Source organism: Rhinichthys klamathensis, unplaced genomic scaffold (genome assembly GCF_029890125.1).
Source record: "Rhinichthys klamathensis goyatoka isolate OS25496 unplaced genomic scaffold, OSU_Roscu_1.1 h1tg000010l_1, whole genome shotgun sequence".
In the NCBI taxonomy this organism is placed as follows: Eukaryota; Metazoa; Chordata; class Actinopteri; order Cypriniformes; family Leuciscidae; genus Rhinichthys; species Rhinichthys klamathensis.
The window spans coordinates 884633-956721 of NW_026606563.1; the positions used below are offsets into that span (position 1 = coordinate 884633).

The window sequence follows — 72089 nt, forward strand, 5'->3', positions numbered from 1 at the left end:
ATGCAATGTGAAGAGCCTACAGGTTACAAGCTTTACATATTAGAAAAATACAATAATAAAAAAACAACACATTTTTTAATGGCTCATTGTAAAGGTTGTTTCAGATCAACACCTGCAAGTGACCACTAGGTGTCGCCGTGGAGACGGGTGTCTGATTGATTTGAAGCCTCGAAACAATATGGCACATTTGCTTCAACTGTTTCATTGCATCACGAAGCCTCGATCTGCCCACCACTATTGTAAACCAGGCAGGGGTCAAATATCAAAAATCAATCAAAACATAAGAACAAAAACAAGCAGGAAAACAGACCTCGGAAGTGGCGACATAAAACAAAGACTCCGTGACGAACACTAACACAGACAGGGAACATATACACACAGATCTAACAAGGTGATGGGAAACAGCTGAGTGCAATGAACTGATGAGTGACAGACAGAATGCTGGGAAATGAAGTCAAATGTGAAAGACACCGTGAGAACGAGGACCTCTAGTGACAACCCAGGGAAACACAACCAGACACTGTGACACACATGCCACCCGATGATCTTTAATATAACAAACGAGGTGATTAAAATAGCCTAGTTACAAAATTAAATGCATACTAAGTTGTTATATATTTAATCATCTGAAAAGTATTTAAAAAAAAAAAAAATTAACAGCACAACTACCTCTTCGGTTCTGTGGTGGTGTTGATGGCATCAATGACTCCGATAAGCTAATATCTAAACAAAATTGCAATATGGCCATGGTATTATCAAATCAATTCTGAGATTTTGACCTGCATCAACAAAGTTGTAGTAGAAACTGAAAAGTGAAAATGGCACTTACCTTGGATGTAGTCTGTATAACTTTTCTTTTTTTTGCACGCCTCAGTCCTTGAGACATAAAGGCCTGTGGATTGGACAAATTTAAAGATTTGTTACTAACCTTAATCAAATACAAGAATGATGAAACTAGATTTTTTAGATTCATCGGGCATACGAGTCGGTATATTAATTGACGTCAGCAATATTCTCACCCAGAAAAGTTAACCGACAAGACAGGAACAAGTTTCAGTTCATCTTAAAGACATGCAGGAGAGGGAATATGGCAAATCCCTGTGCATGTGGTAAACACACTGCCTTCCTATGCAGATCCTTTGCCTCCAAAAGCTTCCTCTTTGCTCTGCTAAGGTCATTGTCCACCATCACATATATGCTGTTAATCAGCTTTGACTTACAAGGTAGATCAAACAGCTGCTTTGTGACCTTTGGGTCGATAACATCCACAACCAACATTCCATCTTGACGCTTTTCCCTCACAAACACAATTTGCTCAGTCTCCAACAGGAAGCAGTGATTTGGTGCCTTGGCCGATATGGATTACGGTTTGCGCCTCGAATGCTTCATATGTTCCTGTGTATTTGCCTTTTCAGCCAATCTTTTGACTGGATTTTTGCTCTTTCTAACCATTTTTTTTATGGACTGCAGGTGGTTCTCAAACGGAAAACAGGACAACTCATTCAAGGAGCACTTGAAGTTAAAAACATCATCAGCAATGTGTTTGATGGAGTGGATGTTGTATGTTGGGAAAGTTTCCCCATAGAGTTCAGAACAGGTATCCACAAAGTGTTCCAGCAGGTTTTGGGCATATCCCAGGTAGTGTCCTCTTCTGGCATCATCATCATCATCCAAGAGAATAGACATACCAATTGTTGTACACATTTCAGTTGTACCAACTTATTGCTGATTTTTTCACTCTGTCCTTTTTGCAACCTGCAAATAACTGGGCCTCGCAACAAAAAGGTAAGTAATCTTTTCACAGCTCCTAGAAAAATGAGGTGCATGTGGTCAAGAGGAAATTGTGTGACACATTTGATTCCCATTTGGGCTATAGGTGTAGGTTCCTTCTGATGGTTTGGATACTGCAACTGACTGAATTTATCATCAGTGAGTTTCTCACAAGACACTGTATTTAAGTGGACAACCCTTCCCTCAACTGATGTGGCCACTGACAGACAACGCTCACATCCATGCAAGGCATTATGGCTTTTGATGCACTTTAGAAATGCTCTTGCTGGAGCATCACATACGAATGCTCGCAGAGTTACTTTGTGCACTGTGGTTTTGTGTGGGACACCATTTCGCATAAGCACCTGCAATTCTGCTATTAAATCACGAAGATAGTCATGAACAGGCTCGGGCTTGCTATTGCCATAATAAAGAGTGTTGTGGCAAAAATTCATCTCAAACAAACATCATTGCGTAAGAGACACTCAGAGTCAAATTATATAAAATAGAAGTATTTATTCTTGCAAGAATAGGAGCAGTCTAATACACAGTTGTTACCCTGTGCAGAAGAGTGACACACCCCCAGACAGACTGAACTAGCTTTTATCTTAGTTTCAAGGCCTTCTTCCCCCCAGAGCCTTCCTCCCAGTAGTTTTCCATAGACGTCACTAGTTGGCCCACTAAGCTCCCCTGCACCAAATGGCCTTCTGACATCTAGGTCAGAGGTCCTTGTTCGTCTGTTCTCTGGAGTGTCTCCCTCTTCTGCCTCCCCAGGTACATAAACAGAATCTTCTCTCACTACAAGTGAGAGACACACATGTGACATTCTTTGAATCATCTATATTTTACTAAAGATCAATGAATATCATTAAAATTGCCACTACAACTCCTCACTTTTTATCATTCTGATTACCCATAATCACAATAATAAACAATAAGACAAATTTTAAGTCATATCATCACACTTATACTCTTCATCTCTGATTTTTTGCATAAATGATCACTCTCCTTGAACCTGTGAAGAAAAGTTTAGAATGAAGAAGCATAAGGCTGTTTTTGTGGGGGAAAGGCCCCGTAATATTTTAGCAAGCAAGTAAACATTTTTACTGGGCCGGGCTAAGCGAGAAATCACTGTTCCTGCGCTCCTGTAAACAGACCCTCAGTCACACCAGTAAGGAAAAAGGTAGTTATAACACAATAAGGAAACAAACAGATAAAGTATAATAAAAAATCCCTCAGTTTCAACCCCTGTCCTTGTACGCCATCTCGTAACACGGATGGCCGCTGCTTGTAACCTTCTTTAAATCTTTTGCCCTTAATCTTTCTCAGAAAATAAACAAATAGAAGAAAAACAAACAGAACATACATTTAACACATATCTCACTGTAGCTCCCGCTAACTGTATCGTCGCATAATTTTGTTCATCCTTGGGATAGACTGTCATTTTCACCAATTGAACAGACAGCATGTTTCACCTGTCACTGTAATCGTATTCCCCCATGAATAACAAAATTATTAGAATAACAATCCTAACTCCTATCATTAAGCCTTTTCCATTATTCTACGCCCATCTCCATATTTCACCTCGGTTTTCCTAACCATATTTTGTTCACTTCTAATTCAATTTAGTAAGCTCTATTTAATGCCATATTTAACAAAATCTAACCAGAGAAGTCTTATAATTTTATCCATTCTTCTAACCAATGCAGTTGTTCAATATTAACTCTAATATTTCCATTACAGACACAATCAATATATTTTCTACATTTACCTAGTTTGATTCAATCAAACAAAATCATCACAAAAACAGATTCTTCTGTTAAACTTAAACCATCAGTTGTGTTGATCATCTCGTTCGCCCCACGGACTATGGGATGGTTGTGGCCTGTTGGTGTAGGTGAGAGGCTTGGACCCAGGTGTCACACTCTCCAACCATTTTCTGATCCTTATAAGGTTTTCCCTTATATCACGACCGCACCCCCACTGGAGTGAACTGTCACCTGTGAATGGAGACCTTAAGTATTTTGTTAGTGGCCGCTTGTCTAGCAGCTCGTCCCCTTTGGTGTGACCTGTGGAATCAACAACCTGAAACATTATCTCCGGATAATTTCTTGCTCACTTAATAGCACTCGGGGTCCTTTTACCCTGAAAAACACTCAACCCACTTTGCTCATGTCCACACAATATTTATACATTTGGAACAGAATTAGTTCTGTTTGACCCAATCCATCCTGACATTCTGTAAAAGGAAAATTTCAAGTTATGCGCTGCGCAGGTGTAGCACCTTTCTGCCACAATAATAACCCAGGCCAGGACAGTTAGCCAAATTCATCCATAACCATTATTTTATTGGCACATTTTGCCCTGTCTCCCAATCCTGCATGCTCTCTGTAAAGAGAAACAAATTTCGAGGTTATTGTCAGATAGTAAAGTACGTAGTTTCTTTTGTCTACTGTTCTCCCGTGTCCTTCGATGCCCTGGCGTTTCCTGTTGAAACAATCTTTGTTATTGGTGTGTGTGCACACTCACAGACATCAATTTTGTTAGGCAGAAAAAATGGCTTCTTTCAGGGCTTTTATCAAATTACCCCTAGTGTTCTCCCAACATTTATTCAGCAACTGTGAACCCCTTAATAAACCATATTTGGCAATTGTTATACCATCTCCCTCTTGATGCACGACACAACTCGAGCATCAATTTAACATAACATTTAACATAGTGTTTTTTATAAAGTTTGCCATCAACACTAACCCAAACGTTGTCCTTCAGACAAATTTCTCTGCCTCTGAAACAAAAATATTACATTCTTCACTTAAAGCCACAATCTCATCTTCTTCTCGAAGTATTTGAAAGGCAACGGCCCTCAGTCTCACAGCGAATCTTGCTTTTCAGGCCTGTTGTTTGGTCTCTCAAGTCAGTCATCTACAAACATTTCCAAAGTCATCAATTGTTTCTATCAGGTCAGGTCGTGCTGTGCAGACTTGGTCAATGTCAGTCAATCATATTTCCCCCTTTGTTCACAATAATCATAAATATGAGGGGCTCTCTTGATAATTTCATGTTGACTTAGCCAATATGTCACTTTGTTGTTTCCCTCAAATCTACAACATTTTCATTTATCTCAGCCCATGCCAGATGGTGATCTACAACTACACAATTCCAATTTACTTAAACTGATCTTCAAATCTACATTATGTATGACAAAAGTATTACTACCAGACAGAGCTTGATGGCCAATCAACTTAAAGCTTGTCCCATGTTCTGTATTGTCTTTTCATCAGAATTATCAGCTTCTTTAAAATTCGTCATTCAGTTTTATTTTTAAAATATCTCTGTGTCTATGATCCTTCAACTGAAACACTGTGCTTTACATATTATCACAGATACCAGCTTTTAGCTGACTCATTGAATGAGAGAGACTCTGAGACTCTATTGGATGGTACACTGCTCTCTCATATACTTCTAACATCAAACTTTTATCTATCATCTTTTAACTCTATCCCAGCTTAAGGCATCTTTGCCAGAAATTACATACGGTTTCAAATAAACATATTATTTATATTTGTCTTTTGCCCATCTCAGGGAAGTTCATCTCTAGTTCTTTCATGGTCAACTTTTCAAGCTGTTTGTTTAATCAGATGCCTTTCCACACATTTTACATTTAGCAACTGTTAATTCAGTAGCCTACTGCTTCTGCTTATTTGTTCTTACATAAAAATAATTATTCTAGTTCTCAATAACGTTTCACATTTCTCAATCTCAATTTTAATTGCCAAGTTCTCAATTACCATAACTTAATATCTGACTTCAAAAGTTTTTTTTTTTCTAGGAGTTTATCAGTCTCCAATCAGGATTCACACTAACTTTGACAAGGCTACTCTGCATCTTTTGCAGTTATTATAAATCATCTTTGAGATCTGTCTCTCTATATTACCTTTACATATTTTGCAACTCACATTTGTTGGAGTCACAAAAGGATTCACTTTAAGACTTCAATCTTTTGACCTTGTTTTTTATCTCTTATTTCTCAGACCAAAAATTGTCACTGTCGTCATTTAAACACTGATCTATTTTCAACCCCACATTATTATCAGAAATGTGTCACGTGTTAAATGGTCCTACTGACCACAGTCAAGACAATCTCTGTCATCTGGTTGGTTCGTGTGTCAGCCTCAACTACAGCATCAGACACCTTGCAGTTTGATCACTGTGAGCTTCCAAAGGGCTTCAACTTAACTGCACACCCTTGAAGCAGTGTGTGTCCCATTCAGGAATGTAAACAGACCCACTGATAAGCAGTTCTCTGTATTCCTTTGACCATCCACCAATGGCGGATTCAATCACAATAGCCAAATCATACTCTTCATCATTATTATTGGCAGAACATAATTTCATGAGCAGCACAGAAAATGCTCAAAATATTCGAATTTGTTTTCTGTCTTTACCCTACTAATTTGGTATTATCATCAACAACACTAATTACAAGTACTGTTGCTGTTATCCCAGCTTATCTTTTACAAAACATCATCTGCAAATCTCTTCAAAGTGAGATCTTCAGAGCAGAGCTGTTTACAGCATTTGCTATCTTCTGTCTCACTATTTATTTATTTATTTATTTTCCCCGGACTGTTCCGTTACTCTTCATAAAGTGTAACAATTTGTACATCATTATTTTCATTACAACTGGTTTGAAGCCTTTTTCCTTCCATCACATGGTTAGTCTGCAGATTCAACTTAATATTATCATTATTGTCTCAGTCTTATCTCTACTGTTTCTCCAAAACAGATTATATTACTCAGTCCGTAAATTACACAGACAACCATTATAGCTACTTGCTTCAATACCCTTATTTTCTTAACATTAATAAAATAAAGCAGATATACCATCATTTCAATCATTATTTTATCAAAATCTAGAATTGTTCCCCATTCGGCTTAAAACATTCTTCATATCATGTTAATCCCTGTCAATCATACAATGCCTTATTTTATTTTAAAACTTTTCATATCATTTAAACATTTTACATTTGACTTCCATAAATTCTATCAGACCATGTCTATTTTCATCACATATAGTTTTCTACTATATTTATCCTTTCTTTTCCCTACATGCCAGTTCCTTCATTATCCTCTCCTTTCTTTTCTCAAACATGCCAGTTCCTTCATTATCTAACGAGTACATGATTGTTTGAACAATCCCCACACACACATGTCTCACACACCAACCTTTTTGTTTTTTGTTTCACTTCCCTCTTCCACCAAGTCTCACTTACAGTTCCCTCTATTTCACACAGACAGCCTTATTGCTTCTTGCTACTTCAATCCTTGTCATATAAATTTAAGTTCTATAGACATCTAATGTCATGCATCCATTTACAATCCATTATCTGTTCACATTTTTTACACACATGTTGAACGCAGCCACAACAACCTTTTGTCCCGCTGCCCTGTTCCACTGATTCTCGCACACTCTTAGTCTATTTGTGCTCAGTGTTCCCTCCCTGGGGAAATCATGGTATTTTCCCAGTTTTTTCAATATCTAAAACATACATTTTCCCCCATACTTTCCTAGTTCTACAGAAAACCGGTGTATCAAATTTCGCAAGCTTGCTTTTGAGACATCCCCATACTGGCTGTTTTCTGTTCTCTGTGGATTTCTCTTCAACGCGCGTTTTCTTTAATCTGTTAGGCGTCCCTAAACAAATCAGATTCTTTCTTTTAACCCAAATCGGTCGGGTTGCACTATTAGTGCCCTCCTAATTACGGTTTACCAAAAACTGTTCTGGTTCCCCCCAATTAGCCTCAGTACCTAAAAACAATTTGCTCCGTCGTGGAACAACTAATTTTCAGGGTACCTATCTGTTTGAAATCTCTTGATCTGTTACAGTTCTCAATTAATCCCAGATTATTTATCTGCTTGAAATATCTTGACCTGTTACAGACCTCAATTAATTTCAGATTATTTTCCCTCGTATCTGTTTGAAATTTCTTGATCTATATAGATCTCAATTAATCTCAGATGACGTACCACAGAAACAGCCTTCAGCCAATATGGTTCAATTTCACTCTTCTCCCCAATTAAACTGAATTTAATTAACTTACCCAAAAGAAAATAAATTGAACTGTCTCTTACCAGAGATGCTTCTGTTGCCACCTGCGGGTTCTTTAGATTCCAGTGGTCGATTCTCCCGGCCCTGATATCGGTCGGCCCCTCTCTCTCAAGTTTACGAGGTAGAGCTGGAACTTACTTAGTCCAGGTGGCCAAACACCGTCCGATCTCAGGTCCAGGAGGCACGTCCAAGGAATATCACTTCTGACACCAAAACTGTTGTGGCAAAAATTCATCTCAAACAAACATCACTGCGTAAGAGACACTCAGAGTCAAATTATATAAAATAGAAGTATTTATTCTTGCAAGAATAGGAGCAGTCTAATACACAGTTGTTACCCTGTGCAGAAGAGTGACACACCCCCAGACAGACTGAACTAGCTTTTATCTTAGTTTCAAGGCCTTCTTCCCCCCAGAGCCTTCCTCCCAGTAGTTTTCCATAGACGTCACTAGTTGGCCCACTAAGCTCCCCTGCACCAAAATGGCCTTCTGACATCTAGGTCAGAGGTCCTTGTTCGTCTGTTCTCTGGAGTGTCTCCCTCTTCTGCCTCCCCAGGTACATAAACAGAATCTTCTCTCACTACAAGTGAGAGACACACATGTGACATTCTTTGAATCATCTATATTTTACTAAAGATCAATGAATATCATTAAAATTGCCACTACAAGAGCAACCAGAAATGGCTAAAAATTAGAAAGTTTAGCTAGAATAGGCCAAAAATGTGTTTTACTGGACTTGAATATTGGCAGACCATCTATATTGATAGTAAGGTCTACAGTGCCTGTAAACCATGTGTTTTGGGAAAGGAACTGGAGAATACCCGGCTCTAAGCCATGGTATGTGTACTGGCCACCACATACAATCTTAATTTCAAATCCAGAAGGGGTTTGTAGCAGTGTTCTGCTGACTTTTGGAAATGTATGTCCATGTGTTCTCAAGAGATTCCCAGCAGCTTATTTAGCGCAGCATGTGTTTGACTTCTTGTTGTTGCCCATTCAGCCAAATCTTTGTGTAATGATGGTGTGTCATTGGAATCAGAATAATCAAGCTCTGTATTAGAGTCACTGGAATCGGCAGTTTCCTTGTATCCATAGTCTAAATTTGATGGACCCTCTTCAGCATCTACAATCAAAGATGGACCCTCTTCAGGCAAATGTCCTTGTGTGGATGGACCCTCCACAGATACATCTCCTTGCAGTGATGTACCCTCCCCAGATACATCTCCTTGTAAATTTACATCCAAATCTAGATATTCATCCAAGCTGCTACTTGATGCAGCGAGAGCATTAACTCGATCTCTCAATCGACGCCATTCTCTTAGGTATTTGGGATCCATAACTGTTGAATATGATAATAAAAGTAACATTATAATTGACTATGTAATACAATGTTATCCCAAGACATGTCTGACTACTATCATAATATGATTTGAAACTGAAATATACAGTTTATTTTTAATTATTATGTAACCGTTTCCCAAAGCCAAGGGTTAATAACCACACTCCGGAGGAGCCGACACCAAAGGCACCAATCAGGCAAGACAGCAAGTAATGTAAAAACTCTTCTTTTTATTTATTAATTAATAACACTTAAAACAGCAACGGAATGACTTTGGGTTCCTTTTCTTCACTCCCGGACGTTCCAGCTCGTAGAATAGCTGCAGATCGAGCGCAACAGTCAGCAGCTTCTCCTTCAGAAGGATGATTCACAGGATCTCTCAGTTCACAGAACGACAGCAGATTGAACACAGCAGTCAGCAGACTCACTTCAGAAGGATGATCCACAGGATCTCTCAGTTCACAGAACGACAGCAGATTGAACACAGCAGTCAGCAGACTCACTTCAGAAGGATGATTCCCAGGATCTCTCAGTTCACAGAACGACAGCAGATTGAACACAGCAGTCAGCAGACTCACTTCAGAAGGATGATTCCCAGGATCTCTCAGTTCACAGAACGACAGCAGATTGAACACAGCAGTCAGTAGACTCGCTTCAGAAGGATGATTCACAGGATCTCCCCGTTCACAGAACGACAGCAGATTGAACACAGCAGTCAGCAGACTCACTTCAGAAGGATGATTCACAGGATCTCTCCGTTCACAGAATGACAGCAGATTGAACACAGTAGTCAGCAGACTCACTTCAGAAGGATGATTCACAGGATCTCTGAGTTCACAGAACGACAGCAGATTGAACACAGCAGTCAGCAGACTCACTTCAGAAGGATGATTCACGGGATCTCTCAGTTCACAGAACGACAGCAGATTGAACACAGCAGTCAGCAGACTCACTTCAGAAGGATGATTCACAGGATCTCTCCGTTCACAGAACGACAGCAGATTGAACACAGCAGATCGAACACAGCAGTCAGCAGACTCACTTAGAAGGATGATTCACAGGATCTCTCCGTTCACAGAACGACAACAGATTGAACACAGCAGTCAGCAGACTCACTTAGAAGGATGATTCACAGGATCTCTCCGTTCACAGAATGACAGCAGATTGAACACAGTAGTCAGCAGACTCACTTCAGAAGGATGATTCACAGGATCTCTCCGTTCACAGAACGACAACAGATTGAACACAGCAGTCAGCAGACTCACTTCGGAAGGATGATTCACAGGATCTCTCCGTTCACAGAATGACAGCAGATTGAACACAGTAGTCAGCAGACTCACTTCAGAAGGATGGTTGGGAACCTGGACACAACTTCACAATCGACAGATCAGGTTTAACTCTTGATGTCCCACTGGTTAGGCTTCCCCGAACAAAGATGATAGAGTGAGGGTAATGATTTGGTCTCCCACACTCGTGCATCCATCAATACTATAACTCTTTACACGTGCTCACTTCACACTTTCAGGCACTGCAATGCCACATCACCTCTCGTGAACAACAGGCCTTCACTCCATCTTTGCAGGGTCAGACAATCCACAGATGGCTTTTCGCGTGGGGGTATCAGGTTTCAAGAACGATCCTATAAAGCCCAGTTCCTTCTTTGGATCTCTGAGACTCACAATGAGAGAAACAACACACACTGCCAGCGCAAGTCAGTATTCAAAAATGTTCTTGGTAAGTCTTCATAACATCACTCTTTCGTACGTTGATGAAAAGTGCACTTAACTTCTCTCCTTGATAACAGCATAGATCCTCAGCACGGCCCTTAATCACTCTGTCCTCTCAGTCCCATGTGTCAATCACTCACCCGTCTTCAATGTACAAACATCCCCACACTTTATATTCGCTGCGGTTGCTGCTTTCTGCTGTCTGCTGACAAGAACGCCAAGGGGAACCCAACGTGAAAACCAAGCACCAAGAACCAACCCCCTATGTCTTCAAACTTCTCCTTAAATATCCTCCTCCCGCATGTGCTCATTGATAACAGCCTGATTGGTGTCCGCAGCTGGCGCTCGTCAATGCCGGCGGCCATGACAGGTCCCCGGAACCGGCCCGGTGTTACACCGGAAGTCGCTCCCCCGTGCAACAAATCCCGGTTCTAAAGTTCCTATTTCTCACCCGGTGACAATTATTCTAATGGAGGTGAAAACAGATTTTATAACCTAGGCTACTTTAAGTTCTTCCCTCAATTTTAAATCCTTCTTTATCACTTACCCTTATATCTATCTATAAATTACAGGAACGTCTGTCTGTCTGTGTGTGTGTGTGTGTCTGTGTGTGTGTCTGTCTGTCTGTTAATCGCATATCTCTCGAACCGTTAGTCCGATGGATCTCAAACTTGACAGGTGTCTTGCTACGGGCACGAGTAAGTGCAGTGCCGAGTTTGACGTTGTTTGGATTAGAAATGCAAAAGATATCGCTAAATATATATGTTTTTACCGCTCTAGCCGCTGGCCACTCCCCCTCTCACACTGCACACTGAGTGAGCACAGCGCAGGACCAGGGATGAAGAAAGCAGATTTGCTCCCTGAATCGTCGCGCTTATTCATTTGTTAATCTGTAAGTCAGCTACGCTGTTTACTTCTTAATATTATATTTAATGCGTTCGCAGTCTCTTTCACGGCCATCATTTATAGATAGATGCTATTAACGTTATCTGTCATGCGCGCTGAAGTTAGCATGTATATGTTAACTATATGTTAACTATGTGATGTTTAATGTGCTATGGTAAATAGTTGCCCTGCCTATTCAACAGTATATAGCAGGCTTTAACGAGCTTAACGAGTATAGTAATCCTCTTACCGATCGTGTGACAACATGTGCTATGTTAACTATGTGATGTTTAATGTGCTATGTTAACTATGTGATGTTTAATATGCTATGGTAAATAGTTGCCCTGCCTATTCAACAGTATATAGCAGGCTTTAACGAGCTTAACGAGTATAGTAATCCTCTTACCGATCGTGTGACAACATGTGCTATGTTAACTATGTGATGTTTAATGTGCTATGTTAACTATGTGATGTTTAATATGCTATGGTAAATAGTTGCCCTGCCTATTCAACAGTATATAGCAGGCTTTAACGAGCTTAACGAGTATAGTAATCCTCTTACCGATCGTGTGACAGCAAATCTATGAAGGTAAAATTATGACATAAAGAATCGCATGCACAGGGTAAGATTTGTGAAAGCGTATAAGATTGCAAGCGTAAATTAAATTTGCATGTGCAAGAGAAGATTTGTAAAGGTGTAAATCGCCCTTCAAGTGTAAGAAAAAAATATTTGCAGCATTTAACTGTTATTCATAAGTGTAATTCATGCATTTTGAAGCTGCAGCTTCATGCTAATGCAAAATAAATAGGATCTGTATTCTTCAAACTTTCATTTTTCCGCGCTTATACTTATACACGTTTTTTGCGCACAAATGCAGCCAAAAGCACTGCATAAATGCAGATATAGTTATTCGATATTCAAATATTTAAATATTGCACCTGTCAATACAGAATACAAAATTCTGTACCCTACTTTGTCAATACTGCCGACGTAGTCTTTGCTGTATCAGTAGGCTATATATTTATGTTTTGTTTAACATGAATTATAGGCCTTCCACAACTCTCTCACCATATTTTGAACAAGGGTGAAGCCAAATCCCGAAATAGCCCTCATTGTACGCCACCTAGCAGCAGCAGCGCCGCATCAGACACGTTTCTGGTGTGCAAAGACATAAAAACCGCCACGCAGACGCCATGCTTACGCCACACAGCCTTATTGTTCATGATCACTCACTTCCGTCTCTGGCTGTGCATTGATGTGCATAAATTATTCAAATTCAAATGAACTATTAGTTATGAACAGCAGCCAAATTAATTATATTCATACCACATTTCTGCCCATCTGATCTTTTGCAGACCACCTGATTGTGACCTACTGTTACACCACCTTTGCTGATGCTAAGATGACGAAAGATAGTCGTACCAACAGAGAGAGGATACGTTAGACAATGCGTCATGCACGTAATGCTCAGTCAGTCGAAGCCCGAGATGCTCGGCTGGCAAGTGACGCTGAACGTCAAGAAAGGCGCCGTGGAGCTGAGGAAGATGACGAACGCCGTGCTCGGCTGGCAAGTGACACTGCATGTCAGAAAAGGCGCCGTGGAGCTGAGGAAGATGATGAACGCCGTGCTCGGCTGGCAAGTGACGCTGCACGGCAGAAAAGGCGCCGTGGAGCTGAGGAAGATGACGAACGCCGTGCTCGGCTGGCAAGTAACGCTGCACGGCAGAAAAGGCAACGTGGAGCTGAGGAAGAGGACGAACACCGTGCTCGACTGGCAAGTAACGCTGCATGGCAGAAAAGGCGACGTGGAGCTGAGGAAGAGGACGAACACCGTGCTCGACTGGCAAGTAACGCTGCACGTCAGGAAAGGCGCCGTGAAGCTGAGGAAGAGGACGAACACCGTGCTCGACTGGCAAGTAACACTGCACGTCAGGAAAGGCGCCGTGAAGCTGAGGGAGAGGACGAACGCCGTGCTCGGCTGGCAAGCGACGCTGCTCACCATGCTAACATGAGAGATAAGGAAACACCTGAGATACGAGCAAATTGCCAGATGCATGACTGTCAACGACACAACCTTCTGAGAGAGGAGGAGACCCCTCAGCAGCAAGAGGAGCGACGAGCAAGGGATACCACGTGCCATCAGAAGATGCGTCTCGCCCGTCTGGAAAAGGCACGAAAAGACAATCGCAACCTTGCTCGGTGTGACGATACAGACTTCTTCCAAGAGGAACTTAATGGTGATTATAGGCACATGCTGAGCAAAACCTCACTGTTTGAATGTCCTACATGCTCACATTGTGGTGCCTATGTATGGAAAGAGGAGAGAAAAGGATTCTGCTGCAACTCCGGTAAGATTAACCTTACATATAACGCCACAAATCCCAAGCCTGGCTCAATCCCACCACAGCCTCCAGATGCTATTAAGGACCTTTTCCTTGATCAAAGTTTTGTGAAGCAAGCAAAACAATACAACAATGCGCTGGCAATGGCAAGTATTGGTATTAACGTTCCTGCCCCACTGATGAACGCATGTACGTTTTGATGAGTTTGAGCTTTGAAAAGCTTCGCTCAGCAGAGGCAACTGTGACAGGGAGAGTCAGTGCAATACGAAGAGCAACCCACAGATTGGGATATACCTCTTGAAGCCGATTGTTATGCAGAAATGTCAGCATTTCCAAGGCAGATGTCTGTGGTGAAAGCTGAGGAAGGTTGATGATTTCCTGCATCATCTCAGGTCCATCAATGTCAGCCAGTCCCTTATCCGTCATTGTCTTGTGTACTTCATTGCAGTGTCTCTTCAAGTCCTCCTTGGACATTCCATTCACTTTGCTGAAGTCAAGCAGCACTCCATATTTTTCTTTGACTTGATTCATGGTCTCAAACCTCTCCTGTACTGACATTAAAGCAGAGTCCACAACACAATTGAAAAATGTGACTTCAAGCTTTTTAAGGGCATCATTGAGGGGCACATCAGCAGCTTCGTATGCAAAGTGCCTTTTTGTGCTCCTGAGCCTTTTCTCCTTAAGCTCTGTTTCTATATTCAGGGCCTCACAGAGTTCCTTGGCAGTTGACACAGCCTCATCAAACCCAGATTGTCTGTATTTGGAGAGGTTGATTTTGGTACTGTCAATGACCCTGACAGCAACATCAAGCTGCATGGAACTGGATTGCAGTAGCTTGTTCACCTGGTTTGTAATGGTAAGTAGTTCACACCACACAACAGAGCAAATCACAAAACGAAATGAGGCTACTTCCTCAGCAAGAGCTTGAGCCTCCACTTTTGCCACTGGATCATTAACAGCCTCCCTTGCCTCCAGGAGAGCATCTCTCACTTCCTTTGTTTGATTTCGGACAGCTGTTACACTCTGAAGCCTACTCTCCCATCTAACGTCACTCCAAGATTTCAGAGTGAGTTTAACATGTTTTGTTAAAATGGACCATCGCTGGGTGGCACCGGAGAAGAAATTGAACAGCTTCTGCAAATACCCAAAGTAGCCAGTGGCATCTTGTGAGGACTTGGCAGCATCAGCTATGACAAGGTTCATAGTGTGAGCTCCACAAGGGACAAACAATGCTCTTGGGTTCAACTGTAGCAGTCTAGCCTGAACACCTTGCTTCCCTCTCATGTTGGCTCCATTGTCATAGGCCTGTCCTCGACAATTTTCAAAAGGAATGCCAAGCTCCTTCAATTTCTCAAGGACAACATTGGACAGGTTAAGGCCAGTAGTTTTCTCCACATCAATATATCCTAGAAAGTATTCTTTAATGTCTGGTTGCAGTTGGAAACAGACAATGCGCACTATGACTGACATCTGTTCCTTGTGACTCACATCTGGAGTGCAGTCAAGAATGATAGAGAAATATTTGGCCAAATGGATTTGTCTCACAATGGTGCGTAGTGTCTCTGAAGAGATGATCTGAATTAGTTCGTTTTGTATCTCATGGCTGAGGTAATGTGTGTGGGAACTCTCATCTTTTATTCTGGCCAAATGATTTTCCATTACAGGGTCATATGTTGCCATAAGCTCTACTTCCTTCAAGAAGTTGCCATTGTCTGGCTCATAAAGACGGTCAGAAGAGCCTCTAAAAGACAAATTTCTTGAGGCCAGTGAGAGAGTGATTGAGAGCAAGCGTTTGAGAATCTCTCGCCACCTTTTCCTTTCTGCCTCCAGTAGTGTCAACTCCTGCTGATCTATTGCCATGCCCTTCTTTAGCCGTGTGTCCAGTTCTCTCCACTTGAGCATGCACTGTGTGTGATCTTGGCTACACTCATGACCCCTCAAACTGGTGTTGATGTTAGACCAATCACTGTGCCCCTCTGCAGTCAGCGTTATATCTTTTGTGCTAAAAAGCTTGCATGCAAAGCAGAACACAGCATTGTTCTGTGGAGAGTACACTACCCAGCTCCTGTGCACCTTTTCTCCATTAGGGAGAACTTTGAACTGGAGGCTAGTATGAAATGCTCTTCCATCCGGTCCCTTAGGGAAATTAAAATCAGAGCTGACTTTAAAAGGCCCTCTCCGCACAATTTCCACACGATCAGCATCTAAGATGTGAGCTGACCATAGAGCAGGATCAGTTGGAGGGGGCACATATGGCTCTGCAGTATCACTTGGCCCCTCAGATGGCCCCTCAGTGACAGGACTCACTCTGCCTTGAGAAGCGGATGCAGTTGTGTGCCGACGTATCTGTACCTGGGCTAGGTGCTGTTGCAGAGTCTGAGCTGGTTGGTGGCTGGTGTTCCTGGCTACAACTGCTGGTTGATGGTTCTTCCTCCTGGACTTGAGTTGCTCCTTGCATGTATTTTAGCATTGACCCTGCATTCAGAAATACAAGACAAAATATTCAGGGATTCTACTGAAATGCATTTTTGATTGAACCATCAATAACCATCATACAAAAATATTGCACACATTAGTCTTTTATATAGGCCTATGTGTCACTGGAACATTTAAAATTCAAAACTCTATTTTACCTTTAAAAGAGGTCTGATGAGGCACAATATAATAATTCTGTACATAATTTGTAGGGCTGGGAAAAGATTAATCGCTATTAATCGCATCCAAAATAAAAGTTTGTGTCTACATAAATGATATACACTCCTAAACAAAATCTTAAGACCGGGGGAAACATTGCAAGTATTCGCATTTCGCGCTGGTGGATCATAACCGGGTTGTAAGTACTGCTTCAAAATGCCAAAAGAAGAAACAGGAGCAAGAGACAAAAAATAGAGAGTTGGCAATTTATTGAAAACTGCATTTAAACTTAAACGGGCTGTTCATCAGCTGATCAAAAGTTTAAGACCATAGCCCAAAAATAAACCTACAACAGAACTAAAAGTGTCAAAAAAGGACTCAGTAGTGAGTAGCCCCACCGTTCTTGTTGATCACTTCAAAAACTCGTTTCCGCATCCTTGATGCGACTGTTCCCAGGAGGCTACTGGGAACGTTGCTCCATGTGGTGAAGATGGCTTCACGAAGGGCATCCACGGTCTGGAACTGACGTCCATTTTTGTAAACTTTCCTTGCCATCCATTCCCAAATGTTCTCAATGGGATTTAGATCAGGAGAACACGCAGGATGGTCCAAAAGAGCACTGTTATTCTCCTGGAAGAAGTCCTTCGTCAGGCGGGCGTTGTGAATTGCAGCGTTGTCCTGTTGAAAGACCCAGTCATTACCGCACAGACGGGGGCCCTCAGTCAAGAGGGATAGCCAGCCGCCGTTTGACGCCCCTGGACAACCTGAAGCTCCATTTTCCCATTGAAGGAAAAAGCACCCCAAATCATGATGGAGCCTCCTCCACTGTGCCGCGTAGAAAACATCTCCGGTGGGATCTCCTTGTCATGCCAGTAACGTTGGAAGCCATCAGGACTGTCCAGGTTAAATTTTTTCTCGTCAGAGAATAAAACTTTCTTCCACCTTTCAATGTCCCATGTTTGGTGCTCCCTTGCAAATTCCAAACGGGCAAGTTTGTGGCGTGGGAGGAGACGTGGCCTTTGAAGACGTTTTTTGTTCTTGAAGCCCTTCTCTCGCAGATGACGTCTTATGGTTATTGGGCTACAGTCAGCATCAGTAAGTGCCTTAATTTGGGTCGAGGATCGACCTCTGTCTTCACGGACAACCCGTCGGATCCTGCGGCTCAGTGCAGGTGAAATTTTTTTGGGTCAACCACTTGACTTTTTTGTCCCATAATTCTCAGGATCTTTTAAGAAATGTAAAATGACTGTCTTACTGCATCCAACCTTGGCAGCGATGGCGCGTTGCGAGAGGCCTTGCTTGTGCAGCTCAACAATCCTGCCACGTTCAAAGAGAGAAAGCCTTTTTGCCTTTGCCATCAGGAGATCATGACAGTGTGACTGCCTGAAGATCAATGACACGAAAGCCATATTTTAGTGCAGATTTTACCTTTTTATGCCTATGGTCTTAAACTTTTGATCAGCTGATGACCAGCCTGTTTAAGTTTAAATGCAGTTTTCAATAAATTGCCTACTCTCTATTTTTTGTCTCTTGCTCCTGTTTCTTCTTTTGGCATTTTGAAGCAGTACTTACAACCCGGTTATGATCCACCAGTGCGAAATGCGAATACTTGCAATGTTTCCCCCGGTCTTAAGATTTTGTTCAAGAGTGTATGTGTGTACTGTGTATAATTATTTTATATATATATAAATACACATTTCCATGTATGTATTGAAGAAATATTTGTTATTTACATATAAAATATTTAAATTTATATATAATATAAATTATATATAAATATATACAGTATATACATGCAAATATTTCTTAAATACTGTATATACGTGTCGTGCATATGTGTGTGTATTTATATATACAAAATAATTATACACAGTACACACACATATATCATGTAGACTCAAACTTTTATTTTGGATGCGATTAATCTTTTCCCAGCCCTAATAATTTGACAACTCTGTGAATATGAAAATATACAAACACTGAGATTGTGTTTTTTTTTTTTTTTCTAATTGCAGTTTCACCAACAGATGTCGCCCTTGGGCCTTGGCCTATGAACCTCTTGAAAATGACCGCATTATCCGCATAGAACAACAACGAAAAAACGTATCTAAGCGGTCTTCCTTTTCTTCTCAAACAAACTAACTGCATCTTAAACAGCCCAAGTTTAAAAATTTTCCCCGTTAAAATAAAAGATTCAACATGCAGGGCTAAAAAAGCCTGCCCCGGATCATTTGCACTACTAGCGACGCCCCCCTGGCATACACGACGCAAGGGCGCCCGCGCTACAAAACTAACATTTTTATTTAAAACACAGTATCATCCCGCTGTCTCTTTTCTTTTTTCCGCCCCGACTCTTGGTGCCTTTTCGAGGCCATGTCTGAGGTCGGTGTCTGACAAATTTGACATTGATTGAGGCATAATCGAACAGACCACTGGGAGGTGGGGAAGGGGGGGCACCAGAGGGAGACTGGCACAGGTGATTCACCTTTTTCTCGACTAATTTGGTCTAGGCCTATATTACTTTTGTATTGCTTTTGTTTATTAACATGCTTTAGACATATTTTATTTGTTATTTATACTAGTAGCCTATTGTGATGATTTTTCACGACCCAGATTTTTTGGTGCCCCCCCCCAAGCACTTGGTGCCCTACGCGCAGTGCGTGATGTGCGTGTGCGGAGCGCCGGCCCTGCATGTACTAAAAAAAATTATTAGCAATTTTGTTTTTAAATTAACCGTGGAGATATTTTACACTCTATTGGATGAATGGAGAAATTAATGGAAGGTGACAGAGCACTGTATATGAAGTCAAATGTTCTCTGTTAGGTGTACAACAACACTATGAGGCCATTTATTTGAATAACTTTTTTTTTTTTTATAGGTTCTCAAACACCACAACTCCTCTCTCCAATTCTTGAACAAAGTAAAAACAATATTCCAATTTAATCATGATACTTGAATAATTTCAAGGAAGTATAAGTAGTTATGATTGTAGTGTACAAACAAGATAACTGAATACCAGTTCAAGACATCAGACACCTTCAGAATAGCCCTAAGTTGCATACTGGTATTTCATTCATTGCTGTTTTAAATTTTAATACATGTTGCTTTCCATGACTATAAAGACACTCCACGGTCTCTGGACTCCTCAAGAATTGATACGCCCAAAAGTAAGATGTGATTTGATTATTGTTATTTGTTGACTCTAAAAATCCTGCAGAGATAAATTGCATTCACTTGAGAAATTAACGAGAATTAATTAATTAAAAAAAATAGACCTGTATTTCTGAATTAATAACTTCTCTACTCTTTAATTCACAAAAACAGAGCCGATTTATTTTTTCTTAGGTGAATGCAATACGATGACAGACGTTACTGATCTTTATGTATTTCTAATCCAAATATGCTTTAATCAGGGACAAAGCAGGCATTCAGGGGTCGTTTTTTAGAATTACCAAAACACACCTCAACCCCAGGTAATGGAAAAAACAAAACCGATAACTCAGGACAAAGCAATAGTACACTAGTAATATTTTTTTAAATGTCATTACAGCTTCCAGGACTGAGCACCAATCAGCCAGGACTCCCAGGACTCCTCAAGGCAGAAATCCCCAAAGTTAGTATGGACATGTTTTGCCAGAGTTGTCAGATACAGATGTGAATATTCCAAATAATAATATACCGATACTTCATTACAGTTACCAGGACTGAGCGCCAATCAGCCAGGACTCATCAAGGCAGAAATCCCCAAGGTTAGTATGGACATGTTTAGCCAAAGTTGTCAGATACAGATGTGAATATTCCAAATAATAATATACCGATACTTCATTACAGTTACCAGGACTGAGCGCCAATCAGCCAGGACTCCTCAAGGCAGAAATCCCCAAGGTTAGCATGGACATGTTTTGCCAGAGTTGTCAGATACAGATGTGAATATTCCAAATAATAATATATCGATACTTCATTACAGTTACCAGGACTGAGCGCCAATCAGCCAGGACTCATCAAGGCAGAAATCCCCAAGGTTAGTATGGACATGTTTTGCCAAAGTTGTCAAATACTGATGTAAATATTTCAAATAATAATATACCGATACTTCATTACAGTTACCAGGACTGAGCGCCAATCAGCCAGAACTCCCAGGACTCATCAAGGCAGAAATCCCCAAGGTTAGTATGGACATGTTTTGCCAAAGTTGTCAGATACAGATGTGAATATTCCAAATAATAATATACCGATACTTCATTACAGTTACCAGGACTGAGCGCCAATCAGCCAGGACTCATCAAGGCAGAAATCCCCAAGGTTAGTATGGACATGTTTTGCCAGAGTTGTCAAATACTGATGTAAATATTTCAAATAATAATATACCGATACTTCATTACAGTTACCAGGACTGAGTGCCAATCAGCCAGGACTCCCAGGACTCCTCAAGGCAGAAATCCCCAAGGTAGCATGGACATACTTATGAGCTGAGTTTATGCCCGTCAAGCTCAGACAAGGAGCATCAGTTAAAATAACCTAATTAACATATTACTTTTAATGTGTCAATGTTTGAAGATGTAGGGGCCAGCGTAACTACTTTCTACCAATTAATTAGGAGGATCATGTTTTTTTTTTAAATTGCATATCGATTACATGTGTTTGCTTCCTTTTTTTACAGACAAGCAAGACAAGTTGTCAATGACAGACAAAAGTAAGTATCAATGGATTGTTACTAGAATATTTTTCTCGATTTTCCTGAATCACGACCGTGTGAGTAAATAAAGATTCTCTACTTTATCCTTTACCTTCTGGTTGATAGCTGGCCACAATTCTTCTCCTTGTTGTCCCCTATATATGAGGAGTTCTTCAAATTCTCATGCAAATGTTTTGTTATGGATGTATTGGAGTCGTCATACCTCAGTATTGTGATGCTATTTTGTATGGTATGGTATTTGAAATTAACGCCTTTGTTGCATTTAGGATTCCAAAAAAAGTGTTGACACAGCTTATAGAAATAAAAGAAGAACTGAGAAGAATTGGTAAAAATGTGGAACCAGACACTGTGTTCCACCTGTCTACCTTGGCCACTGAGGAGGAGTTCCAAAACCTAGAAAGGCAGTTGGAAAGTGACAATACACGGGCAGCAATGGTAAAAAACAAAACAAAAAACACTCCAAAGCAAATTTTCCTCACTAAAACGCTCATCTTTGACAAGTTTATAATATATTTGAACTATAATATTGAATCTATGACTGAACAATGGCTTGTTGCATACTAAAAGACTATGAGCCAAAAAAAAATACATTATCTTTGTCATTGTACATTAAGATTGAGTTTGAAACACTCCAGATTGATTTTTTTCAATAAAACGTTAAACAAAACTGATTTAAAATGGCAATACTTAAAAAAAAAAAAAGATTTAAAATAAACAATTATAAAACGTATCCAGCAGTATTAAAATAATTAATTAAATCTGCTGAAATAGAGTTTTATAGGGTTAGTGATGGAAAACTTGCAGGTCAATGGGCATCAACCTTTAAGGTTGTTAAATACTTGTAGTTAGTAAAGTCATTGAACTCCAAGTTTGTGTCTGTGGCTGGAGAAAAAAGGAAGGAAAAAGTACAAACTACTCCTGGAATGTCTAGACGGCAGCAGAAAATTGAAGGGTTAGTTAGAGAAAGGAGACAGCTGAGGGAGCAATGGAAAAGAGCAGAACAAAGTCAGAAGGAGGGACTCAATCTCTTACAAAGGGCCATAAAAGATAAGCTGGCAACATTACGCAGAGCTGAGCGCCTACGGAAACGCTACAAAAAGAAGGAACGTGCGAGGGCTAATTTCTATAAAGACCCATTCAAATTCGTAAAGAAGTTATTCACCAGTGAGAAGAATGGCATTTTAAAAACATCTAGGATTGAGCTAGAGAGATATTTGGAGGACACGCATACAGATGCAAAAAGGCATGAGCCTATGTCAATTCCATCAGACATACCACCTATCAACCCACCAGAATACCAAATGGAGGTCTGTGCACCTAAGTGGAAAGAGGTAGAGCAGGCTGTGAGAAAGGCAAGGGCTTCATCATCTCCAGTGCCTAATGGAGTTCCGTACAAAGTGTACAAGAGTGCTTCAGGAGTTCTGCGAATTCTGTGGAAATTGATAAAAGTGGCATGGGAAAAACAGGTTGTACCTAGAGCATGGCGCAGAGCAGGTGGAGTCTTTATACCTAAAGAAAAAGATGCTACAAGCATCAGTCAGTTTCGTCCTATTTCACTATTAAACGTTGAAGGTATGATTTTCTTCAGCATTATTGCCCAGAGATTGTCCACCTACCTATTAAAGAATTGCTTCATTGACACCTCAGTTCAAAAAGCGGGCATTCCAGGGTTCTCAGGATGCTTAGAACACATCAATGTTATCTGGCAACGAATTCAGTCAGCTAAAAAGGAGAGGAAGGAGCTCCATGTGACATTCCTGGATTTGGCTAATGCATATGGTTCAGTGCCACATGAGCTTCTTTGGGCAGCATTAGATTTTTTTCAGAGTACCAATGTCAATAACAAATTTAGTGAAAGCCTATTTTGGAGATTTGCAATTCAGTTTCTCAACTCCAAAATTCAGCACTGCATAGCAATGCCTAGAGGTTGGAATAATGGCAGGATGCACCATTTCTCCACTGGCTTTTACCATGGCAATGGAAGTAATCATTAGGGCATCAAGATGGGTAGTAGGAGGAGAGCGCTTGGCTTCTGGGATGCGACTACCACCAATCAGAGCATACATGGATGACATGACAACCATGACTACAACAGTAGCCTGCACTAATCGGTTATTGGGGAAGTTAACAGATGATATTGAATGGGCACGAATGCAATTTAAGCCCTCTAAATCAAGGAGCATCTCGATAGTTAAAGGAAAGGTAGTAGATAAAACATTCTTCATTAATGGTGAGGCAATACCTACAGTTTCTGAGAAGCCAGTGAAGAGTCTTGGGAGATGGTACGATGGGGATCTAAAGGACACAGTTCGAGTGGGAGAAGTTAGACGACAAGCAGTGGAAGGGTTGAAGAGCATAAACAGCTGTGCTCTACCTGGCAAACTAAAACTCTGGTGCTTTCAGTTTGGTCTACTGCCGAGGTTGCTGTGGCCACTGACCGTGTACGACGTTTCTTTGACAACAGTGGATAAGCTGGAAGCGTTGATAAGTTCATACATCAGGAAATGGTTGGGAGTTCCACGCTGCCTCAGCAGAGTGGGACTTTATAGTAAAGGAATATTGCAGCTGCCAGTCTCTGCTTTAACCGATGAGTTTAAGTGTGCCAAGGTCAGACTGGAAATGACCTTAGTAGAGTCACGCGACAAATGTGTAAGGGAGGCAGCCCCTGTGTTAAAAACTGGTAGAAAGTGGTCAGCAAAGAAATCTGTAGTAGTGTAGTAGGCTCAGTTTAGCTCCTCCTAAATGGCACAAGGCAGGCCCAGCTCAAAGGAGGAAGCTGGTAGTCAACGAGGTGCGAAAGCAGGAGGAGAGGATGAGGTGTATAAAGGCCATTTCCCAGGCCAAGCAGGGAGAGTGGATGAGATTGGAGGGTGTGGAACAACGCAAGATGGGCTGGCAAGACCTTTGGTCAATGGAAGAGAGTAGGATCAGTTTCCTTATTAGGTCAACATATGATGTTCTCCCATCAGCGCAGAACCTAAACCTCTGGGTAGGAGAGGATCCCTCTTGTCCTTTGTGTTCATCACCTGCCACATTAAGGCACATTTTGACAGGATGTATGGTGGCTCTTAGCCAAGGTCGGTTTACTTGGCGCCATGACAAAGTACTGCGATTTTTGGCTTTAGCATTGGAAGGCAAGCGTAGTATGACCAATAAGTTGCCGCCTGTTCTAGGAAAACTTTACACACAGAAGACAATATTCCTCCGCCCAGGCGAGCAACCACCAAGAAAAGGTGTTAACACCAATTCTCGCCCAGGACAACTGGAAGCTGCTAGGGACTGGAAGATGCTGGCTGATCTTGATCAACGGCTTATTTTTCCACCTGAGATTGCCACCACTAACCTACCAGATATTGTTTTGTGGTCTGGATCAGCACGCATTGTTCAACTGATAGAGTTAACAGTGCCATGGGAGGATGCGGTAGATGAGGCATATGAGAGGAAGAAACTGCGGTATGCTCATCTGGCCATTGAAGCAGAACAGCGAGGATGGAGAGTCCAGGTTTATCCAGTGGAAGTGGGTTGTCGAGGTTTTGTGGCACACTCTACAACCCGGTTCCTCAGAGACGTCGGATTCAGTGGCCAAGAGTTGCGTCGCACAGTAAAGAACTTATCTGAAGCAGCAGAAAGTAGCAGCAACTGGCTGTGGTTGAGACGGAAAGATTCTTGCTGGCTGTGTACAGGCCGCCACGCTACGGTTTCGTAGAATTCTTGAAAACTTGAAGAGTCTGTTGGTTTATTTGTATACGTTCCTGTGGATATTGCGTGAATGACGGGTGGTTGGGCAGATATTGTGTTTTGCGGTAGGTGGTATGCCATACGGAACCGTTGCCACTGAAACTGCTTTAACGCACCAGTGGGGCTCGACAGCCTTAGTCAAACGGGTTGGCTCAATCCAGACGGTTGTCGTGCTGGTCCTGTAGTTGCAGCCGTCGCGTGTGCTGACGCGCCAAGTACACTGCAGCCATTAACGCCGGACAGAAGAGGAGTCACACCACTGTACGGAAAGAAGCGTAAATGGATGGAGAAGGATAGTTTACTGTAAAGCTACGTCTTAGTTTTGCTTATCTTGGCGAAAGCCGAGTACAAATCAGCATGAAGTTTTAACATCTACTCTCGTGTAATGGAAATCATGTAAACTGAAGCATATACTGTAATACTACCTGCCAAGTACTGACATTGGAATGTGTTGTGGAGGAAAAAACCTCAACTTAATTTGTATTATATTTTAGTGTTTTCAAAAATTCCCTCATGTCAAAATTCAACGTGAAGGGGGGTGGTCCATTGCAGAAGGGGGAGGGGGGGGGGGGGGGTATGGGGTTTGGGGTTATGGGAATAAAGGCAACAATTAATTGTTGTTTTATAGAATAACAGGTTATTTTATTTTACTTTTTATTTGGTAATTCTTTTATATTTCTATTATCTTAAGTTGTTGTTTTCCATATTTTTTATCTTTATATTGTATTTGTAATATTTTATTTGCTCATTTTTATGTTTGGATCTTTTTGTAAGTTGTCTAAGTTGTTAATGTTATTTTTCTAAATAAAACCTTTATATTTAGTTTGTTTGGATGAATTGTCATTTATGAGAATCTGTTATATTTGAGGTAAAAGAATCCTTTAGCCTCATTTTGTTGTCTATTACATGTGGTTCTTCAATAGCCGTCTAATTGATGACTAGTCTATTCTTGGGCTGTGGTTAGACGTCTATTAGATTTTCACTGACAGCCCAAAATTAGCTATGTTATAGCCTAGACGTCTGGGCTGTGTTTTGACGGCTATTAGACGTAAAATGGCTTGCTGGGTATTTGAATAAAAAAATAAAAAATCTTTCAAAAGTTTAGTTTGAATGAAAATACAGTTACCCCAAATAAAAAATAATTCACCTTAAGAAAGTTGAAATCATGACAACAAAGATTTGCATTCAGAATTACAACTTGTATTAATTTAACAACAATTGAAATAAACAATTACAATAAACAAGTGTGTGGGTGTGTTATCAGTGTACGTGCATGACTTAATAAGTCATCAAGGATCACCAGTTCTGTCCACTCAAATTCACGTTGCTGATGTCACGACTGCCTGGCTCACAGTAGCAATGACATAGGGGAGACCACACCGTTTGTTCAGTTAAATCAAAAACAGTTTATTTAAACATTAAATTATACGATGAAATCATCATTTAAATCAATAAATATATAAAGTCAGTAAATGAGAAACAAAAGAAAACTAATCCAAAGTGTAGTGCAAATCAGTTAAATGTAGACTATGTGTAAAGCAAACAAACAAAGAGGAGTAGGATGGTGCTGCCGCCAGAGCTATGCCGAGACGCACAGCCTAGAGCAGATCAAACAACTGGCAGGAGAGGTTTTTAAACAGTCCCGCCCATCAGCTGCTGTCAGATGGAACGAAAACAAACAGCTCCCCCTTCAGACTGGGGGGAAAGAAACGGCCCAAACATTATTCTATAATTGGTGGAGTGAGCACACCCAGCACGGCAAAGCCGGGTGTGACATTGAGCTCAGATCAGTTTCAAGGAAATTTTTCTGGCAGATGAAATCCATGGGTTGTAAGTTTATGTACAATCCTACCACATTGCTGGACGGCAAGGATCACACTGCACAAATGAAGATCACCTCAAGATCACCAAAATCAAGCTGGGTGGCTCGCCATCTTCCATCCGGAAGAGAGAATTCAAGGAAACCCAAAAACCTGGCCTACATAGAAACAGGCACATAAATTTCACTCAAATAGTCTATCAGGAACATTAACCAAATGCACAAATTTAGATTTACAATAAACAGTTCCTGAATCCACATAACAATAAGTGAACATGAACACATACATTAATCACATATTAATCAACACAATTGACTCATTAATAAGTCAAAATGGGTCAATATAATACCTTCCAGATAATTGTGAACAAAAAATTACAAAACAGGTTGTTTTTTTAGAACACATCAGCAGTTAATCGCAATATTAACGTGCATTTTTGTAATATAGCAATTAGCATCTTGCCATTGCACAAGTGTAACAAAAAAATGCATTATTCCTCCGTAATCACACACAGTTCAGTGAAATCACTAGTATACCACTTAAGTATAGTACAAAACTAAAATTGAAACATTAAACAAACATAAAACATGAATCAAGTCTCCACATATGATTCATGATTCATAAATGAGCACTCACCGAGATTCAATGAATGTTCTTTCGTTCCCAAAATCAACAGGAAATGAAAATAAAAAAAATCTTCTGCACCTCTTTCCTATGCATATGCTCTTTTTTTCAACTCATACCCACTTTTCAACCTACAAAACAATTTCGCTGAGTTTATGCAGCTTATTTTCTTAGCGCTCTGGGGGCTGTTCCATAAAAGCCGCTTAGAAAAGCGGGGATTAAAGTCCAAAACCTGACTTGAATGAGCCGAGCTAAACATCCGCGCTTAAATTGGTTCCATAACAGTAAGTTGAGGATCATGTGATCTTACTAATTTGAGTCAGGTTTAAATAGTCTAGATCATATGTGTCAAACTCAAGGCCTGCGGGCCACAACCGGCCCGCAAATTAATTATCTTTGGCCCGCATGACAAAATGTATTTATTTTTAGAGCTGGCCCGCCGGCATATCGGTTCGAATTACGTGGGAGCTGAGCACATAGAGAGAGGATGAATCATTTATTTTGAATAAAAAAGGAAAAATTACATAAGCAGATCGTCATTCATTCAGCGCACTGATCTATATATTCAGCGCTGTGTGGTTGCGCTGTGTCACGTGGCAAGCAATGACGCGTCACCATGGAAACATTACCGCGAAAGCGTACCACAATAATCAACTAACTCTCTCCCAAAAAAATGGCTAAACGAAAGGTGGACTTTGAAAACAGGGGTTTTCAGGACAGGTGGGAGTCACAGTGTTCGCGGATGTAAAGGGAAAAGCTGTGTGTCTCCTGTGCGGAGACGGCGTGTCTGTAATGAAAGAATACAACATAAGAAGACACTATGAAATGAAGCACCACGACAAATACAAGCATCTGGACACATTTGATTTTCCTTTGAAGTAAATAACTTTTGTAAATAACCATAAGAAATTAGTGAAACTGATTTTATTTATTAATTTTATTAATTTGATTTCCTAATTAATGTTGTTTTATAGGCAATAATATATAGGCTTTGTTGGTTTCAGGTTCATAAAAATAATACGTTGTTTCAATAAGTTTTCAATAAACGTTTAACCTGTCCGGCCCTTGACTTATTGCAATTTTTTTATCTTGGCCCACTGTGTATTTCAGTTTGACACCCCTGGTCTAGATAATTGCGCGTGCACGCCATTGTTTAAAAGTCCTGAAAAGTCGAGCATGGGTCAATCGATTTACTGTGGGCTACCATGGCAACAAAAGGAAAAGATAGAGCAGCGATGTTCACGGCAACGGAACAGCGTTTGCTATTGGAAACATATGAAGAATTTAAAGATGTCATCACCAAAAAAGGCAATACAGTGGCAATAAATAAAGCAAGAGAGAAAGGTTGGCTGGAAATTGCTGATCGTCTCAATGCGTAAGTAGCGGTGTAAACTATTTAAAATACTTTATCAACATTGAATGTGTGTCACAATACATTGCAAAGTTTGTGTGTGAATAACAGTAATGTTAATTGCTTTCACGCAGCAGCAACTTAAGTGAAGGAAAAAGAACCTGGCAGCAGGTGAAAATAAAATATAAAAATATAGTTCAGAATGGTAAGTAAATCTAATGGTATGTACATATGTAATCAATGCCAGCTTGAAGTTACAACTATTCAGGGTTTTTTTTTATTTTTTTTTATTTAATTGCAGCGACCAAAAAGAAGACTGAGGTTGCTGGCACTGGGGGAGGGCCACCACCAGCCAGCTTCACTCCTGCAGAGGAGCTGGCTTTGGAAATTAATAAAGGGAGGCCTGTCCTTGAGGGAATAGAGGGGGGGACATCATCTAAAATGATATCACGTAGTATAAGGAGTGAGTATATAAAAGGTGTGTGTGTGTTTTATTGTCATTATTCCTTCCTGACTAACTGATTTCCTCCTTCCTTGGGTATTGTAAGGCTAAGTACATCATAGCAGTAATGTCACGTAGAGGTACTTGTGCTACTGAAATGGTGCATTTTGGTAAAAAAAAAAAAAAAAAAACAAATCTATCAAGATTCTGTATGCTTTATGGATCCACCAGACATCATGTTGCCTGTGAGTATGAGACCTTTTAAATCAGTCATGTAAGCTAATGAGTTTAACTGAGTTTAATCAGTGGTCACAGGGAGAAGGCCCATCAGTTGAGGAGGATGAGGAGACTGTGTCTGAATGTTCAAGGAGGCCTGAGGTACTCACAGGTTCCATGCTATACTGTATTGAATATTAAAAAGTGTACTTGTGTGATAAAATGATCATAATGTGTTTTCAGGATGCTGACACTGTTCTAGAGCGTCCTCAGTCTGGGACCACATGTGACAAAGTGAGTATTAAGAAATGAAAACAATGTGACAAGAGTATTCAATGAAATAACTTAAATCTATGTTGCTACAGAACCCAGAAAACATAAAAGGAGTGTATAAATGCTACCTCCTTAAACAAATGGAAGCGATTGATATCGACATCCAGTATAAAAAACTGAAGATGAGGAAGTTGGAGCTGAAAATTCAACAGCTACAGAAAAATGCAAGTAGAACTACCATTTTTAAAAAAGGAAAAGAAAAAAAAAACATTACCTTTTTGATCACTTTCCACAACATTTATTTGTGTGTTTTCACCCCTAACAGGCAGATTCACTCTGAATAAAGACAAATCACATTAAATACTTTGACTTCTGTGTGTTTGTTCAACTAAAGAGAAAGTTGAGGGGCCAGTGGAAAATTGTAAAGGCTACACATGGTTTAGACCATATTAACCCTCTGGGGACCAAGGGGTTTTTGGGGCCCTTGGGATGTTTTGACATGCACTGACATTTGTGCTTTTTTCAGTTATTTATAAACATGTTAATGGCAAAGGTGTAAATTCACTCTATATAGCACAAACGGGGCTACCATAATATGTGAGCAACATGTATGTACATGTTTGTATTTTTGAGAGAATATTATTTATGCATGGTTATTGAAAAACTAAAAGTTTCTGAAATAAGGCCACAAAACACATATTGATTATTTCTTCACAAGACTTTTGAAAATTGTATCACATAGTCTAGAATATTTGCTCCAAAACTATGTGAGAATCATCCTGACTACTCATTCAGATAAGTCAATAAAGTATTTTAGAATGTGTATGACGTGTTTTGTTTGAGAAAGCTTTATGCGAGGAGGCGTGATCTCTCATTAATATGTATGGCATTCCACACCTGAGAAAGACAAAGACCCTCCCATAATGGCCCTATTAGGTGCTATCAGGCCATATCATTACGAGGAGCCTTGCACAAAGAATGAGGAGATTTAAAAAATAATGGCTTTTAGATTGTTTGGATTTATTTACAACACAACATAATCCAAAGATACACAACAAAGGACAAAAAAGCACATTAGTAAACACACTGATCTAAAGACAGAGGCTTGCACAGTCACACAGCATTGTCCCATTCCTGAAACATAGTACATACCTGTCATTTCCAAGGTGTTTGATTTTTCATTACAGTCTCCTGTGAATGTTGAACTCAGCAGGACTTATCAGTGGCATTTTGTCCCTGTAAAAAAATAAATAAACACCTGTGAACATGCTGATATCAAGAGAAACTATATGGCTGCACGACTTTGGGCATGCATTGTAGATTTTTCTGGTTAAAATTGCTTTTTAATTATATATATATATATATATACACACACACACACACACACACACACACACTGCTTAGAATTAGAAGTGAACACACCCATGCTAAAGTTGATTAAAAAGAGGAATAAAAAATCTTAATGCCTTAATTAAAAAAATGAGGAAAACTCCAACCTTTAGGGACATGAATAATGTCCCTGAATTCTTTGTGAATGAATAATGTATCGCAAATAATTAAATGTTCTTCTTTAAAATACAGGGTGCATACGTCTGGACACTTCTATCCCCAGAAACTCCTAACAAAAGCTGATGTCTTTATTTTGAAGCTTATTGGAAGCTTATTTGATGCTTATTTGATTTGAAAAACTTTATCCAAAACTAGTCAACGAAATTTTGTCTTTTATTTCGTCTGTAACAGTGCGTATCTGTGCGTTCATTCATACACACACACACACACACACAGAGAGAGAAACATGATTCACATTTAAACAGTATGCTATTTGTCCGTTTACAGACACTAACGTTATTCTATATCGCGATTAGAACAAAGCACAACCATAAAACACTTACACTTCTCAGCTGAATCTGTTGCTCCTCCTCGAAGTGAAAATAAACCAGCCCTTCTGTGGTAAATGTCCCAGGATTATTCCTCATAGCCGTGCAAGACGAATCTTAATCTGACTAAAATATAGTGTGTTTATAGAGTTTACAGCATTTGCCTGGGGGCGTTTATCTATAGCATATGGCCTCAACACATTATCTTATGAATAGCGCGCTCTGCGAGTGGGTGTAAACAAATTAACGATAATGAGCTGAGACAGGAGAAACTGTACTTCTCTTTAGTTTCAGACAGATTACATTGCAGGAGAATATTTGTTTTAAATGTGAATTGTTTTATTTAAAAGTAGAAATTTAAAGCGTTCTTTAGACGTATGTTTCATGTTTGTGTGATAAGTATTAGCGGAGTTTCCGTTCATTTTCCAGACATGTTTCAGAAAGATTTTTGCGGAGACAGAGTGAGCTGAAAGCGCACCCTGTTTATTTTATTTATTTAAAAAAAAAAACAAGGTTTTGATGTTAATGTGAGTGTACACAAAAAAAGAAGACCCTCTATAGTTTATAATCATGTATTGATTTTATTTATATGACCATAAATGACAGAGTATTTTAAGTCTATGTTGCTGCTATGTGAAAAAAAAAACAGCAAAACGCGCCGGCGCGTTCTTGGTTCCCAGAGGGTTAATAATGGCAACTGTGGCTTTGTTATCGCAGAACATCATTATCCGTTTACGTGACCACTCGGGGCCCCAGATGACGCTGGCAACGGCTAAAGGATATATCTCGTAGAGCGCGGATGAGACGGAATCGGACGCTGTTTTAGGAAAGTCAATAGGCCATTTTTTCTGCGAACCATTGCCCTTGGAAGAACCCCCCGAAGCCGATAGAAGCGGCCGCGTCGGTGAATAATTGAAGTTTAAAGGAACACTCCACTCATTTGCATTAAGCTTTCCATTGTTAGAAACCCAGTCATACTATTGAATGGTCGTGAAACACTCTCTCATTTTCCCCTGAGACAAGAGAAATCCGCTATTTACCTTTTTCACTTCCTCCTACAATGACGCAAAAATTGTCATTTTACGTCATTGTAGGAGGAAGTGGAAGAGGGGGGGATTTCTGTAAAGACTACAAGCACTAGTTCAAACCCGCCCATAGGGGGTTGGACCTAATGCGCTAACAGAGCTATCACAGATCAGTGGGTGGGACTTCACTTGTAGATACTGAAATCAATATCAGCCATCTTGTTTATAAGCTAAGCTAACAAGCGCTGTGGAGATAGGAAGTTACGACAATGACGGAAGAAACTAAACATGATATGGAAGTAGAGGATTTTGAAATTCTGCTGCTCGAATCCGCTGTTCGTGGCTATCTTTACGAGCCGCAGTATAGTGAAGAGCAGCTGAGGCTGAAGGAGGAACAGGAGGCGGACGAGGAGCCCGGGCTGGGCGGACTGCTGGTGCCTGTGCTCTCGCTGTGCGCTATGGACACAGATAGAGTCCGTCTGCTGCAGAGAATTTCAACGATAGCAATTTCTCCTGGACGAAATCTCTGAATCAGACGAGCACACGGACGTTTGTGCTGTGATGTGAACCATCCTAGTGTCGCACCGCATATGTTCTGACTGAACATCCAGGTATCATGCAATAATTCACCATATAGAAAGAAATACAAACGAGGAGTAATTCACTAATGAGTTTGCCAATGTAACGGGGTTCGTTGTCGTGGGAAGGAGGAGGCTGGAACCGGCGAACATTTAAATGTTTTAATAGTAAAATAAACAAATACAAAACAAAAGTATAAGCCAGCTGGCCACACACAACAGAAACAAAACATAAAATCAGGCCTGTTCCTTTTGTGCTTCCGCTCCTCCGTGAGAGATATGAGACCGCTGCGTCTCACAGGTGTCATTCATTATCACTCGCGCCGTCCTCTCACGTCCCTCGTCCTGTCCGCCACAGCCAACTAACTAGACATTTTGTGTGAAATGAATTTCAAACTCTTTTGGCAGCAAGTCTTGTAGACGGAACGGAAGAGTGATTTCTCTGTTTGCGCTGTTCTGGATTAGTGGGAGTGGCTTGCGGAGCTGTGCAATGTGGTGCATTGTGGGAGTTGTTGTCTTACATACAAATGCGCCCTAAAGTTATTTTCTGTCTTTTCTCGGTCAAGAGGGCACCAAATTCAAAATTTCTTTTACATTTCGACTACATATATAACCCACTTTCAATAAAGATTAATGTTGAAATGGGTGGAGTGACCCTTTAAGCGATGATTTTAAAATCATCGTTGTAAAAGAAAGAAATACCGTTCCAATCGTTAAGCAATTTTTTCCAAAATATAATGTCGGACAAACAGCCTTGGATCAGATCGCTTAGCTTTTCCACGGAATGCTTATTAAATGAGAAGGGTATTCCTGCACAACCGGAGGCTGCAGTTTCAGGACCCCTGGTTCTAGGACCCTAGTTTTTTGTGTCAGCACCACCTACTGAAATGGATCACCAAAAACATTAACTTAAGATGGATGACATGGACACCAATCAGACTGTGAGTACCGATATTCATTTAAGTTTTATTTTATAACATTTAATTAAACGACGCAAAGTTTACATAGCCAATGTGAGAGCTGCTAACTATGAATTAATAACTAATTCCAACGAATTTAGAATTTGTGTTCTAGTTTTATTAATTACTACGACGTTCTTAACTCGTGGCCATGATTTAATAAATCCTTGTTGAGTTTTATAATAAGTAAATCTAGCCAGCACATTAATTAAACTTAAAAAGATGACAAAAGCATGTTGATGTGAGCTGTGTAAGATTTACCTGTAGCTTACTGTATTAGTGTGAAAACTTGCTTACTCATTGTTTTACCATATTAGTTAAGTATAAAATACCTTTCATAATTAAACTGCCTGGTTGCACTATGTAACGGGGTTCAGTTGTTATGGGAAGAAGGAGGCGGGAACCGGCGAACGTTCAACAAGTTTAATAATAAATAAACAAATACAAAATGAAAGTATAAGCCAGCAGCCCCTCACGGACGACTGCTGGCACACAAAACAGAACATAAAATCACAACGTAAAATCAGGCCTGTTCCTCTCTCTATCTTCACTGTCGTCGCTTCTCCTTTATGCCTCCGCTCCTCCGTGAGAGATGCGAGACCGGTGCGTTTCACAGGTGTCGTTCATTATCACTCACGCCACCGGCCTCGCGCCGCTCTCTCACGTCCCTCGGCCTCGTCCTACTCGCCCACACATTACAATATGTGTTATTAGCCTGTCGTTTTGACATTGTTTTGCAATCATGAATGAGACGTTTGGCAGTTTTAATAGTTAGTTACAATAGTTACAATTTGGCCTAATCTGCAGACATACGCCACACACAATACATGGTTATCATGTGTTAGTGTCTGTGATGTTCTGCATGGCCAATATGAAGTGATTTGGTTGGGATCATTGTAGGACAGATAATGAATAAATGCACTAAGGATATTTTCATTAAAATTATCTCAAAATATTCTAATAATTCACGAGTTTACATGTTAATGAAATCTGATGTAATATTATAATGCGTATTTGGCTTGCTGTCCGGGGGGAGGGCTCCGAGCTCAGAATTCGGCCCGACCCCAGAGTACTCCCCCCATGACCTTAGAGATCATAGGTATCTATGAGCGGACCCAGCCGAATGTGGGGTGAAGGGGTGGTGGTGGGATGCTGAGAAATTAGTCATGAGACAGGAGGTAAGGGAAGGCTTTATTTATACTGGCTTCTTCTTGTGCTGATTGGATGATTACCTGAACATGCTCCTCCCGAACTTTGTTACATAAAACTTCATTTAGGCTCTCTTTTTCAAGATGCATATAACAATCCAAAAAGGGAGATCCTTGCCCTATTTGGAGAGATGCACCACATGCTGCAACGACTTTCACTGCCTGTTCTGTAGTTCAGCTCTGTTCCACTCAACAAAGTTGAGCAAGGTCAAAACCCATTTAGAGAGCCATTTCAGACGTGCAGTTCTCCATGAAGGTAAAGTTTTCAAACATTCCCTCAGGAAATGCAATTGGAGTTGAAATGTGCATTAAAAGCAGCATGAATATTATGATCAGTTCCATTTGAGCAATGAATCAAAAAAACTGTCTCTTTGATTTGTTTTTGGAAATCACACACCTAATTCAGATTTTGGGTATACATAATTTACACTTTTAAATAAATGATCTATAGTTCTATGTTCTTGTTTAGGGTATACCATTCACAGATGTGGGTTACTGTACATTGCCGACCACAGTTGCATTACCACTGTCTCAACTGCCAGTCAACGCTGTTACGTAAATCTGACTTCATTCCTTTGTGCAAGGAGAATCACCCTGCCATAACCAGCACAATCCCAGCTCCGACATTTACAACCATCCCATCTCCAAGAAAGACCATGCTAGTGTGGCAACCACAAGGAAAAAAAGAAACACTATATGTTTTTATCTAGACTACACCACCCTGGGAATTTCACCCAGAGAATATTATCCACGCACAGGTTCCCCACTAGAGACAGGAAGACATGGAGACACGGGTATTTATGCAAAGTACAAAAAAGTTTATTATAATTTATAATAAAAACCCAGACACAAAAAGGCGACAAGCCTCAGATAATCAAATACACACACAATGTTCACAGAAAGAAAAAACTGCGGCCTCTATTTAGAGGTGCCCTCGCAAAAGATATTACGTTCCCCTCAAACGCACTACACACTCACAGTACAAGAGCCCCAGTGAAGTGATCAGTCACGGCACACGGTGTAAACACCACCACCAAAACAGGGAGAGGAACGGTCAATTCCCCAAGCAAAAAGGGCCGCAGTTCCTAAAAGACACACACACACACATACCACAAAGAAAAGAAAAGAGAAATGGTTACACAAGCTAGCAGGTGGATACAAAAAAGAGTTAATCCACCAACAGGCCTTAATATTGAACCTAATAGGCCCAATCCAATAAAGAAAACTAATAATACAAATAACCAAATGCAGTAGTTAACAAAATCAACAAAACAAAATAAATGAATAAATGTTATACACAAATCAAGACACTACAAATGAATAAACAATATACAAAATAAATCAACTTACAAATATTATATTTACCAAAAAGACCGTTATACAAAGAAAGAAACAAAAGAAAAACAAATTAATTCTCTGCAAAACAACACAAAAGAAAGCAAGAAAAAGTCCAAACAAACTCTGTAGAGCACAAGATGTTTCAAAGTCTTAGGTGTGAGCAAAGCATCCAATGAGGAAGTGCGTGTAAGCAGAGAATATGAAGATGTAATTTGAGCACAGCAGTATCAAAACATTGTCAAAACGAGCTATAACAAAACAGCAGTGACACTGCATGAACTGTAGTTAGATAGTGACCTACCGTAGCTGCGGGCTCAGGTACCCAAAAGGACATCCCTTTAATGGTTCACCAAAGTCATTCACACGTCAAATCTCAAACGAAAAAAACAACAACGCAGGCGAGTTGCTAGTTGACCAGTTGCTACACTTTAACAACAATCAATTAAAACCTGTCATACCCGCACCTGGAGGGCACAAACACCCGCACAACAGCCATCCGGAGGAAGCCAAGGTCGCAACAAACAGTTGTCTGCTCGAAACGGTCACAGTAGCGTGAAACAAACAGGCGAGAGTTCACAGAAGACACGCTCTGAGCGGTCTAAATACAGGCGCAGATTAATGACGTCACTTACTATAATGCGGACAAATGGGCTTCTAGCTCATTATGCCACAATAGCATTTCCAACAGCAACCACCACCATCCCAGATCCAACTACAAAAAACACCATCATCACATCTCTAACAACAGAAACTACCACCATCCCAGATCCAACTACAAAAAAAACACCATCATCACATCTCTAACAACAGAAACTACCACCATCCCAGATCCAACTACAAAAACCACCACCATCCCATCTCTAACAACAGAAACTACCACCATCCCAGATCCAACTACAAAAACCACCACCATCCCATCTCTAACAACAGAAGCTACCACCATCCCAGATCCAACTACAAAAACCACCACCATCCCATCTCTAACAACAGAAACTACCACCATCCCAGATCCAACTACAAAAACCACCACCATCCCATCTCTAACAACAGAAACTACCACCATCCCAGATCCAACTACAAAAACCACCACCATCCCATCCCTAACAACAGAAACTACCACCATCCCAGATCCAACTACAAAAACCACCACCATCCCAAACAACAGAAACTACCACCATCCCAGATCCAACTACAAAAACCACCACCATCCCATCTCTAACAACAGAAACTACCACCATCCCAGATCCAACTACAAAAACCACCACCATCCCATCTCTAACAACAGAAACTACCACCATCCCAGATCCAACTACAAAAACCACCACCATCCCATCCCTAACAACAGAAACTACCACCATCCCAGATCCAACTACAAAAACCACCACCATCCCAAACAACAGAAACTACCACCATCCCAGATCCAACTACAAAAACCACCACCATCCCATCTCTAACAACAGAAACTACCACCATCCCAGATCCAACTACAAAAACCACCACCATCCCATCTCTAACAACAGAAACTACCACCATCCCAGATCCAACTACAAAAACCACCACCATCCCATCTCTAACAACAGAAACTACCACCATCCCAGATCCAACTACAAAAACCACCACCATCCCATCTCTAACAACAGAAACTACCACCATCCCAGATCCAACTACAAAAACCACCACCATCCCATCCCTAACAACAGAAACTACCACCATCCCAGATCCAACTACAAAAACCACCACCATCCCATCTCTAACAACAGAAACTACCACCATCCCAGATCCAACTACAAAAACCACCACCATCCCAAACAACAGAAACTACCACCATCCCAGATCCAACTACAAAAACCACCACCATCCCATCTCTAACAACAGAAACTACCACCATCCCAGATCCAACTACAAAAACCACCACCATCCCATCTCTAACAACAGAAACTACCACCATCCCAGATCCAACTACAAAAACCACCACCATCCCATCTCTAACAACAGAAACTACCACCATCCCAGATCCAACTACAAAAACCACCACCATCCCATCTCTAACAACAGAAGCTACCACCATCCCAGATCCAACTACAAAAACCACCACCATCCCATCTCTAACAACAGAAACTACCACCATCCCAGATCCAACTACAAAAACCACCACCATCCCATCTCTAACAACAGAAACTACCACCATCCCAGATCCAACTACAAAAACCACCACCATCCCATCTCTAACAACAGAAACTACCACCATCCCAGATCCAACTACAAAAACCACCACCATCCCATCTCTAACAACAGAAACTACCACCATCCCAGATCCAACTACAAAAACCACCACCATCCCATCTCTAACAACAGAAGCTACCACCATCCCAGATCCAACTACAAAAACCACCACCATCCCATCTCTAACAACAGAAACTACCACCATCCCAGATCCAACTACAAAAACCACCACCATCCCATCTCTAACAACAGAAACTACCACCATCCCAGATCCAACTACAAAAACCACCACCATCCCATCCCTAACAACAGAAACTACCACCATCCCAGATCCAACTACAAAAACCACCACCATCCCATCCCTAACAACAGAAACTACCACCATCCCAGATCCAACTACAAAAACCACCACCATCCCATCTCTAACAACAGAAACTACCACCATCCCAGATCCAACTACAAAAACCACCACCAACCCATCTCTAACAACAGAAACCACCACCATCCCATCTCTAACAACAGAAACTACCACCATCCCAGATCCAACTACAAAAACCACCACCATCCCATCTCTAACAACAGAAACTACCACCATCCCAGATCCAACTACAAAAACCACCACCATCCCATCTCTAACAACAGACACTACCACCATCCCAGATCCAACTACAAAAACCACCACCATCCCATCTCTAACAACAGAAACTACCACCATCCCAGATCCAACTACAACATTTTTAATTTGAGGGGGGAGTTTAGACTTTTTTTTTTTAAATTACATTTATCTTGCCTAAATATATGCTCACTTATTGCTTTTTTACAACGGGGTAATTTTGTTCTTAAGAATTTACACAACACAAGGAAGCTTTTTTTCAATCTTTGAATTAAATTGAAAAAAGTAGCACAAATAAATACAATAGAATAAAGATACCAATAAAGAGAAATAAAGAGAAAAGTTTTTGCTTAGGTCTAACACTAGTATTCAGAAATACTACAGAGACTGAATAAAGTAATCAAATGTAAAATAGCACCGGGTAGTATTTTAGTATTTGTTGTTTTGACAACCAAATTAATGACAGACACATATTGTCACAGTGTCTGGTTGTTCCCTGGGTTAAACACTAGAGGTCCTTAGTTTTCACGGTGTCATTCACATTAGACTACATTTCCCAGCATTCTGTTCTGCCACTCATCTGATCATTGCACACAGCTGTTTCCCGTCACCTTGTTAGTTCTGTGTGTATATATACCCTGTCTGTTTCAGTGTTTGTCACGGAGTCCTTGTTTATAGTCACCACACTTCGGTTGTTCTCGTTCTGTCTACCTTGTGTTTTGTTTCTTGTTTTGGGCTGCTTGCCTGGATTTTGACCGCTGCCTGAACTAGTTTGTGAGTACGGATTACCCTTAAATAAAGTCATTGCATTTGGATCTCTCTCTCCAGTGTGTGTTCCGTGACAGAAGGACTCCGTCACCTCAGAGATCCAGCATGATGGGGTTCCGTATCCTTCCTCCTACCACGGAGAAAGAGAGGATGGGGCGTGTCCAAAATTTGATGAGCTTTCGTCAGCAGGGCCTGCCGGTGGGTTGCATAGCTCAGTCATTTTGGACGCTCTCGAGGGGAATGGGATACAATGAGACAGCATTAAAATAAATTTTGAATACCTGTCTTGATGACCCATTGCCGGGGTGGGAAATAAAGGGTCTGGAAGTCTTGGACTTTTGGGGTTTTACCAGATACCTTGAGCATCGGAGTCAGTGGGATAGAGCAGTCACGTCTGGGTCTCCTGAGAAGATGACCGACACACCTGAGCCGGTGAGTGGAACTTCCCCTGAGGCGGTGGGCTCAATGCTACCGTCTTGCCATCGTAGGCGGAGAAGGACGAAGAAGGTCACGTCTGCTGATCCAGAGACTGTTCACGTCACGTCTACCGATCCAGAGACTGTTCACGTCACGTCTGCCGATCCAGAGACTGTTCACGTCACGTCTGCCGATCCAGAGACTGTTCACGTCACGGAGGTCGTCCCTGAGCAACCTGATCTGCCGGCCCCGCCCGATCTGCTCGCCCTGCCGGCCCCGCCCGATCTGCTCGCCCTGCCGGCCCCGCCCGATCTGCTCGCCCTGCCGGCCCCGCCCGATCTGCTCGCCCTGCCGGCCCCGCCCGAGCTGCTCGCCCTGCCGGCCCCGCCCGAGCTGCTCGCCCTGCCAGCCCCGCCCGAGCTGCTCACCCTGGTTCCTGAGCCAGAGCCAGTGTCTGTGGCTGAACCAGTGTCTGTTCCTGAGCCGGAGCCAGTGTCTGTTCCTGAGCCGGAGCCAGTGTCTGTTCCTGAGCCGGAGCCAGTGTCTGTTCCTGAGCCGGAGCCAGTGTCTGTTCCTGAGCCGGAGCCAGTGTCTGTTCCTGAGCCGGAGCCAGTGTCTGTTCCTGAGCCGGAGCCAGTGTCTGTTCCTGAGCCGGAGCCAGTGTCTGTTCCTGAGCCGGAGCCAGTGTCTGTTCCTGAGCCGGAGCCAGTGTCTGTTCCTGAGCCAGTGTCTGTGCCCTGGCTGCCCGAGTGGTCGTCTTCGCCCTGGCTGCCCGAGTGGTCGTCTTCGCCATGGCCGCCCGAAGGGCCTGCCCCATCCCGGCTGCCTGCACAGCCGGATCCGCCCTGGCCACCTGAGGGAAGGTCTCCGCCGTGGCCGCTTAAGTGGTCGTGGCCGCCCGAGTGGTCATCTTCGCCCTGGTCGTCTCCGCCATGGCCGCCCGAAGGGTCTTCACCGCCCTGGCCGCCCGATGGGTCGTCTGCTTCGCCCTGGCCGCCCGATGGGTCGTCTGCTTCGCCCTGGCCACCCGATGTACTGTCTGCTTCACCCTGGCTGCCGGCTAAACCATCACTCCCTGTTTCTGTTCCCTTCCATGGACCTGGCCCCCCATCCCTCCCCCTGATCCTCCACCGTTCCACCTCCCTCCTGGACTCTTGTTTTGTTTGTTTTTTGTGTGTCTTGGAGCGTCTGGTAGCCGCTCCGTAGAGGGGGGGTTATGTCACAGTGTCTGGTTGTTCCCTGGGTTAAACACTAGAGGTCCTTAGTTTTCACGGTGTCATTCACATTAGACTACATTTCCCAGCATTCTGTTCTGCCACTCATCTGATCATTGCACACAGCTGTTTCCCGTCACCTTGTTAGTTCTGTGTGTATATATACCCTGTCTGTTTCAGTGTTTGTCACGGAGTCCTTGTTTATAGTCACCACACTTCGGTTGTTCTCGTTCTGTCTACCTTGTGTTTTGTTTCTTGTTTTGGACTGCTTGCCTGGATTTTGACCGCTGCCTGAACTAGTTTGTGAGTACGGATTACCCTTAAATAAAGTCATTGCATTTGGATCTCTCTCTCCAGTGTGTGTTCCGTGACACATATGGCTGCTGTCACTGTAAGAGCTAGTGCACGGATCCTGTTTTCATTATACGGTCACGTGCGATTTATGCTTATTTAAGACATAACCGACTGTGTTTAGAGGATACTTACCAAGACCGAAATTGACAATTTTCACATGTTTTTGACTGTTAAAGCGATATAATCCACGATTTTGACAGGATGTGGTGTGCTAAGCGGTCTTTTCTCCATTTTAACTTCATTTTACAGACAGAGGTTAGACAGAAAATTATGCAGAGAGCACAGATAGAGGAGATATAGAGAGGAGAGAGATGGAGAGAGGAGATGAGAAAAGAGGAGGAAAAGAGTTAAGACAAACAGATGTAGTGGGACGTATTGTGGCTCTGTAATTAAACTGATGGGCCGGGGGTAGTGAGGGTCCAATCACGAACAGGAGGGACGGTATAAGAAGGGATTGTGGCCACTTCTTGCGTGTGCTTGCCGTCTGAGTGTCGTGTCATTGCTCGGGGACCGCCCCTTCTGGTTCTCGTAGCGGTTTCCGCTTTGAGGTAGGTGCTATTTGGCGGGTTAGTGAACACAGATGCGGGATTTTGTGTAAACGATTGTGTCGTTCATAGCTTCGGGATAGTTCACGGCTGAGGCTGTTACATGCCTCTCTTGCAGTCCCGTGTCTCATGATGTTTTGAGGTAACGTATGTGTGCGTTGGCTGATTAGTTGGCACACAGATGTGTGATTTGTTGTAATGACTGTGTGGTTTATAGCTGCGGGGTTAGCCCGATGTGTGGGCTCTGGGCGGCGGCCGCTCTCCCTTTGCATGCCCCTCTCGCATTCCCGTGCGTTTGGGGACGGTGGTGTTCGGCGTATGCGTGGCGTGAATGGGCGACAGGTTATGAATTAAAGGTATGTGAAACGTCCATTTTGTGCACCGCTCATTGTGTTATATATTGTAAGTATATGCTTATGTGTGTATTTTAGGAGTAAAGGACGTTATGGGGCGCCTGGTGGGCAACGCTGTTTGACGCTGCTGCTTTTACATTCAGATTATCTCATCTCCTATAACAAACTCTCTTCCCAACACGTGTGTGCACAGCCTAAGCGTCTTGTGTGACGCCTGTTCTCCAGTACGTCACCGTGATCGCTGGGCGTCTTCTATTAGTCTTTCAAATTATTTGTTTTTCTTTGTTTGTTTGTTTGCTTTGGTATATTAATTTTTTTCTAGTTTGGTTAGGATATTTATTTGTCATTGGTTGCTTAACTGAATGTTTTGATTGGTTTGCTTTTTCTCAGTGTTTTGCAGTATTGTATTTGTTTGATGTCTGATTTACTTTAAAATGTGCTTTAAATGTGCATGTCAGTGAGGTTAATAGATATCCTGACTTTCATCTTTTGTAGTATTTTTTTGGTTTACTAGTCTGTTTATTATGTGTGTGTGTTTGGAGTAAGCGTTCTTACTGTGTATTGAGACCTGTAATAATTTGTGTTCTCGTTACAGGAGCCGAGGCTTCAGGGCAGGCCACTAGTAGGCCCTCACGTGCGGTGGTGGGGAGCTCGTCACAGAGTGCTGTGAGGTGATTGCTGGACTTGATTGCAGTGTGTGTGCTGATACTTGTACATGGGGTGCTGAGAGTGATATAGAAGCCTTTTGCTCACTGAAATTCGTGTATCTGCCGTTAAGCCTCGGCCTCCTTTATCTCTCTGTCTCTTTGGTGTTGTGAATGCAGATGACCCAGTTTTTTTATTGTCTTTTAAAATTGTTGCGAGTATTGAAATAAAACTTTTGTATCCACGTCTCTGGCCCTCCTTTGATAATCACGTTCCTGTGTGTCTTTTGTGTAAAATGTTAAATCCGTAGGATTAATATTTCCCTGGTAAACAGGGTGGCGTAGTCATGCCTAAGATAGCGGTGGCGTTTCTATAGTTTCTCTGATATAGTTTCTATAGTTTCTCTGAGGCCCGCTACACAGAGAATGAAGAAACAGAGACAGGACAATCCGAGAGAGAAGGAACAGAGAGAGGAATTGCTGAGGAAGAGAGGAATTGCTGAGGAAGAAGGAACAGAGAGAGAGGAGAGACCGAGAGAAGATGCCACCCACACATTTGGACTGAAAAGCAAAAAAGTTTTAAAAAGCTAACCCTTGGCTAATTGTGTCACATGCCTGTCCTGTCTCGTGTAGCACATGTGCTGTTTTGTGTTCCTGTCTCTGTCTCGATCCCACCTTCCTTGTTATCTCATTATTGGTTTTATTTGCCCCACCTGTTGATCCCTCATTACCTGCCTGATTTGAGGGCTTGAGACGAAGAACCATATAAGTCCATATTTTCAAATTTTCCATATTTTTCCATATATTTCCATATTTTCAAATTCCTCTGTTTGGTGATCAGCCAGGTCTTCCATCCCTCGTAGAGGCTGTGGCTCCCTTTTGTGTGGACACACCATGGATCAGCAGCTTTTTTTACTTGAAGATAGACAACAAAAGTTTCACAATTCTAATGAGATAAGATTTTTTAGTATTAATCTTAAAAATAAAAAGTTAGAGTAATTTACATTTCTGGAATGTGGAAGAACAGTATAAGTCCAGTTAATGTGGAATAACAGTATAAGTCCAATTCATCATATCACTTAAACCACTGGAGATTTGATTCCTTTATCTTAGTTTTAATACAGTAACAGAACCTTAAAGAAAATATTAAACATTTCTTTCTTTCAATTTCTTTTATTTTTTTACCAACATAAATCACAGAACAAAAACACAGACAATACAGTACGAACAATGAACAATACATAGGCCTACTTATAGTACAGAAAATAAACGTCATTACAAACAATAAACCGTACATACAATCAACAATACATACAAACAATAAACAACAGTAATAACTGTAAACAATACATATTTACAATACAGACATACATCATCATCATTCCTTGCTATGGTTCCATATGCTAGTTTACCATTTTATAATACATTTCATAAATCACCCCATTCATTCATTTACTAAATAAATAACTATACATTCCTATTATACAACATAATATAAGGCATACAAGATAAACTACAACTACTATTATGATTAATTTTACACAATATACACAATATACCCCACCTTACCCTGCACATGACCTACACATACCAGGCTACTCTTCGCATTCTAATGCCCCATAAAATGCTTGGGCCTCCGGTGGCATGTAGGCTAGCATTTTCATAAGATCCCGGTGCTTCTCCTTCTTGACGGGCAGAGGGTCCTCATAAGCACGAGCATACGTGGTGGAGAACAAGGGAGCTGGAGGTGGTTGATTCTTCCTCTGTTTGGTGATCAGCCAGGTCTTCCATCCCTCGTAGAGGCTGTGGCTCCCTTTTGTGTGGACACACCATGGATCAGCAGCTGAAATCATGATTCAACAAGAAATTCAATAAAGATTCTTCTTTCACGCACATATCCCCAACACTGTTAATCTCAGAAGACCTACTCTTTTGTTTTTTACCTGTCACTTTCAACCACATCATGGATGTGATTAGCAAGCCAGGTGGACGCTTTAATGTTGCATCAGGGAGCTGCCTGAAGTCCGGACATTTCATCTCAATGACTTTGAATGGATGCTGCTGCCTGGCTCCACGGATCATCTCGGCGACATCGCTGGGGGTGTGGAGTGTGGACACCTTACGCCTCTTGTCCAGCGTGGCAAAGGAACGGTCACAGGGAAGGAAGGAGTGACCAGACACCATGAACTTCTGCTCTATCTGACTGAAGTACCTTCTAGATACGAGCAGGGCCATGAGGTTTAGGACTCGCCAGTTGTTGTTCTGCCCACAGCATCGGTCACTATAGATGACGAGCTTCCGTTCCTTTGCCTGGACTAGGGGAGCAAAAGATGTTTCTGCCCACTTCAAAAGACAGCTTGCCACCTCGATGGAACCTCTGTGAGCGATGCCCTCATGCCAGAGGCACATTGTAGGAGGATCGTCAGTGCCCATCTCCTGGATACAGAGGTTGTAGTTGGCCAGCTGCCGTTGATACTACACGTTGGAGTGTGTCAGGTTTGGCGTGAACACTACCCCCTGCATGTCGATACAAATGACATGGCAGTCATCATTGGCTTTGGCCCACTCTATGTCAGCCTGCAACTGGGTGTACGCTTTTTCAGCTTTCCGGTGGTGAAGCTCACTCTCGGCTGCGATCTTCAACCTTTCTCCTTCTGTTGTAGCAGCTGTTAATTTTAAAAACAGGGCGTCACATTTCGCACAAGTGTCACTTCTTGGCTGCCCAAAACTGAGGTTCTGCTGCTTGAAGATGTCCCTATAGAGCCAGAACTTTGCAGTGGATGTTGGATTGTGTTCCTTGTACAGGCGGAACATGCGGAGCAGGTTTAAATCAGGGCTCAGGTACTCCCTCTCCACATCTCCCTTCATCCGTGAGTAGTGGTTCGGTTGGCGTGGGAAGCTCAAGATATGCTCTCTTATCCCCTCTCTCACTGCAGGATGAATGCTATGAGGCCTAAAAAATAAACACCACAGCTCATGAACAAGGGAAATATAATAAACTATGCTGGTCTGTTTTGCACAATTGCATTGTTTCTGTGACCATAAATGTATAATTATAAACATTCCTCTAAACTAAAGTTTTTTTTTTTTTCACATACAGTCATTAAAGGTATACTTCAAGATTTAGCATTAAGCTTTGTATCATTAGAAAACCGAATTCTTTTTAGTATTTTCGAATTACCATGCTTTTCTCCCTCATATCCCCCTGAGATGAGAGATTTATGTATTTTTTGTCTGGAAAAAATCCTCCGATGACGCAAAAATTGTCATTGTTTACATGCACATCTTTTGTTTCAATCTAACTGAATTTATTCCGATTTGTGAATCTGAATGTAGTGTTTACATGGATGCTAAACATGTGATTGATTGATGTGTGCATTTTAGCATTGCAATCTGGGAGTTGTTGTCTTTCATCCCCATAAATCAAAAATACATTTTCTGGCTTTTAGAAGGCTCCATTCAAAAATAATTTCACATTTCTACTACATAAATGACCCATTTTAAATACACATTAATCTTTCCAGAGCTGAAGTTTCTCTTTAAGATCCACATGTTGTAATGATACAAAGAATAATCATACATTACATTTGCATTGCACTTTATCTCTAATATCGATTTCAAAGTGCAAAAATATGTTTCCTGACTGGGCAACAACAGTGAGCTGAATCCTAACCATTACGGTATGTGCACACTGGCGTTATAGGGTGGCAAGGCACCCAACGCTCTATAATGCCAGCGTCCAGTGCACCATTAGACCAGGGAATGTTGTAGGTGTGACAATGGTGCAGCTTTAAAAACTAACAGGACGAGAGCATGAGGTCCTTCAAGATTTGTTTTTTTTTTACTTACCTGTTCTTATGTTTTCCTCTGAAGTCCTCTAATGGAGACCTGACTTTAGCTACCTGCTCTGTTCCCTCAGACTGACTGCCTAACTTTTCTTGAATAACCTTTTCAAAGATAAGTAACTTTAAATAAATATGTTATGGACAATGTATCTAATTAAAATCATGCATGTAATAAAAAGTTAACAAACGGAAAAGGCTAGGCTATATAAAACATGCCTGTAGGCGACTGTTGGTCAGTTGAAAGACTGACATAAATGTGAGTTTACAAACAGCAAGTCTTTGGCCTCCTTGTTGCACATGGTACTTGAAGGTGTACTTCCTCTTAGTAATCTCAGTGTCAGGCCCACGTGGTCGTCTGCGACTCACCTTGTGCTAGAAGTAAAAAGACATGAAGTAAAAAGACATTTACCATAGCGTAGCAGGCTAGCCGTATTGTAGAGCTGTCAGGTTAAGGTCATTAAGTACGTGAGTAGGCTTTGGTTAGGAGAATGAATAAGCATTTTAGGGCACTGTAATGCACTTGGTGGCCTACTTGATGCTGATCATCCTTCATCCATCCTCACAAAATTTAACATTTACAGTGATCAGGCACATGTGCAGTCTTAGTGAATTGAAGGCATACAGTAGTATTCAATTCACTGGTTATTTCATGGGCCTACATTGTGATGCATTGCATACTGTTGACATGATATGGGCATGAATTGCTTAAGTTAGCCTACCTGCTCCAAACCAGAGAGAATGATAGCCTGCTGCCTCTCATAAGAGACAGCATAAAACTCTGTGAAGAGCTGGAGTTTTCTTTGTTCTGTTAGGCTTGAACACTGCCTGGGACACGTCTCCTTGCACACCTTGCCCTTAACAAAAACAAAGTCACATTAGAGTTTTTTTTGTTAAATATAGCTATAGAACACTAGAGCTATTAGCAGCTATTAAGGTTACTACCTATAATATATAACGTAACAGCTTACACAATCAATGCATTTTTTTATTATTACCTTTTATTTATTAAAAAATGAGTAACAAACAAATATAGCATACAATATTACAAAACAAAGAGTGGCATAAATGGTAACATGGGATCCAAAAAGTATATCAAAATATTTTAAACACGTCAATGACTTTTTTTTTTTTTTTTTTTTTTACCAATTTCAGTGAAGACATAAAGCAATCAAAGTCTAATTTTCTCAGCTTTCATTTCGACCCATTCATGACTTGATTCGCTAAACAGTCAGAGCTGTATGAACATTAGTAACGTTAGACGCCCAGTAATATGCCCCCTGACTGTAACCAGCTACGTTACAAAGTAACTGGCTAGCCAGACATCAAACGCAGCTATAATGTTTCGATTCATTTATCCTCGGTTATAAGGAGTAGTAGCCTACAGCATTAATTTCGACCCATTCATGAATTGATCCGTTAAACAGAGTGAGCTATATGAATGAACTGTAGTAACGTTAGACGACGCGCAGGAGCCTACACGCCCCTCTGACTGTAACAGTAGCTGCTAAGTTAGATACTTTGTATACGGTTCTTTCACTCACCTCTTTCGGTGGACTTTTTCCTCGTTTTTGCTCTCCTCTCCGGTTCACAAATGGTTTCCCAGCATCCCTCAAAGACTTCCTTGCTCTGTCCTTCCATTCATTCATGTTCGCTCTCCTTTTTTTGCCGAGGTTTTGCCGTTTAATGTCCGCAGCGGACATGAAAGCAACCGGCGTCTCCATTTTTCGTTAGTGGACATAAACGTTTTTTCCGCGTGAGACTATTTTAAAATTTAAAATACAGAGTTTTGGTCGCGCGAACACACCCCCAAAGTGATTCTGTATACAAAGTGGCACACATACATTCAAGTCACATGGTTATCTCAATTTTTGTTTTTTTGGACTTATACGGTTGTTCGTCGCATGAACACATTTGTCCCTTTTATAAGTTCCTTGGTGTTTGCAGTCTGTGTCGGATCGTTGTCTTGTATACATCTCCTGTTTTCCTGTGACCCTCCTGTGAGCTATGTTTGTTTTTGAAGTTGTTGTTTTGTTTTATATTATGTTTTTCCCCCTTGTGGGTTCTTGTTTTACTTTGTTTCTTTTATTAAATAAATCACTATTCTTTTGCAATTGAGTCCTCACCTAGTTTTCTTTAGTTGTCACGTAACATAACGATCCCACCATGTCGAGGACTCAGCGAAGGAATTCACATCACCCACCAACCCCCCCTGTCTCGTGCCCCCACTACGAACGTATTCTTCGTTTTCAGTCGCTAAGTTCCCTCCGCCAACAAGGGACTGATATGAGGAAGTTCGCGGCCGAATTCCTTAGAGCAGCGGAGGGATTAAGATTGAATTAAGGGCCTCTTAAGGACCTTTTCTTTTATGCTCTCGACAAGCCCATGGACTGGTTGCTCAGGAGGGCGTATGATGGGAGTACCTTTGAGGCGTTGGTGGAGGGTCTCGCTCGCGTGCAGGAGCGAGAGGCCAGGAGGATGGTCTCTCTTCCGGTGGTCCCGAAACGGAGGAGGAGGAGAAGGAAGACTCCCTCCGTGATGGTTCCGGTGGTCCCGAGTCCGGTGGTCCCAGTCCGGTGGTCCCAGTTCCGGTGGTCCCGAGTCCGGTGGTCCCAGTTCCGGTGGTCCCAGGTCCAGTGGCCCGAGTCCGGTGGTCCGGAGACGGAGGAGGAGGAGAAAGACCTCCTCAACTTGTCCAGTGGCTCCTAACCCAGAGACCATCGCGGAGGTGACTGCCATCCCTGACGCGCCGCCCAGGCGCCTTGCTCTGCCTGCGCCACCCAGACGCCTTGCTCTGCCTGCGCCGCCCAGTCATGCTGGCCCCGCTCAAGCTGCTCGCCCTGCCGGCGCCACCCCAGCGACCCGTCACGTCTGCCGATCCAGAGACTGTTCACGTCACGTCTGCCGATCCAGAGACTGTTCACATCACGTCTGCCGATCCAGAGACTGTTCACGTCACGTCTGCCGATCCAGAGAATGTTCACGTCACGTCTGCCGATCCAGAGACTGTTCACGTCACGTCTGCCGATCCAGAGACTGTTCACGTCACGTCTGCCGATCCAGAGACTGTTCACGTCACGTCTGCCGATCCAGAGACTGTTCACGTCACGTCTGCCGATCCAGAGACTGTTCACGTCACGTCTGCCGATCCAGAGACTGTTCACGTCACGTCTGCCGATCCAGAGACTGTTCACGTCACGCCAGCCGATCCAGAGACTGTTCACGTCACTTCCGCCAAGCCAGAGTCTATGGACAAGATGGCCTCCGCCACGCTGTCTGTGCCTGAGCCAATGTCTGTTCCTGTGCCTGAGCCGGTGTCTGTTCCTGTGCCTGAGCCCAACATGGCATCATGACTTTGCGTAAACATACACGGCACTTTCAAGTCAAATGGCGTGTTATCTATACGCATTTTGAGCTATCCGCGTGTATGTCCATGCCGAAACGAACCATCATCTTTTGCGTGTATGTCTACGCCGTTAAATGTCCGAGTGATTCTGCGTGTATGTACACGCCGTTAAATGTCCGAGCGAAACGAAGCAAAATGTAGATCTACATCTGGGGAGCGATATTTTTTTTCCTAGGATGGTAGGGGAAGACTCATAAATGGTATTAACCCCAGTGACGGGTAGGTTTAGGGACGGGGTTGTGGTAGGTCATATATTTACATAAACAGCAATGTAACGTTAAGTCAACGGCGTTGATAAACACGCTGAAAAGCGATTATGCGTGTTGATAGCACGCCAAAAATTGAAATACGAATTGGCGTGTCATACATACGCCATTTCATGAGATCAGTCTGCTGAGCCGGTGTCTGTTCCTGTGCCTTAGCCGGTGTCTGTTCCTGTGCCTGAGCCGGTGTCTGTTCCTGTGCCTGAGCCGGGGTCTGTTCCTGTTCCTTTGCTATGGCTGCCCAAAGGATCTTCACCGCCGTGGCTGCCCGAAGGGTCTTCACCGCCCTGGCCGCCCGAGGGGTCGTCTCCGTCCTGGCCGCCCGAGGGAGAGTCTCCGCCCTGGCTGCCAGATGGACTGACATTTCCGCACTGGCCTCCCGAACTGTCCATTTCCCCTGCCCCACCCTGGTCCGTCCTTCCTGTTCCCCCTTGGTTTTTCCCTCCCGCCCCTCTCTGGTCTGTCCCACCCGTCCCTCCCTGGGCTGTCCCACCCGTCCCTCCCTGGGCTGTTCCTCATGTCCCTAGTGGAGCGTCTGGTAGCCGCTCCTTAAGGAGGGGGTAATGTCACATGCCTGTCCTGTCTCGTTTAGCACATGTGGTGTTTTGTGTTCCTGTCTCTGTCTCGATCCCACCTTCCTTGTTATCTCATTATTGGTTTTATTTGCCCCACCTGTTGATCCCTCATTACCTGCCTGATTTGTCCCTTTTATAAGTTCCTTGGTGTTTGCAGTCTGTGTCGGATCGTTGTCTTGTATACGTCTCCTGTTTTCCCGTGACCCTCCAGTATGTTTGTTTTTGAAGTTGTTGTTTTGTTTTGTATTATGTTTTTCCCCCTTGTGGGTTCTTGTTTTACTTTGTTTCTTTTATTAAATAAATCACTATTCTTTTGCAATTGAGTCCTCACCTAGTTTTCTTTAGTTGCCACGTTACAAATTGTCAATGGTGATTTTCTTGGGTGTCGTACTTGCCAAACTGCCAAATGCCTTGGGAGTGTTTAAAGGGACGGGCATGTCTCTCTCGAATAAATAGTCGTAGACTAAAGTTACATACAGCCACAATGGGAATCACCAATATCAGCTGTCATGCTTAAGGAGCAAAATCTACAAGCATGGGTCATCAAAAAGTCACAAGGCAGCTGAAAATACAGTGAACACAAAAAACACAATTAATGTTTCCATACAAAAACAAATGGAGGAGGAAGCAGAGAATACAGCCTCACTGTTTCAACAGAACAACAGGCCATACACAGACTACCACGAGCTGGTGGTGCTCCAGCAAGAAAATGGTCTTGACATGGGCACCACTCTCCATTCCAGATATACTGCAAAAGGTATAATTGATCACACAGCAAAGAAAATGAGACAGAAAATATTGCACCACATACTAACTAAAGACCAGAGGTTCAGTGTTTTAATTGACGAGTCCACAACTCTTAGCAAGAAATCGGCTCTAGTAGTGTATGTAACGTCTGTAATAAATGATGTGCCCACATAGGGATGGGCGATATATCGCACGATATTGTTATGCGCATCTCTTCAGTAAAGCCGGTTCCTTGATTAGTAGTAAATCACCTTCACCTGCTTTCAGATGGAATATATTATGCAGATATGAGTGTTAAATTAACACTCAAGAGTGTTAAAGTTAAAGAGATAATTAAGTGATTAATTTAGTGATGATTGAGCATTATTGAAGACACCTGATGATAACAAGCAGAATCACTGAAGGAGAAAATCACAAATTGTAAGCCACCGTTATGGCGATCAGTTTTTGCTTTAGTTGGACTCTGACCCTTATACTTTCATTTTTAAATTTTGTTTGTCTGCTGTTATTGATTTATAACAGTCAAATGAACGCAGAAAAGTGTGATCTGATAGTGTTGGTTATGTTTGGGCATAATCATGCTGTGATCTGAAAATTGAAACTTACTGAGATAGTTTGGTTTAAATCATTAGCAACAGCTTTGTGATTCTACAGTATATTATTATCAGTATTTTTCTTATAAACCAAAATATTTAATAAACATTGTTCTGATTAAAAATAGTTTCAAATGAATTTATTTAGAAACACAGACATCAATAATCAGCCTGTAATGAATGTTGCAGTGGCTGCCACCAATCACAACTCATTAATGGCTCACATCATGCATTGCGGTATGAATAAATTATGATCTGAATTGTCTATGTAATTTACTTTTCCTAATTGAATATTCTGCTCGTCACCATTGTTGAGATGCATTGACTGAATCTTGACGTCTGTGTGTGCCTAAAAGAAAGATTTTTTTTTAAACAACTCTTAAGAAATCCTTTACATTATATCTAAAATGCTGGATATTTTTGCAGTATCACAGTTATGCTGTAATCAACAGCATAAATCACAAACATAAAGATCAAATGATGATTGTCATAATATAACGACATAATTAGATCATTTTTTTCTTTGTTAATCTGGCAGTTATAACTCAGATACAACAGCCAAACAAAATCTAAAGTTATTAATCTAAGGGTCAAGAGCCCAACTAAAGCAAACAATGATCGGCATAACGGTGGCTTACAATTTTAGATTTTCTCCTTCAGTGATTCTGCTTTAGGTGTCTTCAATAATGCTCAATCATCACTCAATTAATCACTTAATTATCTCATTAACTTTAACAATCTTGAGTGTGGACTCATATACACTCCCAGGAGTGTTAATTTAACACTGGAGTGTTTGCTGTGTACAAAGAGCCGTAGTTAACTGACAAGCTGAGCCATATCGCATCAATTATCGCTGGCGATACGTCCGCGATATTAATGCGATATGGCTCAGCTTGTCAGTTAACTACGGCTCTTTGTAGTAAATGCCGCTCCATCTGAAAGCAGGTGAAGGTGATTTACTACTAATCAAGGAACCGGCTTTACTGACGAGATGCGCATAACAATATCGTGCGATATATCGCCCATCCCTATGCCCACAGTTATATTCCTTGATTTAGTTGAGCTGGAAAGCCAGTCAGCTGAGAATATTACAAAGAGTTTGCTTCAGTGCCTCCAAACTTAGGGACTAGATGAAAATTTCATCCAGGCAAATTTAATTGCTTTTGCTTGTGATGGAGCAAGTGCCATGCTAGGGAGAAAATCTGGGGTTGCTACTCGTCTACAACAGATGTATCCAAATCTTATAGTGTGGCACTGCCTCAACCACAGATTGGAATTGGCCGTGGGAGATACATTCAAACGTGTTAACAACATAAACCATTTCACTTCATGTTTAGACAAAATTTACACACTCTACCATAGGTTACCAAAGAACTGACGTGAACTGGCTCAGCATGCACAACAACTTGAAATAAGTTTGCAGAAAATTGGGAGGATCCTTGATGTTCGATGGGCAGCTAGCGGTTTCAGAACAGTTAAGGCTGTATAGAACTCGTACAAAGCTTTGCATCAGCACTTTACTGCTGCTTCTGTGGATGGCACAAGAGATGAAAATGAGAAGGCTATGTACAGGGGTCTGATGGCCAAAATGGAGACACAATAATTCCTGTGTGATTTAGCCTTAATGTATGACACGTTAGAGGAAATTGCACACCTTTCCCTGAACTTGCAAGGAAGAGGAATGACACTCACAAAAGCAGACAAACTTATGAGAAGAACCATTCGCATTATTTCATCCATGATGACCGCTCCAGGTGATAAAAGACAAGAAACTCTTACAGCTGCAGAGAGACAGGAGTTTAAGGGCATCCCCTTAAAGGGGTCATATAATGCCATTTTTGTACAAGCTAATATGATTCTTTAGGGTCTAAATTAAAAGTTTGTAATATACTTTAATTAAAAATTCTCATTAGTATTGTAAGAAAACACTTATTTTACCTGGTCAAAAACAGCTCTGTTTTCAGCACGCCGTTTCAGTGCATATGACTTTAAATGATCATGAGCTTTTCTCACTCCGCCTCTCTGTTCTATGCGTACACCAGAGCTCTGGCGTACACCATTTGTAACTCAATAACCATAACGCGTTGTTCAGTATAAACGTGGGATTATGAATTATATTGAGAACGTCATACATAGAAAACATGCCGTAATGTACCCTGAGTGTAAACCTTAGACGCATTCATTGTGAAGCGTGCAGCTAGCGATTTGCAAAGATTAATATATTAATATAAAGTTTAATAAAACGTTACACTCACTTCCGTTCTTCTGGAGATTCAGCAGGAACACGAATATCTGGTAGCAGCTACCGATCCATTTTTCATGAGCAGCAGCTTAGCAAATCCAGCTTTATACTGACCCTCGTCTATAAAGCAGTCTGGTGAGAAATGATTCGCGCAAACATGAACGCATTGACGTTGCTCGTGGGGAATATTCCCTTCGAAAACAAACACAGCCACTGCGTCTTCAGCGGTTCGGATTTAGGAACATTAAAATGACTGCTGTGTTCGTTATTACACCCAAGAACAGAACACCACAATCGCTTAGACGCCATTCTGCTCATAGACAGTGCTCCAGCATATCAACAATGACCGCGCCGGTCCGCGCAGACTATGATTGACAGCTCTCTCATGGAGCTGATCTCACCCGCGAGGGCGGGTCTGTGTTGAGACGCTCCTGTCAATCAACAATCGTGGGAGGGGCTTCCGAGCGTGTGACGTCACACGGTCGAACGGCTCGATTTGAGGCAGGGGAAAACATATAAGGAGATTAAAACAAAACCACTGGATGGATTTTTATCATTATATGATGGTTGTGTACAGACACTGCCAACACACATTTCAGTACAATCAACTTGTAAAAGTGCATGCACCATTATATGACCCCTTTAACAACCAGTCCGAGGGTAAGACCGATAGACTCCTCAGTGTTCTTTCAGTCACTCGTTGGGAACCTGGAGAACAGGTTGTTCAGCACTGGTTCAAGCAGACACCCTGGCGTATCAGCTGAGAACACCAGTCAGTATACAGATTTGCTTGATCACTTTAAAGTTCTCAATCCAGAAAACTGGCCTGTTCCCTTAAATGAGCAGTATGGGGAAGCTTGCATCAAACAGCTCACACTAAGGTTCAGGCTTGACCAAAGGAAAGTGTTTGAGGGGTTCAGGGATTACAAAGACGACTCTAGTGTGATACCTGAAGACTTGTCCCCACTGACAAACATTCTCAGCCTGATCCCTGTGAGCAGTGCAGAATGTGAGCGAGGATTCAGCTTAATGAATATCATCATGTGTCCACTGAGATGTAGACTCCTGATCGAAAGCATCTCAGCGTTGATGTTTGTTAACCTGAATGGTCCTCCATTGTCAAAGCCAATGGCGTATGTGAAATCTTGGCTGGTAAAGCACAGAGGAGCTACAGACACACTACAGACACGACAAGATGGCGCCTGTGTGTTCGGCTGGCCGTCGTTCTCTCTCGTATATGTTTTTATGGATATATGTATGGATGTCTATCTGGGATTCAAATTGCGGCACACATCTGGTCTATGACCGACAGTCACTCCTGAACATTCGTACCTCTTTTATGGACATTCACAAGCAGGATGTAGCGCACGCTTTTAATCAAACACACAGAAGCACCACTACGCATACACTGGAATGTATTCGCCAGTGGCCTCTTATCACCTCACGGAGAAAATGCAGGAGGAAACGCGGGAGTCGGGGTGGACGCATCATCAGACTGAAAGCAATCGAAAGACTCAGGATCGATCTAAATCGTATGACACCAAAAAAAATTCATGGCACTGTCCTTGTCATAGGACAGAGAGATCATGCATACACAAATATATAGCAAAATTATTTTAGATACACCGTGAACTGTTCAGAAAAGTGCGGAGCACTGAGGAAGTGTAAGTCCTAACATCAGCAGGGGATGAAAACAGACATGATGAGGCTGATCTGGGTGACATACCGTATCCACCAAAAGATGACCAAAAGTTCAAAGCCATGGTCCAGTATATTCTGAAGAACAAAAAGTTACCTGTTGTACTTCCTGAACATTTGCGGGTTCCATCAGTGGAAAAGCAATACCCAAGACATCTAATTCCTGAAGAGATGATGTGCCAGCACTGCCCTGGCAATGTACCCCTGAGTGACCCAATCCTTATTACACAAAAGGCAAAAATCCTCACCAGCTCACGCACTGTTCATGGTAGGTCAGTGATGCAGATTCATTATTATTATTTTTGAAATTAAAATCTACTATGGGAGATTTGGTCTATACTTTTAAAAATCATTGAATGATTGTTGGAAACTGTACTGTGATTTTTGTTGAATCTTTAAATTTCCAGATGTTTCCACCTACTGTAAGTCTTGTCATCGATGTGGAACCTACTTCCGGTACCAAGAGTGGAAAGACGGCATACACAATTACCTCCATCGTCCCTCGCTGCGCCCAAGCCATCGTCCCTCGCTGCGCCCAAGCCATCGTCCCTCGCTGAGCCCAAGCCATCGTCCCTCGCTGCGCCCAGTCCATCGTCCCTCGCTGCGCCCAAGCCATCGTCCCTCGCTGCGCCCAAGCCATCGTCCCTCGCTTCGCCCAAGCCATCGTCCCTCGCTGCGCCCAAGCCATCGTCCCTCGCTGCGCCCAAGCCATCGTCCCTCGCTTCGCCCAAGCCATCGTCCCTCGCTGCGCCCAAGCCATCGTCCCTCGCTGCGCCCAAGCCATCGTCCCTCGCTGCGCCCAGTCCATCGTCCCTCGCTGCGCCCAGTCCATCGTCCCTCGCTGCGCCCAAGCCATCGTCCCTCGCTGCGCCCAAGCCATCGTCCCTCGCTGCGCCCAATCCATCGTCCCTCGCTGCGCCCAGTCCATCGTCCCTCGCTGCGCCCAATCCATCGTCCCTTTGCTGCGCCTCCATCGTCCCTCGCTGCGCCCAAGCCATCGTCCCTCGCTTCGCCCAAGCCATCGTCCCTCGCTTCGCCCAAGCCATCGTCCCTCGCTGCGCCCAGTCCATCGTCCCTCGCTGCGCCCAAGCCATCGTCCCTCGCTGCGCCCAAGCCATCGTCCCTCGCTTCGCCCAATCCATCGTCCCTTTGCTGCGCCTCCATCGTCCCTCGCTGCGCCCAAGCCATCGTCCCTCGCTTCGCCCAAGCCATCGTCCCTCGCTTCGCCCAGTCCATCGTCCCTCGCTGCGCCCAGTCCATCGTCCCTCGCTGCGCCCAAGCCATCGTCCCTCGCTGCGCCCAAGCCATCGTCCCTCGCTTCGCCCAAGCCATCGTCCCTTTGCTGCGCCTCCATCGTCCCTCGCTGCGCCCAAGCCATCGTCCCTCGCTTCGCCCAAGCCATCGTCCCTCGCTTCGCCCAAGCCATCGTCCCTCGCTTCGCCCAAGCCATCGTCCCTCGCTGCGCCCAAGCCATCGTCCCTCGCTGCGTCCAAGCCATCGTCCCTCGCTGCGCCCAAGCCATCGTCCCTCGCTGCGTCCAAGCCATCGTCCCTCGCTGCGCCCAATCCATCGTCCCTCGCTGCGCCCAGTCCATCGTCTTGGCTTCTCAGAACTGCAGTTTCTGGGAAAAAGAAACTGAAGCCCTGGGAAAAAGAATTGAATCCAATACAGGACAAATTGGTAAGCTAATTATTAAAATGTGATTTGTTTGGCATGTCTCCACTATTATCTGACAGTTAGTTATGGGTGTAACAGATATTTGATCTATGATCTGTACAGGCCACACCCCACAGTGTGCATGTCACCCACTCTGTAATTCTGCAGTGTAACCATGATATAGTGAAAGTTTATCATCTACACATTTTTAAGTCTTTCTAGTGTGATTGTGACAGGTTGATAATCTAACGTTCAGTTTTGCTCCTTAGAATTGGGCTACACATTGCAAATGACTAGACACGGCCACCGGTGTTGAGCCGCAGTTGATATTGAGTACACCTGCGTGGTGCAATCAGGAGGGTGTGTCTGTGTCTAGTGGCGTGATAAAAACCCTGTCTAAGGTTGGTTAATTGTTATTCTTCTCTGTGCGGTGTGAAGTAACCGGCTACCCATTTCTAGTTGCTTTGACTCTCAGGTGAGTTGTTTTCCGTATGTCCCCATCTCAATCGCAGATCATGGTCTAAATATAGCCTATGTTTGCCATCAGGAATGTGTGTGCGTGAAGTGACGAGTGCAGGGGACATAAAGGTCACTATAGCTTAAAATCCCCTACGAGGTAAGAAGTGTCTTATTTTGTGAGGGGGGAAATTAATCAATGTATTCACTATTAGTGTTTTTATTGCAGGTGCGGCCCAAGAGCGCTAGCTGCTGTTTTGTTTTGTATGTTTTTTTATTATTATATTTATTTTGTCACTGTTTCATGGTCTTAGTTCTGACGGCTGCGGATGTTGCGGTTTTAAACCGCTAACGATCGAGCTCTTCAACGAGCTGCTCGTAAGAAATGTGTTGAAAGACTGACGGAGCCTAATTTATGTTCGATGGGCTATTAAGTTATAGTACACTGATATGCTGGTAGCCTGGTCCATGTAAAGCAGCGCAAACAATATTAACATTAGTCTTAATTGAGAAGTGAAATATGATGTTACTGTGACTGAGTGTTGTAATTATTTTCTTTTCTGTTTTTTTGTATTAAATCCATTTGCCAGTTCTATCCGCTGGTGGCTAGAACTGTGATTATTGAGGCTTAACAGAAGGGGGAGTGTATTTGTTTTCTTTTGATATTTTCTTTATTTGGTGTGACACGTTTTACGTTGTGTTTACTCACTGATTTGCTGTGTTTTTCCCTTCTGTTAAAGTGGTCAAATTGTGTTCTCTTGTTCCTGTCGGTATTAATTGGTAAGCTGTATTTGAGATCTATCTTGATGTTTTTAAGTGAATTATTTTATTTCCTGTGATAAATTTGGTATATTTTTGGAAAGTCACGTCTCTGTCTTCAGTGCAAACCGAACCAGCAGGGTCCTTCTTTTGTTGTAATTCTTTTTGGTTTAACTTTCTTTTTGGGTTATTTTTATTACTTTATACTTTCCTGGGTAGAGACGGAACCTAGGTGGCGTAGTCTGGTATTTTTATACTTAACCAAGGGTTACATAAACATTAAAGTCATTTTAAGCCATCCAAATGCAAGAATATACAAAAAAAGAACTCACTTTTCTGTATACACATCAGAGAGCACTTGAACTCCAAATTGAGTTATTTTTCACATCTTGCTGTTGAAAGGACATAAACACTCAATGTTATCACAATACCCATCTCAGTTAGTTCTCTTACGAGAGGTTCTCTCATATTGTTAAGTTAGCTTACGCTACGGGAAAGATTAATCTTTTCGAGATATTGAAGCCAAAAAATTATCCTTAAAGGTATAGTTCACTTTGAAATTAATTTTTGGTATGTTTTAGCTTACCTCAAGGGCATCCAAGATGTAGGTGTCTTTGTTTCCGCAGTAGTTTCAATTTTGATATTTTTAGGTCAAACTGTTCTTGTCTGTCAGTTATATAATGCTGGTCACCACCTCCAAGAGCATGCACAGAGAAGTCCAAATTAAACATGATTTAATGACTTGTAAATGTAAATACACATTGATGGCCTAAGACACGAAACGGGCGTTTTGTGTGAGAAAACGAGTATTTATATCGTTTTTACCTCTTGTAACCACAGCCACGTCCAAGTGATCTGAGGGCGCGGGCGCTTCGGTCTGCGCAAGCGCTCCGGAAGTGATCTCTCGCGCGCGTACGTCACTCATTGTTTACACAGAGATTTCGGAAGTGTTACCTTTCACTGTGAAGATCTAAACATATTTAGATATACAGGAAATCGCAGTGGAAGACGATTTCGATATATCAACAGACAACGTTGAATTTTATTCGTACACGCGCGAGAGATCTCTTCCGGCGCTTGCGCAGACGGCCCGCGCCCTCAGATCACTTGGGCGTGGCTGTGGTTACAAGAGGTAAAAACGATATAAATACTCGTTTTCTCACACAAAACGCTCGTTTCGTGTCTTAGGCCATCAATGTGTACTTACATTTACGAGTCATTAAATCATGTTTAATTTGGACTTCTCTGTGCATGTTCTTTGAGGTGGTGACCATAGACCTGCATTATATGACTGACAGACAAGAACGGTTTGACCTAAAAATATCAAAATTGAAACTACTGCTGAAACAAGGACACCTACATCTTGGATGCCCTTGAGGTAAGCTAAAACATACTGTTAAGGGTAGACGTGACTGAATCGTCGTGAGCAGATGTAAGCACTCAGGAGAGGTTGGATGAGTTTGTTCAGATGGGATCTTTTTATTTGTCCCAGTTAAGGCCAATGAAAGGCAATAAAAAAAAAAAAAAAAAAAAAAAACACTGTTTAGTAAATAAAGTAAATTGACAAGAGTCAAAAAAAAATCAACAATCAAACTTTTACAGCTGTTTGAAAATTGACTTTAACACAAGTCACTATAATTAGAGCAAAGACAGACTTATGTCCTCTCACCCATGCTTCCCACTGACAGAATGACAATACTAGACTTTATAGGCCTGATGTCACCCCTGGAATTGGAACATACCAACACATGATTATGGTGCAGGGGTGGCTCAGATGACAAAGACATAAATGCTTAAAAACAGCTGAAATACTACCTCTATAAAACTAGAAAATTACAGAATATTATTTCTACAGTTTCAGCTAACAATTGGCAAGCAACATGTCATACTTAACAGCTACAAATGAATAACTCAAACTCCGGGTCATTTCCTATTGACCCGGAAGTCATAGCGTCATTTAAACCCCACAATTGCGGCAAATTTTCCTTTACACAAACAAACCGGAGATGCCAGTACGACAAAGATGGTATGTCAAAGCTATGTTTCTCTTAAACTAAATAAACGGATACATACTGAAAACATGTGTTGCGTGATTATTGTAACTGATTATGACTGTAACGTAAATGGCATGATTTTCTTTCAAACAGCAAGATATGTATTGATAGAAGTAGCTATAGCATATAAATCACTGTAGTATTAGCTGTTAAAAGTATGCACACAAAAGCTACGGGATAACTATGAAGTTTTGCGGTGAAAGGCTAGGTTAACCGCTGATTTATAACAGTATAAAGATTAACAGAAGACATTAATGTGCTAGACAAACACATACAGGTCACATTTGCACTCAGTCTTTGTGTACTAGAATAGGCAGCATATCGCTGCCGTGACGATAGCTATGCGCCCAGTCACACATACCAAAAATTAATTTCAAAGTGAACTATCCCTTTAATTTTGTATTTATTGTCAACGCAGTGCAGCAGCTAGCAGACCTAGAGCAGGCTGTCTAGCGTGCTCATAGGCTGCCCTGCGGGAACTGCAGCAGCCTACCACTGAGCCCGACATGACGCCACGTCCAATGAAGGGCGCTCGCGCCTTCACAGCGTCATAGCCCGCCAGTATGGGCGTGGCTTAGCGTATGCAGGGCTCGGAGGCTGTTTCTCTGATTTTCATCTCTTCAGCGAAGCTCGTCGCATCGCTGGATCTAGAGAGAAGCCACCGCCGCCGTCGAGGAAAGCGACAAGCCAGCTTAGGACAGCGCCTGAAGAAGCCGGCCGTCTTCGCCACCTTCAGCCATCCGTGCGAACTACGTTATCCAGCGACGTATCCTTTTTTCTTGCAAAAACTCACTCTAAAAGAGCAGCGAGCGTCTTTTTCAAGGTGCCTCGCACTTCCTGCGGCTCGTGCAGAGCCCCGCTCAGTGATGGAGACCGCCACGTTATCTGCGCTCTCTGCCTTGGCCAGGAACACGCAGCTCTCGCCCTCTCGTCAGGTGGTTGCAAGCTCTGCGAAGCGCTTCCGATGTCGACCCTGTGGGCTCGACTCGAAGTGTTCAACCCTCACACTCCGCCCTTTGCAGGACCGCACAAAAAGAAGCGCCGTTCTCAAAGGCCGCCGGAGCCTGTGGCCACCGCGACGCGCTCGCCGGACTCCCTCCCTCGAGCCTCGCTCTCACCTTCTCTGCCTCCCCTCACAGACGCGCAGCTGTCGCCCAAGAGCCGCACTGCCGTCGTTTCTGATGACGAGGCGGAAGGAAACGCCACAAGGGACTGCTGTTCTATCCTGGCATCGGACAGCGAGGAGTGGTCGGGTTCTCATCGCTCCTCCTCCTCCTCGATCCAGGAATCCGGCCGGACCCGTGCTGGAGTGGACGCTGAGCTGATGCGCCTCCTGTCTCAGGCTGTTGAACAACTCGGGCTCGAGTGGTCGCCGTCGAAGGAGCCCGCACCGAACAGGCCGAACAGGCTTTTTTCAGAGTCAAGTCGCCCCGTTTCTGCCTGAACTCCACACAGAACTGGCTAAGTCGTGGAATGCACCTTTCTCCACGAGGCTTCAATCCCACTTCTCCGCATCGCTCTCCCAAGTGGATGGCGCCGCCGAGAGGGGATACACTGCCATTCCCCCTCTGAAGGAGGCGGTCGCAGCGCACCTTTGTCCACCCTCCGCGAGATGGCGCTCAAGGTCTGCCCTCCCGTCAAAAGCCTGCAGAGCCACATCCGCCCTTGTCGGCCGCGCATACACCGCCGCCGGACAGGCCGCTTCCGCCCTGCATTCGATGGCTGTGCTTCAGATTCTACAGGCCGACCTCCTCCGTGAATGGGACGAGAAGGACCGGGATCCAGCTGCCATCACTGACTTGAGAAGCGCGACGGATCTCTCACTCCGCGCTACCAAGACCGCAGCTCAAGCCATCGGAAGGTCTATGGCCGCGTTAACCGTCACAGAGAGGCACCTCTGGTTGACGCTTGCTGACATGAGGGAATCTGAGCGCGCCACCTTCCTCAACGTGCCTCTTTCCCCTACTGGTCTCTTCGGCCCAGCGGTGAGCGGGATCGTCGACCGCTTCTCCGAGGTTCAAAAGACCACGCAGGCCATGAACCTTTTCCTGCCTTGACGCTCGAGTTCCTCTACAGGCCGCTCACGTGACCAGCCGCCTGCACGAGCCACCACTCAGCGTCCAACACAGCCTAGCCAGCCTTCGCAGCGACGTCAGGGCGGCCGCCCTAGGTCGCACTCGGACAGCAGTCACAGACCGCCGCCCCCCAGAGGGCCTCGGCAAAAGATTGCGCTGAAGCCCGAGCACGCGAAGCCCTCCTAGCGACAGTAGAAGGAAGAAAGAGACGGTCGAGTCCCGCTGCGGCCGGACCGCTGTCAAAGCTCATTTCCCTGTCAATCCCCTTCAAACAGGCTACTGCAGTGGTTCATTTAGCAGCCAACGAGCCGGTAACACAACCCTCCCGCCTGCACACAAACGCCGTTTTCACGGCGACCCAGAGAAATCTAAAAAAGAGTATAATATCTGGTTATCCGGCTCACGCCGATGGTGTTTTAAGTGTAGAGAAAGTGCCCACACCCCAGTGTTCACCCCTACACACAAGCACAACACTTCCCATGTCATTCACAGAGCCCACTCTCATAAAGCAGGTAAGAGCTGCTCGAGTGTTGAATGTAAGAAATGTGTCCACAGGTCTGTGCCCACTCTCTGCCCGCTCTGTTACACGGGCTCTAAAGACTCATATCAGTCAGGTTATGAACGGAAGTCACGTGCCCGCCCACGAGCGCTCACGCTTACTAACATATGCCTCTCCCCGAGCACCGCCCGTCCATTTAAGAGTTGTCACAAAACGCAGGGCGATCATAAAACGCTCCCCATCCAAAGCGATCGGGGCGTCAAATTTATATGTAAGTCTCGTGCCCGCGCGAAAGCGCTCACGCTTACTAATAGACACTTTACCCAAGGCTCTGCTCGCGCATCACAAAGTGGTAAAAGTGCGCTCCCCATTCACGGCAATCGGGATGCCACATATGTATCAGCCTGTCACGGCTGTCAGCGAGCTGCCGCTTTCAAGCACCGAGGGCGCGCGCGCCGCGCCCACTCCTCCGGTTCAGTTTCTCGAGCCTGCAGAGCGCGGCGATCAGAACCCGGAGACCATTCGCCCCCTAGCTACACATATAAAAGCATGGGAAGCCATCCCAGGGGTTTCAGAATGGGTGCTTAGCACAATAAGGCAAGGCTATTTACTACAGTTCACTCGCCGTCCTCCGTGATTTCAAGCGCGGACCACGATAACTGTGAATGCGGAAGTAGCACATTTACTCCGCGCAGAAATAGCGAAGCTGCTGTGCAAAGGGGCCATAGAATTGGTACTGCCTTCTCTGAGCGAGTCTGGCTTTTACAGCCGTTATTTTCTCGTAACCAAGAAGGACGGAGCCCTCAGACCCATCTTAGATCTGAGACGTTTGAACAAAGTGCTTATGAAAAGACCGTTCAAAATGCTTACGACCAGGAAAATCCTCGCGCACGTTCGCCCGAGGGACTGGTTTATTTCTCTCGATCTGAAAGATGCCTATTTCCAGATTCAGATAATACCCCGTCACAGGCCATTCTTGAGATTCACCTTCGACGGTCAGGTATATCAATACACTGTCCTGCCGTTCGGCCTGTCTCTAGCACCCCGTACATTTACGAAGCGCATGGACGCGGCTGTCGCCCCCTTGAGAAATCAGGGTTTGCGAATCATGAACTATCTGGACGACTGGCTGATTTTGGCACAGTCAGAGATAGAACTGCTATCTCACAGAACTGTGCTCCTCAGTCACCTGGAAAGCATGGGTCTCACGGTCAACTGGACCAAGAGGTCATTACTGCCCAGTCAGTCAATTTCCTTTCTAGGAATAGAACTGGACTCTGTGCCCATGACGGCTCGTTTATCGACACAGCGCGCGCGCGGTGTTCGACATCTAGCCGCGTCTTTCCAGAAGGGCAGCAGCATCCCTCTGAAGACATTCCAGAGGATGCTGGGCTGTATGGCCTCAGCTGCAGCAGTGCTTCAGCTGGGCTTACTGCGCATGCACCCACTTCAATGCTGGCTGAACGCTCGAGCGTCTCGCCGAGCTTGGGCCTCTGGCTGCGAACGAATCAGAGTGACTCAGACCTGCATTACGGCTCTGCAGCCCTGGTTAGCGGCCGACTGGTATCAGCGGGGAGTGATGATGGGAGCTGTCTCATATCGAAAGGTCATCTCGACAGATGCGTCCAACTCAGGTTGGGGCGCTCTCTTCGAGGGCAGACCGGCCTTTGGCCAGTGGTCAGACCAGGAGAAGCTCCTTCACATAAACTGTCTGGAAATGATAGCGGTCGAGAACGCGCTGAAGCGCTTCCTCCCGTTCATACAGGACCACCATGTTCTAGTCCGTTCAGACAACATGTCAAATCTGGCCCAGCCGCCCGCTGTATGCTTTCCCTCCGGTCTCTCTGTTACCACAGGTAATCAAGAGGATCAGGGAAACGCGCCACTCGGTGCTCCTTATAGCCCCGCGTTGGGAGAATCAGACTTGGTTCCCGGAGCTGACGCGGCTGTCACAAACAGCCCCGTGGCCGATTCCGGTGAGAACAGATCTCCTCTCTCAAGCTCGTGGCTCGATCTGGCATCCCCATCCAGAGCGCTGGTCTCTGCATGCATGGTTGATCAACGGGTACCCGTTGCCCTGCCAGAAGGAGTGATGAACACAATTACGCAGTCTAGAGCTCCCTCTACCAGAAAGCTTTATGCGTCTAAATGGTCTGTGTTCTCCAAATGGTGCACCGACAAAAATCTGGACCCACGGACATGTGGTGTCTCGCGGCTGCTCAGTTTCCTACAAGAGCTGTTGGATAAGGGAAGGTCCCCATCCACGCTTAAAGTCTACGTGGCGGCCGTTGCAGCGTTCGCAGAGTCGACGCGCTGCCGGTCACTAGGGAAAAACGAGCTTGTCATCTGCTTCCTTAGAGGAGCCAGAAAGATGAACCCTCCACGCCCCCCGTCGGTTCCTATGTGGGATCTTTCGTTGGTCCTCGAGGCCCTGAAAGCTTTTCCCTTTGAACCACTAGATTCCGTGGAGTTAAAGTACCTGTCACTCAAAACCATTTTTCTGACAATTCTGTCATCAGTTAAACGTGTGGGGGACTTACAACCCGAATTCCGGAAAAGTTGGGACATTTTTTAAATTTGAATAAAATGAAAACTATAAGACTTTCAAATCACATGAGCCAATATTTTCTTCACAATAGAACATAGATAACATAACAAATGTTTAAACGGAGAAATTTTACACTTTTATCCACTAAATGAGCTCATTTCAAATTTGATGCCTGCTACAGGTCTCAAAATAATTGGGACGGGGGCAACAAATGGTTGAAAAAGCAAGAAATTTAGAAAGAATTCAGGTGGGACAACATCTAGCAACTAATTAAGTTAATTGATATCTGGTCTGTAACATGATTAGCTATAAAAGGGATGTCTTAGAGAGGTAGAGTCTCTCAGAAGTAAAGATGGGCAGAGGCTCTCCAATCTGTGAGAGAGTGCGTAAAAAGATTGTGGAACACTTTAAAAACAATGTTCCTCAACGTCAAATTGCAAAGGCTTTGCAAATCTCATCATCTACAGTGCACAACATCATCAAAAGATTCAGAGAAACTGGAGAAATCTCTGTGCGTAAGGGACAAGGCCGAAGACCTTTATTGGATGCCCGTGGTCTTCGGGCCCTCAGACGACACTGCATCACTCATCGGTATGATTGTGTGAATGACATTACTTAATGGGCCCAGGAATACTTCCAGAAACCACTGTCGGTAAACACAATCCGCCGTGCCATCTGCAGATGCCAACTAAAGCTCTATCATGCAAAAAGGAAGCCATATGTGAACATGGTCAAGAAGCGCCGTCGTGTCCTGTTGGCCAAGGCTCATTTAAAATGGACTATTTCAAAGTGGAAAAGTATTCTATGGTCCGACGAGTCCAAATTTGACATTCTTGTTGGAAATCACGGACGCCGTGTCCTCCGGGCAAAAGAAGAGGGAGACATTCCATCGTGTTATCAGCGTTCAGTTCAAAAGCCAGCATCTCTGATGGTATGGGGGTGCATAAGTGCATACGGTATGGGCAGCTTGCATGTTTTGGAAGGTACTATGAATGCTGAAAGCTATATAAAGGTTTTAGAGCAACATATGCTCCCCTCCAGACGACGTCTATTTCAGGGAAGGCCTTGTGTATTTCAGCAGGACAATGCAAAACCACATACTGCAGCTATTACAACTGCATGGCTACATCGTAGAAGAGTCCGGGTGTTGAATTGGCCTGCCTGCAGTCCAGATCTTTCACCTATAGAGAACACTTGGCGCATCATTAAACGACAAATGCGTCAAAGACGACCACGAACACTTCAGCAGCTGGAAACCTATATAAGGCAAGAATGGGACCAAATTTCAACACCAAAACTCCAGACACTCATAAACTCGATGCCCAGACGTCTTCAAACTGTTTTGAAAAGAAGAGGAGATGTTACACCATGGTAAACTTGCCCCCGTCCCAACTATTTTGAGACCTGTAGCAGGCATCAAATTTGAAATGAGCTCATTTAGTGGATAAAAGTGTAACATTTCTCAGTTTAAACATTTGTTATGTTATCTATGTTCTATTGTGAATAAAATATTGGCTCATGTGATTTGAAAGTCTTATAGTTTTCATTTTATTCAAATTTAAAAAACGTCCCAACTTTTCCGGAATTCGGGTTGTACACGCGCTGTCCGTCAGCGCTGCGTGTCTTGAGTTCGGGCCAAATGACTCGAAAGTCATCCTCAAACCTAGACACAGCTATGTTCCTAAAGTGATTGGCACTCCTTTCAGAGCGCAGGTCATTTCTCTATCGGATCTGCCATCATCCGATAGCGAGAGCAATGTTAATCTCCTCTGCCCAGTTAGGGCGCTGAGGGTTTACACTGCGCGCTCCGCCCCTTTCAGGCGCTCGGAGCAGCTTTTCGTTTCGTTTGGTGGGCGCACCAAGGGTCTCGCCGCCTCAAAACAAAGCCTGTCCAGTTGGATTGTGGACGCTATAGCAGCCGCTTACGCGTCAGAAGGTCTGCAATGCCCCCTGGGCATCAGGGCTCATTCCACTAGAGACATGGCCTCATCGTGGGCATGGTCCAGCGGAATTTCTATTAACGACATATGTGTGGCGGCAGGCTGGGCCTCCCCGTCCACCTTTGTCAGGTTTTATAACCTAGAAGTTCCCGCTCTGCAGGCAAAACTTCTGTCAATTTAAGTGAGATGTACGTTCTGTCCAGATATGATCGTGCGCAGGCTACTCTCACGTGTCCTAGCTCTTCTGGTTGAGCTGCACTGTGGGTATGTGCTATATGCTTATGCAGACCGGCGGCGCCGCTCTGTATTCCCTATGAGTGCTTATGTACAAGTGCTGGCCCGCGTTGCTGGCCGCCTTATTTTCCCACTTATCTGGGCTCCCCGGGAAACCCTGGGACTCATGAGTGGATGCTTGGCGCGCACGGCGTTGACAAAGGGTTCCCGTAGCGTAAGCTAACTTACGCAATACGAGAGAACCTCTCGTAAGAGAACATATCGGTTACCTAACGTAACCTCGGTTCTCTCTAGAAGAGGGAACGAGTATTGCGTAACCTGCCGTGCCCGCGCCACGAACGACTTTCGCTTCAGTCGATGAAAACCAGAGAAACAGCCTCCGAGCCCTGCTTATATACGCTAAGCCACGCCCATACTGGCGGGCTATGATGCTGTGAAGGCGTGAGCTCCCTTCATTGGACGTGACGTCACGTCGGGCTCAGTGGTAGGCTGCTGCAGTTCCCGCAGGGCAGTCTATGAGCACGCTAGTCAGCCTGCTCTAGGTCTGCTAGCTGCTGCACTGCGTTGACAATGAATACAAAATTAAGGATAATTTTTTGGATTCAATATCTCGAAAAGATTAATCTTTCCCGTAGCGTAAGCTAACTTACGCAATACTCGTTTCCTCTTCTAGAGAGAACCGAGGTTACGTTAGGTAACCGATACGTTATCTAGCAAAGACAGTCTGTGATTTTGAGTGAGTCTAAGTGAGTCTTATTTAAACATAAACAAGAAATGAGAGGTGCATCAGTATATTAGATCCGACAGCAGCCTAAAAACAATCTGCTGTTTGTGTCCTTGATGTTAGAACACAAAGAAAAAAATTATCTTGACTGAATAACCTTAGAAGCTTTTAACAAAGATTGCCATGTATTTTGCTCTTGTACTAATAATAGTTATTTTCAGCTCAGCTATGTTCTGGACACGTGACGGCCTGGAGCGGAAATTTTTCGTTCTCTGTGTAAGGGATTGGTACTGTTCCAAGATACTTCGTGAGGGGTTTACTACCATCCCTCAAAGATTCAGGTCTAGTTTCAGACCACAAGCCTGGAGGGACAAGAAATGAAGCGGACATTAATGCTAAATAAGTGGTTTTCAATGATGAATTGACTGTGGGGTGTATAAATGTAAGAGGTAAAAATGGTAAATGGACTGCATTTATATAGCGCTTTCACAGACCCAATGGCCACCAAAGCGCTTTACATTTTGCCTCACATTCACCCATTCATACAATCACGGCGGTGTACAAGGCGCCATCCAGCTCGTCGGGAGCAGCTGGGGTTAGGTGTCTTGCTTATGGACACCTCGACACTTGGCCAGGTGGAACCGGGGATTGAACCACCAACCTTCCAGTTTGTAGACAACCTACATGAACCACTGCCGTATAAGAGACTCAGTGAAACGAAGCTGTATTTTATTTTTTGAAAAAATATAGATGTAATGTGTTTTTTCTGCAGGAAGTTCATTTAAAGGGTATAGAACATACAAGGGAATTCACAGAAGAGTGGGGGAGGGGAGGAGCACTATGGAGTGTGGGAGGGGTTTATTCTTCAGGAGTGGGGATTTTGGGTAACACTTTATAATAACTGCACGCTATCATTAGTTAAGCATGAGTAAACAGTTAATTCATCATTTATAAAGGAATAATAGACATTAATAAGCAGTTTATAAATACAGCTATAAATGTTTTTTTCTTGATTTATAAGCATATCTATAATGTGTTTAATAATTGTATTTTCATACTTTGTTAATGATCAATTAATCATTTCTAAATCAAGTATAGTAATATTTACAAACTAAATTTAAGAGTTGTCAGTGATTCACAAGATCACTTAGAAAGTGTAAGACAGACAGTACGCCAAATACGTGTCACAGGTCGGGGTGGTTGACTGAGACCGCGCCCACCCCTAGGACCCAGTACCACATCAAGGAGCTGACAACAGACGAGGCAACAGACCGAAGGAAGTGCAAAATAATCTTTTATTTATTAAAAAGGAAAAAGTCCTGGCTAAAATCCTCTTGGGTCCTCCAGGTCTCCTGACCAGCAGCGAAGGCAAGGGGGGGGGAGGGGGGGGGGGGGGACACGAGTCGAGCTCCAGCTCACACCAGGGCTCTTCTCGGCCCAACAAGATAAAGGGGAAGGGACGGCCCCTCGTTGGAGTAATTCCAAGTAATGGTAGACTGGGCTTACGACTGGAGGGACACACTTCGACTAGACGAGGTAGGTGGGTCAGTACGGTCACTCCTCGGGTCAACTTCGAGTAGCAAGGGACGGAGACAGGTGAGATCCCTCGTTGGAATAATTCCAGGTGATAGGGAGCTGGGGCTTACGGCTGGATGGACACCCTTCAGCCACGTCAGGTAAGTAGGTCGGTATAG

The 72089-nt window shown here is 43.2% G+C and overlaps 1 protein-coding gene and 1 long non-coding RNA gene across 2 annotated transcripts; one reads left to right on the forward strand and one right to left on the reverse strand.

Annotated features, from left to right (window-relative positions):
* The first annotated feature begins 28815 nt into the window (after nucleotides 1–28815).
* On the forward strand, nucleotides 28816–29851 carry LOC130094926 (uncharacterized). Its single transcript, XR_008808026.1, has 3 exons — nucleotides 28816–29242; nucleotides 29339–29515; nucleotides 29684–29851. It is a non-coding gene; the product is annotated as an uncharacterized LOC130094926 (long non-coding RNA).
* A 15828-nt stretch (nucleotides 29852–45679) lies between these two features.
* Nucleotides 45680–46517, reverse strand: LOC130095032 (uncharacterized). Its single transcript, XM_056261677.1, has 2 exons — nucleotides 46028–46517; nucleotides 45680–45927 (listed from the first exon to the last, which is right to left on the reverse strand). The coding sequence occupies exons 1-2, from the start codon at nucleotides 46515–46517 to the stop codon at nucleotides 45680–45682; spliced, it is 738 nt and encodes a 245-aa protein (XP_056117652.1).
* Nucleotides 46518–72089: the final 25572 nt, after the last annotated feature.

Bases quoted from the DNA above. Each gene is read 5' to 3' on its own strand.
- LOC130095032 (XM_056261677.1), bottom strand. From the start codon at position 46,517: ATGGGCACTGACGATCCTCCTACAATGTGCCTCTGGCATGAGGGCATC. The intron at 45,928-46,027 runs GTAAAAAACAAA...TCATGATTTCAG, and splicing joins GATGTGGTTGAAAGTGACAG to CTGCTGATCCATGGTGTGTC.